We start from the raw sequence: 71,851 nt of genomic DNA on the forward strand, positions 1-71,851 counted from the left end.
GGGAAGGGAAGGGAAGGGAAGGGAAGGGAAGGGAAGGGAAGGGAAGGGAAGGGAAGGGAAGGGAAGGGAAGGGAAGGGAAAAGGCAGAGAAGGGAGAGGGAAAGGCACTGGCTGCTCCCAGGGGAGAGAGCCTCCATTGATTTTTTAGAGGGAGTAGAAGGTGGGGGAGAGAGAGAGAGAAACATTGATGTGAGAGAGAAACATTGTTGGTTGCCTCCCGCATGCACACTGACCAGGGCCAGGAATCGAACCTGTAACCCAGGTATGTACCCTTGACTGGGAATCAAATCTGAGACCCTTTGGCATGCAGGTTGACACTCTAACCAGTGAGCCACACCAGCCAGGACAATTTTGCAGAGATTTTTAAACAAATATTTAATATCCAGTGTTGGTGAAGATGTAGAGAAACAGGCATTTCTTAGGCTCTCTGGGGTAAAGGCAAATGAAGATGGGGAAGAAATTTGACAATTCACATTCAAAACCTTGAAATGTGTCACCCAATTCCATCAATTCTACTTTTAGAACTTTATATAAAGAAAATAAATATGTACACAAAGATTTGGCCATAAACAAACAAAAGACCAACCCAATTTATTACAGAGTTATTTGTAGGAACCCAAAGTGGAAAATAACCTAAGTGCCCAAAATAGGAAATTAGCTTTAAAATTAGCACAACCCCACAATCCATTGCCCAACAACCATTTAAAAGGATGTAAATACATGAAAAGGTGATCACAATTTATTAAGTTTTAAAAAATGATTAAAAACAGTGTATAGCCCTAGCCAGTTTGGCTCAGTGGTTAGAGTGTCGGCCCGAAGGCTGAAGGGCACGTACCTTGGTTGCAGGCTCGATCCCTGGTCCCAGTTGGGGCACATGCCAGAGGCAACCAATCTATGTGTCTCTCTCACATCAATGTTTTTCTCTCTCTCTCTCTTCCACTCTCTCTGAAAAGCAATGGAAAAAATATCCTTGGGTGAGGATTATAATATAATAATAAAAAAATAAAGCCAAAATTAAAACAACAACAAAAAACTGTGTATACAAAAATTCTAATTTTGTAGAACAATGAGATATATATATACTTGAATAGAAAAAATAATGGAAGGATGTCTATGAAAATGTTCCATTTGTTTTTCAGGTGGTAGACTAAGAGTTTGATTGCTTCTTTCCATTTATTTGTATTTCCCTACAATCAGTATGTTTTGATTTTGTGATAAGAAAGTTAGCCTTAATTTTTAAAGTTATTTTTGATTTACTATATTAAATGATGTGATTTCTGTGTGTTTAGCCATTATCATGAACTTCAGAAAGAAATCTGACAGCCCGGCCGGGGGTGGCTCAGCGGTTAAGCGTCGACCTAGGATCCAGGCGATCAGGGTTCAATTCCCAGTCAGGGCACATGCCCGGGTTGCGGGCTGCAGCTGATCAATCACTCTCTCATCATTGATGTTTCCATCTCTCTCTCCCTCTCTCCTTTCCTCTCTCTGAAATCAATAAAGATATATTTTTTTAAAAAAAGAAAAATAAAAAAGAAAGAAATCTGACAAATAATTATCTCATTACACCAGGCCAAGCTCAGCTCCACTCTTCATCATTTGTATCGCCATGGTCTCTACACCAAAGAAATGGCCTCTCAAGCTGGGTGATCTGCAGAGAGTGCAGTGCAGGGGATCATGTTGTGCCTCAAGGCCAATGGCCTCTGAGTTACCACTCCTGTGTTGGACGGGGTGAGGAGAGAGAGTGGTCACCAGAGCTCAGCAAGGGTAGTCCTATGGAGAGAGGGCCTAGATCCTGGCACAGGCCAACCTGCTGCAACCCCACAGGTAAGGAGCTGGGGCAATAAATACCCCAACTCATGTCCCCTCCTGCCTTTGCTCTCCTTCTTGGCCTACCCATTGGCTGAGGCTACCAGCAGCAACAAGGCATAGCAGTCTGTTGATGTGGACCACACAGGCCAGCTTCCTGGGGCGGAAAGCAGAGAGGAGAAAATGCAGAGTGGGTCTGGAGGGGTGGTCATAGGACAGCCAGCACAATGGCCACATGACCTTGGGTGAGTTGTTTAACCTTTGTAGTACAGTAGTCCCTACTTATCCATGGGGGACGCTTTCCAAGACCCCCAGGGGATGCCTGAAACCTCAGATAGTACCGAACCCTATTAAAACTTACGAATTGCTTATTTCTGGAATTTTCCTTTTAATATTTTTGGAACGCTGTTGACGGTGAGTAACTGAAACTGCAGAAAGTGAAACCACAGATAAGGGGGACTACTGTATAATAAGAAATATATTTGGTCTTTATCCCTGGTTTCTGTTACAGACCTTTATCCTTGGTTCAAAAAACCCTTGGAATTTCCTGAGTGACAGGAGGGTTTTCTGTTTTTCATCACAAGCCCCTTTCAATTACACCTGAGTTTATAATAAAGAGATGACTTGGGGTAGGGCACCTAGATAGCCTCAGGGTGGGGCTGTTCACCAGAAAGATCTAGTGGTTGGAAATCATAGCCCCAAGCATAGATCTGGGGAGGGGAAGAGGGGAGCTGGAGATTAGGTTCTATAGCATCTCTTGGAGAACATTTAATGAGCTCTGGTTGGTAAACACATGGAGGTACTGGCAGGGCGGGCTGTGCTTGGAGAGGCATGAAAGCTCGGAGCCCACCTTCCTCCATACCTTGCCCTGTGCACCTCTTCCATCTGGCTGTTCTTGAGTTGTATCCTTTATAATAAAGTGGTACTAGTAAGTAAATTGTTTCCTGAGTTCTGTGAGCCCTAAAGCAACATGAGGAGGGGGTCATGGGAACCCCTGACTTACAGCTGATCAGTCAGAAGTACAGGAGGCCTGGACTTGGAATTCGATCTGAATCGGGAGTAGTCTTGTGGGACTGAACTTTCAGCCTGTGGGCTCTGACCGTAATTCCAGGTCATGTCAGAACTGAATCGCCGCTGGTGTCCAGAATTGCGGAATTGGTCGGTATGAGAAAACCCCCACACATTTGGTGTCAGAAGTGTTCCGTGGGTAGAAACACATCTTAAGAACCTCTTTGTGTCTCAACTTCTCATCTTTAAAATTTAATAAAAATACTAACCTTATTGAAGAACTGTCAGGATCAAGTGAGTTAATACACACGAAGGATTTATCTTAATTAAAACATGCGGAATCGTATGTGTGGCAGGGGGACCTTTTATTTATTTTTATTATTATCTTTTTATAATTATTTTTTATTTTTTCATTGCTTTTCAGAGAGAGTGGAAGAGAGAGAGAGAGAGAGAGAGAGAGAGGCATGGATGTGAGAGAGACACATCTACTGGTTGCCTCCCACAAGTGCTCCAATCAGGGCTGGGGATCAAGCCCGAAACCAAGGTTCATGCCCTTGACTGGGAATCAAACCCGGGACTGTTCAGTCCAAGGGCTGACGCTCTAACCACTGACCAAACTGGCTAGGGCTGGCAAGGGGACCTTTTATTAAAATGTTATGAATTTTGAGGAGCTCGGTTCTGCAACGTCAATGTGTAGATAAAGATGCTTAACTCTTAATATTGGGGTTAGCATGAAATCCCAATTTCCTCCTTGCCATGTGTAGCTGAAATTCACACTTTCTTCCAAGTCTCATTCTCTTTTGCTTCTTGGCTGTGCGGAAACACCCATCCCCCACCCTCTCCAGTTAGGCAGGGTCATGTGACTGGCTTTGGCCGATGGGAGATGATCAGAAAGGACAGTCACTTCCTTTCCGAGGCAGCAAAAAGCCTCTGCAAGGTTCTCCAGGCTCGTCTTCCCCTTTGTGGAGGAGGCTGGTGTTGAGAGGGGACAGTCACAAGACAGAAGCTGCCCGGATCCCTGAGTCACCGAGCATCATCCTGTGGTGACCTGGGAGAGTCACCTGGCCCCAGCACTGGCTTTAAGAAATACACTTTTGTGCTGTCTAGCCAATTAGATGTGTTTGTCTTTGTTATTGCTGTTTGCTCACCCACAGCAGCACATCCTGACTAGTACAACATATTGACTAGTACAACATATTGATGGATGTTTCCAGAAAATAAAAGCAGGCGGGTTTTTTTGGGTTTTTTTTTTTTTTGGAGGATCTAAGGGCACCACCTCTCATGTCTTTTACCCCTTATCTTTTCTAACAAGCTGCTGCTGCAGCTGCTGGGAGAAACCACAGAAACACCCTCTGCCGACTATATCAACACCATCAGTTCTTATGACCTCTGGGGAGGGAGCCATGGTGCTAATTATTTAACAAGGGAAGAAAATGGCCTTGCGAAATGGTTCTGATCTGCCAGACCGGGATTAACATGCCCTGGTTTGGACGGAGCCTGAGAACCTGCACGTTTGCATCCCCATCATGTTTGCATCTGTTTATTTGGGGTGGGCACCTCTAAGGGGGGGTCCCTAAAATCTGCATCTCTTCTTATTCATGTCCTTGTGTAATTCCCTTCCCTTTCGCGTGCATTGGATTTACTGAATTGCCTCAAATGAATAGAATGGGCAAGTGATGGACCCCACATCCAAGAGGAGGTTATAAAAAACTGGCTTCTGCCTCAGGCATACTACTCTTTCTCTTTCTCCCTCCGCTGAAAGAAGCCAGCTGCCAGGTTCAGAGCTACCCCAAGGAGACTTAATTAACATAACTATTACCCAAACTGTTTTCTTTCTTAAACAGAGGATTAAAAGGAGCCCCCCTTCCATTCCAACCCTCCCGCACATCCCAGGCAACCTTTGATCTGTTTTCTGTGACTGTAGATTAGTTTGCATTTTCCTTAATTTTATGTAAGGAGAATGAATTAGAAAGTACATAATCTTTTTTTTTTTTTTTTTGTCTAGCTTCTTTTACTCAGCATAATTATTTTGAGATTCAGCCATGTTGTGTTGTGTACCAATAGTTCATTCCATCTGACGGCTGTGCAGTAGTAGTCCCCTGTATGGATGTACCACAGGCTGTCTGCTCACCCTTTGGCGGGCATTCAGGTTGCTTCCAGTTTTGGGCTATTACAAGTAGAGCGGGTATGAATATTCATGCATAAGCATGACTTTCTTTTCTCTTCGTTAATTACCTAGGAATGAAATACTTCTGGGTATTTATCCAAAAATATATAAAGAAACACTAATTCAATAAGATAGATCACCCCTATGTTAATCGCAGCATTATTTTCAATAGCCAAGATATGGAAACAACCTAAATGTTCATCAGCGGATGAATAAAGATGTGATATATGTATACAATGGAATACTACTCAGCTATAAAAGAAATGAAATCTTGCTGTTAGCAACAACATGAATGGACCTTGAGAGTATTATGCTAAGTAAAATAAGTGAGGCAGAGACAGATAATACCATATAATTTCACTCATATGTGAAATCTAAACAAAACAGAACAAACGAAAAAACGAAACAAAAAACAACTCATAGATACAGAGAACAAATTAGTGGTTACCAGACGGAATCGAAATGGTTGCGGGGCGGGCAAAAGGGCTGAAGGGAGTCAGCTGTGTGGTGACTGATGGTAACTAGACTTTTGGGGCTGATTCCTTCAAAATGTATACAGATGTCAAATGATAACATTGTACACCTGAACCTTACATACCATTACATACCAATTTTACCTTAATAAAAATACAAACTCATGAGTTCTTTTTCAAAGCGATTGTACCATTTTACATCCCCACAAGCATTCTATGGGTCCCAGTCACTGTGACAACGTAACCCGCAACTCCCTTTACAGATGCCCCCTGGGATGGGGCGGATGGGGCAATGCTGCCACAACTGAGAAGAGAGATCCGAAGCTCTTTGTTCCAGCGGCAGGCAAAGATAAGGCCCTACTCTGGAGCCAAGGAAGAAAACCGTGTGAACCTGTATTTGTGAACTGAATTCACGGTAGCCCGAGGTACAGGGTGGTTACAAGAATGAGGGGCAGCTGCCAGTGGTACATCTTGGCTTGGCCATGCATTTTGTGGTTTTTCAGTTTCTAAAAAGAACAAAATCCTCTTATTTCAATAACTAAGTTTTATATGCAATGGCGGTTACAGCCTAGAGTCAGATGATCCATTTGCTTTCTATTTTTAACTGTCTCTCAGGCCCTGGAGCCTCCCAGAACCTCCCTGGGGTGAAAATAAATGGTGTTTGGTAATCCCCAGCTGAAAGGTGGTACTTAAGTCAAAAGTACACCTGAACTCAGCTAATTTGCACTAATCACCTACCCTAGCCCGGGATCAGCCAAAGGGGAAAACATCACTATGATGCAACCACAAGCGGGCATTTCAGAATGCCACCCACGCTCGAGCACTTTTGATTTCGAAAACTTTCATCCCAGCCCCCTAGTAAGCGGGAGAGCGCCTCAGAATCTCCAGAAGGGCTGGTTAAAACACAAGATCGACTAGTACCACCCCTAGAGGCGTGATTTCATGTAGCTGGAGAGGTGCCTGAGAATTTCCATTTCTTTTTTTTTTTTTTTTAATATATCTTTATTGACTTCAGGGAGAGGAAAGGAGAGGGAGAGAGAGATAGAAACATCAATGATGAGAGAGTCATTGATCAGCTGCAGCCCGCCACCCGGGCATGTGCCCTGACCGGGAATCGAACCCTGATCGCCTGGATCCTAGGTTGACGCTCAACCGCTGAGCCACGCCTGGCCGGGCAGAATTTCCATTTCTAACAAGTTTCCAGGTGGTGTTGATGCTGCTGGTCCAGGGGCCACATTCTGAGTTCCAGGGGCCAATATTCTGTTGGAAGCGTCAATTTAAAGTCTAACTAGGGGTGGCAGGGAGCTGCTCCGAGCCCTGCGGTCGCCCTGTGCGGTGGGCGCGCCGCCCGGGCTGCGGGCCTGGCTGTGGCCCCGCAGCTCTCCCTGGAGGAGGGAATCACCCTGCGAGGGGGCGCTGAGAGCGTGGCCGAGTTCTTCTCATTGGCAACAACAGAATTTTATATCAGCGCGGCATTTACCCATCTGAAACCTTTACTCGAGTGTAGAAATATGGACTCACCTTGCTTGTAACTACTGCTCCTGAGCTCATGAAATGCCTGCAGAAATAATGCGGTGGAACAACCAAAAGATTGCTTATACAGATGTTGAGCGCAGAAACTGGTGGTAGTTGTCTCCAGTACTGAAAGTGGGGAGGCCCTTGAAAGATGGCAGTTTGATATTGAGTGTGACAAGACTGCCATAGATAACAGGACACCCAGAGAAAAGTCTCATTAAGAGATCCAAGGTGAAAGCCACTCAGTGATCAGACAGATACAGCTCCACTGACATGTCTGCCACTGTTAGAAGTGTCTTGTTCACTTGATGTGTTGATCTATACAGACAAAGATTTGGTTGTACCTGAAAAGTGGGGAGAGTTGGGACCACAGTTCATTACCAATTCTGAGCAAGTCCATTGGGTTCCTTCACTACTACAATCCACAAAGCAAATCCAGGCTGGCCTACAAAATCCTGTCCATGGCGAGGTGAGGCAAGAACAGCGATGGGATTCTCAAATGTGTGTTTCCTGAAACCGAGTCAACTATAGTTTATGTTTAATTTCACCGATTAATTTTTAGATTAGGAAAACTTAACATTATACTTTGCTCAACTGTGCATCTTGTTCCATTTTTTGGTACCTGTTTGACTTTCCATAGGGTTGATGTCCTTTTTTGCACACTGTTCAAAGGGAGCCAGCAGGTTACATCAGCACTGTAATGTCAACTGAAGGCGGTAAACTTTTGCCATAAAGCTAAATGTCTTCCTAAATGAGACCTTTTGGTCAAGTAGCTTGACTCAGAATATAGGTAAATATGAAAGAGCAAAAGAAGTCTGAATATTCAGAATCTTCGTTTAGGTCCTAAAGTAACTGATAATTCACAATTGTAAAATATTCCTATAAGGTCTTTTTGCCATCTCTTTCATCTGTATAGTTTCCATATTGAAAAAAGTCTCCATTTGTATAGTTTCCATATTGAAAAAATCTTCAATTACTTGACTTTAATGTATATAATTTACACTTGCAAAGCTGTTGCTATTTCTACTGTTTAAATTCTGGTGATACAGAACACTTAATGTCTATTTTTGTTTTATAAAATCAAGCTTTAAATGACAATGATAAATAAAGTTAAATGTGTATGTTAAAAAAAAATGGACACAGACATCGGTATGGAGAAGCCCTGAGAGTGGGGTGGATGCAGGGTGGAGGGGATCAATGAGGGAAAAGGGGAGATCTGTAATACTTTCAACAATAAGGATAAATTAAAGAAACAACAGTCTAACTATGGCAGTGATCTTCAACCAATGAGATTTTCCACCCCTCCCCACCAAGGGGACAAAATCTTGAGACATTTTGGTTGTCATACTGATAGGGGTTGGGGAGACTGCAACTGGCATCTAATGGGTAAAGCTGGGGATGCTGCTCAACACCCCACAATACAGAGGACAGCCTCCCACAAGAGTTGTTTGACGCCAAATGCCAATAGTGCCAAGGTTGAGAAACCCTGAACTATAGGGGAATGCTTAAAGAAATTAGAAGAATATTCTCACAAGAAATAAATATCATGCAGCCATTAAGAAGAATGCTCCTTAAAGGTTTTTAAACTTGGGGAATTGTTCCTAATATGATGTGGAAAAGGAAAAAAGAGGTGTATTCAACCTATCAGCCGTCTCATTTCATTTTCTTCATACTTTATCACACACTTTATCTTGTTTGTTTCTACGTTTACTTATATATCGTCTGTCTTCATTTCCTGGGATGTAAGCTCCTGGTGTACTTTAGGAAATCGTTAAACAGTTGGTGCACACACGAATGGATAAACCTGATGTCTTGGAGATGAAATCAGTGCCGTGCTGATAGATGTTTAACAACCGACTCTTTGAAAAGAAAAATCCCTCATTTGTAGCAGTTGCCAATTTCCATGGTGTACAGACTCTCATTGCGACTGATTTCAAGCTCCCTCACGGTGTCACTGAAGGAGGAGTTGGGTAAGTATACACAGCTGGCTAGCCAAGCCCATAGGAGCCAGCCCCAGCACACGACTGGAAAGAATTATATTAATAAAAAAAAGGCTGGAACGGAAAATGCTAAAATGTTAATGGTGGAGCAGTGGGATGATGTATATATGGCTCCTTGTCTAGTTTAATTCCTCCAAGAAAGAATGGAATAACATGGCTATTAATATGACATGGCTACCAATTTCTGGTCTCTACCCAAATTCTGAATTCCTGACTTAAAGAATCAGCCGACACAATCTTATGTCAACTGTGGTGGGAGTGGGGGAATGATGCATATAAATATTCGGGGCAGGGTGAGAGTATATAGTGTAGGTGTTCAGGCTCTGAACTGCATGAAGGCAGCACATCTGGGGGGCCCCTTACCTCATAGGCACATATGAACTTGTATAAAAGAATGCAGGTGGGCCCTGGCTGAGTAGCTCAGTTGGTTAGAGCATCGTCCCAATACGCCAAGGTTGCAGGTTCAATCCCCAGTCAGGGAACATACCAGAATCAGCCAATGAATGCATAAATAGATGGAGCAACAGATGGGTGTTTCTCTCTACCCCTTCCTCTCTCTCTCCCTCAAATAAATAAAAAAATAATTTTTTTAAAAAGTGGAATTGTTAGTTGTTTAAAAAAATAAAGAATGCAGGTGGGCTCTGAGGTTTTGGGCTTCTGAGTCCTGAGGCAGTGGGGTAACGCCCTTTGTTATAAACCCCGTGGACTGATGGTCATGTACACACTCTGGAGAGCACACAGACACATGTTCCTGCTATATATACATATGTGAGCTCCTCATTTCTCAGATGCCCAATTCTGCCCCCTCACCTCAGAGCTGAAGCTGGTTGTTTCACCTGGTGGAGAGGGCACTGGGGTATTGAGACATGTAAGTCTTAGGAGCCTTCGAGTAGGTAAAAGTGAGGGTATTTTTGATGCTCAGTCAAGGCTGCTGCCCACGTGGTCACAGGAAGGTACTTAGAACAGCTTTTAAAACTCATTTGAGATACTCAAGAGAATTAAAAAAACATGTCCACAGAAAAACTTGTACACAAATATTCATAGCAACCTTAGCTCATCATGGCCCCCAAAGTGGAAACAACCCAAATGTCCATCAGTGGATGAATGGAAAGTGCAGTCTATCCATACGATGGAGTGTTATTCAGCCATAAAAAAAAGAGGAAGCACTGATACATGCTACAACATATAGAAACTTCAAAAACATGATCTCCCCGGCCGGTGGGGCTCAGTTGGTTGGGTGTCATCCCGGGCACTGAAAGGTCCGATTCCCGGTGAGGGCACATGCCTGCCCGGGTTGTGGGCTCGATCCCCTGCAGGGAGTGTGCAGGAGGGAGCCTATTGATGTTCTGCTCTCACATCGATGTTTCTCTCTTTCTCTCCCTTTTCCTTCCTCTCTCTCTCAAAAACAGTTTAAAAATATTTAAAACAAAAACGAAAACCATTATGATCAATGAAAGAAGTCAGACACCAAAGGCTGCATGTTTTATGAGTCCATGTCTATGAAGTATCCAGGACAGCAGGTCCACAGGCAGAAGGCAGATGAGTGGTTCCCAGAGGGTGGGGGTAGAGGGAATGGGGAGTGGCTGCTAGCGGGCATGGGGTTTCTAATAAGGGTCATGAAAATGTTCTGCAATTAGACAGTGATATAGTTGCACAACATAGTGAATATATTAAAACCACAGACCTGTTCACTTTAAAATAGTGGATTCAATGGTGTGCGCACTATATTTCAATGGTACAAATAATTTGAGGAAGGTGCACTTTGTTCTAGTTTGCACATAGGCTAGAAATGTATGGGCTCAGGGTGGTCCCCAAAACAAGGTTTCTGGGAGTTCATCTTGGTGACCTGGGCATGGGCGGTGTCAGGGGGTCCCAGAAAGCAAGCAAGCTTCTCTTCTGGATAGACCCATTGGCACCTGCTGGTATCTCCTTGGCATTCCCCATGCCTGGGAATGTCATCCCTCTGTCAGCTCCTGTGATGCTTTGGCTGAGGCCTTGCTCTGGCTGCAGAAGTGTGCTCAACCTGCTCATGGGGTGGCTGGAAGTGCTGGGACATAACCACCACCCACCCAGTCTCAACCAGCGATGGACAGGACCCCAACTTCCTCACTCCTGGAGGTCCCCAGAGGGATAGAACCCCAGCTGCCCACAGCAGTGACTTTCCCGTTAATGCACCCCAAATTGGCTCCTCTCCTTTCCTGCCTCCCTTCCCTGTCCTGGGGTCACCTCCCAAATCAACTACCTGCTCTCTGATCCTTGTTTCAGGCTCTGCTTCTGGGAGACCCCAACCTAGGTATATTTTGAAAATTTTTCATAGTAGACACAATACTTTCCTCATCAGAAAATGAACATTTTTTTTCAAGTCTTGAGATATCTAAGCGCAATCATCTCATCTCTGGAAGAACATTCTGGCTGAAGGAGAGGTTGAAGGTATTTATCGAAGTGCCAACTACCTGCCAGGGACTGTTCTAGGAGTGGTGATATAGAGATGAACAGGGCAGCAGGCAGACACGGCCTCTGCCCTTATAGAGCATTCTAGTGAGGGTGGGGAGATATGGACAAGCAAGTGAGAAGATAAATATGCCACGTTCATCTCAAAATTAATAAGTACCGTGAAGAGAAATCTGGGCGAAGTGGTAAAAAGTGATGGGGGTCTGATTGGCCTGGCTGGTCAGGGAGGGCTGCTCGAAGGAAGTGACATTTGAACAGAGACCTGAACGACAGGAAGGAGCCTGACAGACACTAGGACCTGTGCTGTGAGAACAGCCAGAAAGTACCTTCCTACTCAAGATGCACTCTGTGGACCAGCTGCCTTGGCATCGCTGGGAGCTTGTTAGAAACGCAGGCTCGCAGGTCCTGGCCCAGACCTACAAAACCAGGTTCTGCATTTGAACATGATTCCCAGGTGCATGTGAGAGTCACGGCAGTGGATTCAACACGAGGGCCTGTGTTAGTGCAGGGGTGGTCAGCAGTGTGAATACTGTGTAGACATCTCGCCTCAATGAGAAGCTGGTTCTCTTGTGACACTTGTGTTGGCAAACGGACCTGAGCAATTTTGTTTTTAGAGCTGTGCCACTTTACAAAATATTATTTTTTAATCCTCATGCAAGGACATGCTTATTGATTCTTTTAGAGAGAGCGGAAGGAGGAAAGGAGAGAGAGAGGAAGAAAGAGAAAGACATCAATTGGTTGTCTTCTATATGCGACCTGACTGGGGATCAAACCTGAAACCTAGGTATGTGCCCTGATGGGGAATTGAACTGGCAACTTTTTGGTGCACAGAATGAAGCTCCAACCAATTGAACCACACCGGCCAGGGTAGAGCTGTGCCACTTTTTTTTTTTTTAGGTATATCTTTATTGATTTCAGAGAGAGGAAGGGAGAGGGCGAGAGAAACATAAATGATGAGAGAGTCATTGATTGGCTGCGCTCTCCATGCCCCCAACTGGGGAATTGAGCCCACAACCTGGGCAGGTGCCTAGATTGGGAATCAAACCGCGATCTCCTGGATCCTACGTCGATGTTCAACCGCTGAGCACGCTCCGCTGGGCAGCTGTGCCACTTTTAAAACAGTTTTCAGAAAAATCAAGGAATCATTTAGGCATCATAAGCAGGAGTCCTGAGAAACAGTCTACTACGAGGTGCCTTTCATGGTGATATTGTGATAGGCAGTTAGACAGACATGAGCAGGGCAAGGACGATGGGTCAGGTACAGAAGGTTACCAAGATGGAAAGCCCTGGGTACCTAGCAAAGAACAATTGTAGGGTGGGGGAACTCGCCCCCAGGGTGGCCTTTCCTCCCCTAGCATATCACTGGTCATGTGGTTTGGATCCCCTGACCTTTCCTCCCTAGAGATAATATCTAGGCCTCAGCTGCATTTCAGCTGCAGGCCCAAGAAAGCAACAAAACCAGTCACAGCTGACCTCAGGACCAGCTGCATTGACTGATGACCGCCCTGGTGCCAACCAATCAATCAATGGAGGCCACAACCCTGAAAGGACACACCTGGAAAACTGCTGAATATTCTATAAAGATCTTCCCCTGGGGCACCCCTAAAATCTCCTCCCTTAAAACCCTTAGGCCAGAGGACCCAGAGCGCTCTCCCTCGCTAGTGCCTTTCCCTATCCTTCCCCTTCCCCTGCCACTCCTGTCAGCATTAACATTAGCTTCCTCACTCCCACGTTCCAAGGGCCCTTCTTTGCCTTTATAACTTGTTTCCTAAGCCCATTTCTTCTAGCAATTGCTTCTGTTGCCTCTGTGGTTTACCAAATGTTCTCTTAATGTTCGAATCTTGGCCCTGAATTCTTTCCTAGCCAGAACCCAAGTACCGAGGTTGCTGAAGAACCCGGGTTAGGTCTGACCTCTGCTGTTCCCACCGCCTACAACAATATCACCTTTGTGCTGAAGTGCGTCTCCAACCCAGGCTCTGAGCACCACCCTCGGAGTTGCATCAAGTTGGGGAGGCCACAGGCAGTCTTCTGAAAATGCATTTAATTGCCTGTGATTCACCCCTCAGATGACAGTGAGAATGAGAGATCACATTTTTAACCTGACTACTATCTGATAACCCGCAGCAACTTGCAGCTGCAGTTCCAGCTTGAGGACTAGCCGTGGAAGGAACATGCTGTCCTAACGGGGGAAAGTTGCATAAGCAGTGGGTAAGCGCAAAATGAAAGCACAGGAAAAAAACAACAACACGGAAAAAAAACCCCTCAGATCTACCCCAAACTGCAGAGTATTACATTTATTCAGCACTGGGCAAATTACCACGAGCATTACATTATCTAACGAGTAATGAGTTGTGTTCAGCTGTTGGTACAGAGAACTGGCCACAGCTGCTCATATAAATTAGGTTTTCACGTCTACTTAAAAAAAAAAAAGTCTAGAGGTAGCCCAAGGACGACCACAAACTCATCAGACTTCCTCCTTTCTGCTCCATCGTCCTTAACGTATGGTTCCCCTCCTCAAGGTTACCCCATGGTCAGAGATGGCGGCCACAGCCCTCCTATTTTGTTTGTGTTCCAGGCAACAGGAAGGAGGAAGTAGCAAGAGGCAAGCTAAGTCAGTTCCCTTTAAATAGCTTGCCTGGAAGCCCCACCCAATGACTTCCTCTTATTTCATCATCCTCCCTCGGTTGCAAAGGGGGCTGGGAAATGTAGTCCTCAAGCTGGGCTCGTTGCTCACTTGACTACAATTTCGGCTGTGAGTAAAGAATACTTGTGGACTGGATATGGGGAAGGGACCTAGCCAACTTTATTATGTACGTAATATCCCATTATATGCTCAGGGTTGTTTTTCTTGTTTTCCTTTTTATTGAATTTATTGGGGGTGACACTGGTAAATAAAATTATATAGGTTTCAGGTGTACAATTCTACAATACATCATCTGTATACTGTATCGTGTTCGCCACCCCAAGCCAAGTCTCCTTCTCTCACCGTTTATCCCCCCTTTATCCTCTTCTACCTCCCCCCACCCCTCTATGCTCAGTTTTGAGAAATCCTTAGGAAAATTTCCCCCACTAGGTCTGAAATTCTTTGACCCTCTGGGTAAAGGTTTTTCTGTCTTATTGATAAGACACCTGCAGTATTTTCTATTATTTTTTTTAAGGTGGGTAGAATTTACTTGCCCAAGGTAAGCTGCATTTTATAACAAGGGGAGACAAATATATAAGCCTTCCAATTCCTGCTAAAAATCTCATTCCTTAAAATTTAACCTTGTTTGCTGTGTTTTTATTTAAAACAGAGTTTAGAGAGAAACATGTCCTTTAGGTTACCAAATGAGGTAAGAGAGTTTTGACTGGGTTTGATCATGAGCTTGCCATTTCTTCCCCAGGAAAGGAAGTAAAAAGAGGTCAGAACACATCTCTTTCCCCACTCACTCCCACACTTTCCTGAACAGTCATCTACTTGCTGCTGTTGCTGTGAAATGCGAGTGGTGGGCCCTCTGAGCCCACCCTCATCTCCAGGTGAGCCATGCCACCTTTGGAGTCTAGGAGTGTACAAACAATCAAAGAATTTCACCTTCAGTAGAGAGCTGAATGCAGCATGAGTAATATCTACATATGGTGGTTTTAAAATATGTCCCCAAATTCTATGACATTCCTCCCTTCAAAAGGTGGGGCCTAATTCTCCTCCCCCTGAATGTGGCCCAGATTTAGTGTCTTGCTTTTAAGGAATAGAATGTGGCAGAACGATGCTATATGACTTCTGAGGCTAGGTCATAAAAAGGATACCTTCTGCTTGGTGGTGTTAGCTCACTCACTATGAAGGAAGCCAGCCACCATGTCTTGCGGACGCTCAAGTAGCCTGTGGAGAACCTGAGGTCTCTCACTAACAGCCAGCATCAACTTGCCAGTCTTGTGACGGTACCATCTTGGAAGTGGATGCTCCAGCCTCAGTCAAGGCTTCAGATAACTGCAGGTCTGGTCAACACCTTGATTGACAACTTCATGAGAGACCCCCATGTCAGAACACCCAACTGGGCTGCTCCTGTATTTTTTTTGTTTATTGTTGCTTTATACCACTAAGTTTGGTTTGTTACACAGCAGTAGATAACTAACACACTGGACATTAAATATTATAAGAGGAAATAAATGGAGAGAGATATTCCTTGGCTGGGTTTCTGCCTCTAGGTTTCCCGAAGCTTCTCACTTGTGATTCAAATAATCAAGTGGAGCCCTGACTGGTGTGGCTCCGTTGGTTGAGTGTCATCCTGTACACCGAAAGTTCACCAGTTCAATTCCCAGTAAGGGCATGTGCCCAGGTTACAGGTTTGGTCCCGGTCAGGGTGCATACTAGAGGCAACTGATCAATGTTTCTCTCTCACATCGATGTCTCTCTCTCTCTCCCTCTCTCTTCTCTCTCTAAAATCAATAATGGTTGAGGCTAGAATAAAAGAATCCAGATTGATTCCAGAACATCTGAAAATAGTCTTAGCTACCCCATGATGTGGTAATTACATGAGTACTGCACTTGATAATCCAGAGGACTTTTGAAAATACAGATTCCAGAACCCCACCCCTGGGGACTATATTCCATAGTTTTGATTGGGCCCAAGGACCTATATTTCTAAAAAGCCCCACTTAATACTGAGGAGCAACAATTCACATATTCTAGAACCATATATATCTAGGCTATTATGAAGCCCACTTTCCTGCCTTTGGGAGAATTTTCTAGAGGAAACCATCCTGCTCAGCTTCAGGTTAGCTATGTCTCATTGTTCATTCCACCATCCCAGTTCATTGAAAGATCAGACTGTGGACTAGGAATATTCAACTTCTCAGTGATAGCCTTTGGATTTTTTCCTCTCCAAGAGAACTCACAAAGTCATCTCCTTCCTGCTGCCCTTGCCCCAACAAGGGGCGGGGATTCTGGAAACATACTGCCTGAGCTCCAATCCTGGTTGTCTCGCCTACAAGCCATGTGGTTTTACATGAGTTATTTAAGCCTCAGTCTCCTCGTCTTAAAAGGGGACGATTAATGGATATGAATCAGGATTTCTCAACCTCAGTACTATTGACATTTGGGCCAGGTAATCCTTTGTTGTGTCCTGTGCATTGTAAGATGTTTAGCAGCACCCTAGCGGGTTTGGCTCAGTGGTTAGAGCATCGGTCCGCAGACTGAAGGGTCCCAGGTTGGATTCTGGCCAAGGGCATGTGCCCCAGTTGCAGGCCCAACCTCCTGCCCCGGTTGGGGAATGTACGGGAGGCAACTAGTTGATGTGCCTCTCTCACATCGATGTTTCTCTCACTCTCTCTCTCTTCCTTTCACTCTCTCTGAAAAGCAATGGAAAACATAGCCTCGAATGAAGATTAAGAAAAAAAGATGTTTAGCTGCATCCCTGAACTCTACCCATTAGATGCCAGTAGCACTGCCATCCCCCTCAGTTATGACAACCAATGATGAGAGCCAATGATGAGCGGCTCTTAACTGGGGGCAATTTTGCCCCCTGAGGGACATTTTGTAATCTGAGCTAGGTCACTTAGCTCTGTGCATGGTGCTTAGTAAATGATAATCATGATTATTTTCTCTTTTCAGATTGCAACACTATTAGGTTTAAGCAATATTTTTTCCTGTGTGCTTTTTTGAAAGACACTACTCGCACTTTTGTGACAAAGTTATTTTTAAAAATTTAGGCAAAATGGTGAATCTCATGCTATATGAATTTTAGTTCACTTAAAAAAGGTATGTGAGCATCAGCAGCAAGAGAAACAATAGATAAATTGTACTATATCAAAGTTTCCACCCTTTGTGCTTCCAAGGATACAAATAATAAAGTGAAAATACAACTCACAGAGTGGGAGAACAATTTGCAAATCCTATATCTGATAAGGGACTTGTATCTAGAATATATAATGAAATCTGAATAATACAAAGACAACCCAATTAAAAAAATACTCAATAATACAAAGACAACCCAATTAAAAAAATGGGCGGAGAAATTGAATGGCTAGAAGAAAAACAAATGACCAATAAGCACATATAAAGATGTGGGCTATCAAAGATGAAGTGGTGTGTAACTTCTGATGCTGTGCCTGAAGGCAGCGAAAAGGACAAGTTGTGTTCTTTCCTCTGCTAAAACCTAATGTGCAGAACTAGCCTTCTCATGTTCCACTGCAACAGAAATTAAATGCAGGAATCGATTCAAGGGTGTACTTAATATGTCAACATTGGTCCTAAACTTGGACAGGTAATATATTAAAATACACAAAAACATTGCTTTTATTTAAACATGCTTGCTGACTTGTATACTGTTGAATATTAAATAAAGGTGTTTCATTTTGTCTTGTTGTTTGTATTGGCTGTTTGTGCTTAACAATATTACTTTTCTCATGTTTTTAAAATACATTTTAATTAAGAGAGAGGAAGGAAGAGAAACATTGATCAGCTGCCTCCTCTATGAACCCCACCCAGGAATTGAACATGCAACCGCAACCTGGGCATGTGCCCTGACTGGGAATCAAACCAGCAACCAGGAATTGAACCAGCTACCTTCGGGTGCTCAACCACCTGAGCCATACCGACTAGGGCTTTTCTCATGTTTTTTGACTCATGCCCTTAATCCTAACTTTGACCTTTTCTGGCAGTAATTAATCTTTGAGACCATTTTGCTGCCTATTGTGATGAATGCATGCATTATCACAGAGAAGCTATTGGTAGCATATATTCTCTTGACTTTATGCCCTCATGACATTTAGCACATACTGCTTTTCACAGTGCCCTCCTGTGATCCTCACCCCCACAGCCCTTGCTGACCATGAGCACCTGCCAAGTGTTGATGTGTAATAATGTTGCTTAGGTTTTAAAAAGGACAGTTTAGAATGAAAAAAAATCATCCAGTAGCCTGGTCTCTACAGTTATCTGCTCTGTGTGTGTGTGCGAGAGAGAGGGTCACTGAAAACCTTGGCAGGTTTCAGAAAAATCTGTATCACAGAAAATATATTAATATGAACGCAGATTAACCCTTTTGTGCTATAAAAATAACCGAAGATTTTCAGATTTTTTCTACTGTAATCATTATTGAAAAAAATTCTTTTCATAGCATAGAATAAGTTGTGTTTTTGTAGTGCCTATAAAAAATAGGTAGACCCTAGGCTGTGTGCCTCTAATGCGGGATGGACAAAGCGCTTGCCTGCTGTGCCCTCCCAATTTGGTAGGCCTGATGAACGCAGGGGTCCCCTATAACCCCTGCTTTTGCCTGGCACGTCCTTTCCGCCTTCCTAAATCCTATTTGTTTTCAGACTCAACCAGGACCAAGACTGCCTAGATTCCTGCACTAAGAACTTACTGTTTGGTGAGAGGAGCATAAGTAAACAAAATATCAACAGCAGATCTGTCGGAGTAGAGCGATATAGGGTCTGAAAAACAAACAAGCAAGCAAACAGGCATTGGGGGTGCGGGGGAGGGCGCTACTTGAAAAGAGGCTGGTCTGACGCGGGCTCGGTGCTTCGGGCCATCAGGAGGCCTGAGGACCGAGGAGGAGGGGGAGGAGATCCTGGGAGAGGGAACTCCTAGAGCAAACGTCCTGAGGCAGAAAAGGGTGTCCCCGGAGGCCTCCAGGGGGGTGAACTGCTCCAGCGCGGCAGCTGCGGGCCCGAGGTGGAAGAGGCGGCGGGGCAAAGCCTGCGGAGACCGTCGGTCCCGGCGAGGTCAGGCTTGACTCCAGCGCGGCGGCGTTAAAGCCGAGGTTGCGGGAGCGCAGTCTGGCAGCTGGTGGGAGCCGGCGCACCCGCGCCCCGCCCCGCGCCCCGGCTGCCGGCCCCGCCGCCGGTGGGTGGTCTAGAGGCCAGTTTCGCCTCCCTGCGGCCAGCGCCCGTTTACGTGGCTGCTCCCTCCCCAGACCCTCGGCCCGGGGGAAGCCCTGGACCGGTGACCCCCGCGCGCCCACCCACAGCCCCATTTGCCGCCGGGGTGGCAGGACGAGCGCGGCCGGCGGCTCAGCGCGAGGCGGGCGCGGCCTCCCCCTCGGCGCGGCCACGCGGCTCGGGCAGGGGAGGGGAGCGGAGGCTGCCCCGTGACGCAGGCGGCCGCACGTGGCCCGGGAGTGTGCTTTTTAGGGACAGGTGCGGGGGCTGCCGCACTTGCGAAAGCACGGATGCGCCAGGGCCGCAGCACCCTCTCCTGTTCCGGCTGATTCTCAGTTTCGCGGGCCGGCTGGGCTGCAGCTGCAGTCCAGTCCAGACACCATCCTCGGAGGACGCCGGGGGGCTTGCGGGAGGAGGGGTCGGGGGATGGGGGGCGGAGACTCGCGCACCCCGCGGTGAGCCCTGTGGGTGCGGGCCGCCCTGCAGGCCACAGAAGGGCCCCCTGGCCTGCAACCTCAAAGTTTTTCTTTGGGCCCTGAGGCTCAGTTTGCCCAGCTAAGAAATGGGACACTGAAATAAACAGACGGGAAGCACTTTGCATACTTGGATACAAGTTGGGCGTTATATCCAATTTCTCCACTTCCCTTCTCTTGGAAGCCCAAGGGGCCGGACTAAGCGGGCTGTCACCCACCACAATCCTCCAGCCCTGCGGCGCGGTGGCCAGATTCGATTTTGGGGCCTAAAAGCGTCGGAGAAACCCCTGCCCGGGGTGCGGCCGCTGGACGCCCCGGGGCTGGGGCAGCTGGCGAGTGCGCATGCGCACCCTGTTTTCCTTCTTTTTTTTGTTAGTTGGCTTGGACACAAACACTGTCAGCTCCTCCCCCTCTTTCTACTTCATCCTGCCTGACAGTCAATCCCTTCCCCCCCGTCCATTGGTTATGTCAGGCAGGCCGGGGAACCAATCGTGGCGCTGTGTTCAGACACCGGCACGCGGAACCGGTTGGATCCGACCAATGGAGACCCCGGAGCGGACGCGCCCCAATGGGGCAGGGGAGCTGGGGCCGAGTGGGCGGTGCTTCTTCAGTCAGCATGTGGGCGGGGGAGGGCGGAGACCAGCAGCCGCAGAGGCGTCGACGGCGGCGGCGACGACGTTCCTTAGTCTTCGGTGTGGGCTCGATTGCAGTGGCACGGCTGCGGGAAGGGGTCGGTTGTCATCGGCGGCGGCCCTAGGGCGGAGGACCAGGGCACCATGAGGGGGCGATAGACCGGCTCGGACCGTAGAAGCCAGGGGCGGCGGCGGTCTTCCGGCCCGCGGAGACCCTCGGCAGGGCCCGGGGGTGGGGAGGCCCGGGGCGGGGGTCGTCCGGGGCTGCGCGGGGCCGCGGGGCGGGGCTCGCAGGTCGTCGGGGAGCAGGAGGCCTGGGCCGCCGCGAGGAGCCGCCGCCGGCCGCTGGGCCCCGCCACCAGGCCGCTCGACGACGACGCTCCCGCGGGAGCCTAGCCTGAGGAGGACGCGGCGGCGGCGGCGGCGAGGCCGCGGGAGGCCGCGGAGGATGGAGGAGCGGAAGGAAGAGGGCGAGGCAGAAATCCAGGAGCACGGGCCCGAGCACTGGTTCTCCAAGTGGGAGCGGCAGTGCCTGGCAGAGGCCGAGCAGGACGAGCAGCTGCCCCCGGAGCTGCAGGAGGAGGCGGCGGCCGAGGCACAGCCCGAGCACAAGCAACAGAAACTGTGGCACCTCTTCCAGAACTCGGCCACCGCCGTGGCCCAGCTCTACAAAGGTGAGCCGTCGCCGCCATCTTGCCGCCGCCGCCTCGGGGCCGACCCTCGGCGGAGAGCCCCGGGGTGGCTTGCCCGGCTCTGGCCGCCGCCCCGCTGCCCCCTCCTCACAAGATGGCGGCGCGGGAGGCCGGTCCTCGGGGGCCGCCCGGGGGAGGCCCGGGGCCGGCGCGGGGGAGATCTCCTTTGGGGGCCTGCTTGGAGGAGCTCGCCCGCTCCTCCGGATCGGTTGCCGGGCGCCCCGGGGCCGTGGAGGGCAGGGGAGGAGCCCCCAGTCATAAAATGGCGAAGGGAGGCGACAAGGCCGGCTCTATTGTGCCCGAAGCCGGCCTCGGGGCGGGGACTGAGGGGGCACCTCCCTGCGCCGCGGCTGGGTCTCGGGCTGCGCCTCCGAGCCCCGCGGCTCTCCCTTCCACCCCGCCGCGACCCCTTTCCTGTTTTCCTCCCAGTCACTGTGGGATCCCGAAACCCTTGAACAAAATGGCGAAACCTAATATGGCCGTTCGGGAGTGATTGAAGCCCAAATAACATTTCTTTCTGTTTCTTTTTCTCTTTATCACTCTTTCAGACCGAGTGTGTCAGCAGCCAGGACTTTCTCTCTGGGTCCCCTTCCAAAACGCAGCCACCGCTGTCACCAACCTCTACAAAGGTAAAGATAACCTTGCTGCATTGCCGATAAAGGGGAAGGGCACCCTGCGGCAGGGTGTAAGTCCTGCGTTCCGAGTGTATTGGCCGCCTTTACCTGGACCCAGACTGCGGGAGTGTTTTCTGCTCTTGAATCCAACGCCTAACCCTCAATGTCTTGCAACTCAGACACTCTGGTGGTATTCTAGTTAGATCAGTGATTTTCAGCTGGGGGCAGTTTTGACGCTCCCCTCACTCCCCGACATTCGGCAACGTCTAGGGGCATTTTTGAATGTCATCACTGGGGCGGGGGAGGGGGGCTGCTGAGTACGGCACAAGACAGTCCAGTTACCGTCACCGCCCCCTTCCCCCGCCCCCGATGTCATACAGTGCGGAGGTCGAGAAGCCCCGAGTTGAGACTCGGGGAGAGGAGCTTCTCTTTGGAAAAGGCAACCAAGGGAAGAAAGAGTTTATGGTTTTGTGCCACAAAGGGGGTGGGGGGAGAATTGTAAGCACCGGTGGAAAAGATTTCTTGAGACGGGTGACTTAGAGCATGATAATTCGTAGCATTTAAGTGCGTTGAAAGCTAATTGAAGTAACCTGTGTCTATATTAATGCGTTGCTCTTCTCGACCAGCTTCAAATATTTGTCTTAAAAAGTATCTGATATTTGCTTGCACAGTGTTGACAGGAAATCTGTGACCTGAATGTCAGTTAATAGAGTTGTGTTTTATGGTAGTGCCTTTCTGGAGTTAATTTCCCTCCTCTGTGATGACATGAAGATACGTTAAAATAAACGTTCTTGTCCACTGTGCTTTCTTAGTAACAGTGGGTTAAGATTTTGTGCCTTACTGATTTTGAAGATTTGGAAATTCGGGTTTGACTTTCTTTTCTTTGGCAAGGTTTCTACGGAAAAGGGATTTGAATTTGTTAATCTTAGTAAATACATAATTAAATGCTTTCAAACTTCCAGAAGCTGCTGCTAACAGTAATGGAACTTACTGCATTTCAAAATTACCAAAATAGTCTGTGGAGTGACTTGATGCCCAGATTCTTATTTTGTGTAGGTATATGCAAATGATGGTAGCATTCTTCGAGAAAAAAGTCCGAATTGTGAGATTGGGTAGAATTTGCATTTTTTTGGGATGGTAACTTGAGAATGTAAACTGAAACTGGGGAGTAGAATGTTAATTTTAGGGAATGAGGAACTAATACTCTAGGCTTAACCAAGAAAAGGGAAACATAATTAAAATGTGCCCCAGTGAGCAGCTTTGATTTTATGTGGTTGAGTTCCTTAAATTTTGACTCCTGAGTAGTTTGCTTTAACGCCCGTCAGTGCTTGACAGTCTGGAACATTCTCTGGAATGGCTCTTGGTTTCATCTAGACAGGGGATTTTGAAGTAAGACGTATAACTCATTTTTTAAAATACTCAGATTTTTTAGGGTGTAACTTACATGCAGTAAAATTACCCTTTTAAGAGGTAAGCTTGAGTTTGACAAACATGTACTGTTAAGAAATAAACTGCTGTATATCTCCACCCCAGCCCCTAGCAACCACTGATCTGATTGTTGTATATATGGTTTTTCCCATTTCCATAATTTCGTAAATAGAACCTTATAGTATGTAGCTTTTTGTGTCTGGCTTATTTCATTTCCCATGTTTCCTAGACTGATCCATTTAGTTCATATTGCATGCATTAATAAATAGCTTGGTGCCTTTTTTTTTTTGTTTGCTAAGTAGCTTTCTGTTGTATGACTGTACCATGGGTTATCCATTTGCTTGTTGCAGTTGTCTTTTTTACTTAAAGGGGAAGGCAACACATTTTTAGTGCCTTCTATGTGCCAGGTTTGCCTAGGTCATACAAAAATATGAATGTGCTCTAGCTTTTTTTGGTACTGTTGCCTACAAGATTGTATCCCTAAAGCTGGCAGTTTTCTTTAGTCCTAATTCTTCATATAAGAAGATGGGCTTAGAAGCTCAACTTTGAAATCTCTAACTTGTGTACTTGATTTTCATATGTTTATAATTTAGTAGTATTTTTCAGAAAATTGGAGACATTCATTTTTAAAAAAAACACAGGTTTCTTGCATTATTGCAAATGCTGAGTTGTTAGACTGAATTCTTACTTTGTATTTTATTTTTGTTAAATGCATTCCTTTTTACCTGATAGAAAAGGTAAGTGGTGGTTTGTGGAATTTGGTAGTGTAGCAACATTTTTTACCTGATTTAAGGAGTGTGGATAGTGCTCTGCAGTTACCTCCTTCTTTTCAGGGTGTGGTGTGTAGAGAACACAATTCAACTATAGGAATAATTGGATACCTTACATAGATCTAATAAAATTGGCGAGGTAGTGTCACAAGTGTATGCAGCATTAAATAGTGGTGAATTTCAATCAGAATGTTCGTGGTTCTGATTAAATATTTAAATTTAATTTACAAGGGGGAAGGTTTGGGGGGATCTCTTTAATTGGGCAGTGTTCTTATATTTTGTATGATTAAGCACTTAACCTAGCAAGCTAAAAAATGTCTCATTTTGCAGCCTGGGGATAGCTTGGCACATTCACCAGATTCTTCATAAACTCTAAAATAAGCACATTGGAAGTCAGAATTGAGGTATAGGCCTAGAAGAGGGCCCCTTTTGAATGCCTGTGGTCTTTTGAAAAATGGAACCTTCAGCTGGTTGGGTAGTAATGTAGCTGGAAGAATTTGGAGGAGAGTGAGTTGGGGCGCCCCCTCAGTGTGGACACAACTCAACAAAATGGAGTGCATGGTTCCTTCTACTCCACAAAGTAGGACCAGACTTTGACATCCTTTTTTGGAAAGGGGAAGAAAAATCCTGATTGCTGGATCTTGTTTTTATGTTGATTTGATAATTCTGAGGTGGGTGATGTTCGGTATTCAGTCATGTTGGTTGTGTCTCTTGCTTAGTCTAGTACAGTTTTTGATGTCTGCAACTAAAGGGAGTTAAAAGTTACTGAGGTCGTTTTAATATAGCCCAGGTTGATGCTTACCTGGGAAGCACTTGACCTGTGTGTTTGCTTCTTAAATCCACCAGCCACCCACTACATTTCCTTGGGTGACTGGTTTCCAATCTCCATCTTTTGACTTTTTGTTAGGAAAGTACATATTCTCCTTACCTGTACATACTCTCTTTATGTAATTCCAAATTCTTCCTGTGTGGGGCTACAACCAGGTGGGGCTACTGGTTGTCCTCTAGGACAAGGCCATCCTAGGGAGCCTCACATGGTCAGACTGAGGTGGGTGCTGGTGCCCTAGCTCTTTAGCAGCTCCTATGAGCCAGTGCTTGACCCTACCCTGTAGAGCCACTTTTTTCTCCACTTGTGAATGTTTTCTATAATTCTTTTTTTATGCTATGCATCATCTCTTTGTCTCTTCACATTTTAAAACTGCTTCTGAAACTTTAGTTGCATGCTGAGTTCTACCACATGTTGAGATCTTTCTCTTGGTATTGTTTATATTAAAGATGTTTCTGGTCTCCCCTTGAACAGCATTTGCCCAGGCCAGCATCCTTATGGAGTCTACTGCTGGATTATCTGAGTTTAGAATTAAGACTTACTATAATTTAGCTGTAAAGTCTTGGAGACAGACAGCGGAGCAAGATAATTTCACCATTGTGCTGCTTCATTTTCTTATATGTAAGTGATAGGGATAAGTATTCACAACTTATTGTATAAGCTATTAGTTTAGTGCTGGCATGTAGTGAGAATTCAAGTGTTAGGGTTGACTGTTGGTGGTCAAGTTTTATTTTTCAGATGTTTCTGGCTGTGGGCGGTACTGAAGAGGAAGGGAAGAATACTCTATTTTTTGTCTATACTTTTTTTTTCTTGTATTGGAATAAGCTTCGTGGTGTGTGCTTTCCTTCATTTTTCCCTAAAATGGCTAAATGTAAATAAAATTTTCAGGTGGAATAATAGTATGATGCCTTTAAATCCTTATTTTTGATATCTTGGTGCCAAATTCTGTTTCCAATATGTTGTCTCACTTTAGTGGGCCATTTTGGATTTATGTATAAATTGAAAGTGAACTGAACAACTGAAAATTTGTGGATTGATGTATAAACAAACGGTCAGCATATGCTACTTGGAGACAGATACTGGAATTTCAGTTCCTTACAATTTTCTGGAGCTTGTTTGTGACTCTTCCTTGCTGCAAAAAACTATTATTGAACTTTGAGACTGTACAAAATGCTTTAGTATGGGTCATAATTAGAAACTGTTTTAAATTGTATTAAACTTATAACGAGCAGTAGTAGCCTCAGTTATTCCTAATACTGTTTTTAGATTCTGTCTGTAAGTTTTTATAGAAGACAATCATTTTCTTACATTTAACTTCTCTGTAAAAGGATGTTTTGGCTGCAGATACCAGAAAAATACAAGTTAGGCTGGCTTCAGTGGTATGGACATGGATTGGCTCTTCTCTAATTTGCAGGGTGAGGGTGAGGTTGAATGAATTCAGTAGCTCAGGCTCCCTGGATCTGTAGCTCTGCACTCTTGTGTACTCACACTTGCATGTGTGAGCTTTGTCTTCAGTCTAATTTCAGAATGTTGGCAGCTCACATTTTAGGGCCACTCACTCAGTGAAGCTTAGAGGAGCTGGGAAAGCTTTCCCCCAGGAGCTGTTAACAAATGACTTCCTTCCACAGTTTCTTGGCCAGAATTGGGCCACATGCTTACTCAGAACAAGTATGATAGCCATAGTTTGGGGTTGTACAGATTAATTTAGGACTAAACCACATGTGCCAGCCTTGAGCAAATGGTAGCAGAAGCTTTCTCCAGAGCTATTGAAACAAAAACTTGGAGGACCTTTGGGAAAGGAAGGGAGGATTGGATGCCAGGCAATTGGTTGCAGTGATTCTTCCTTGGTTCCTGTCCTTTTTTTGTGTGTTAGGTGAAAATTAAGTAAACATGTAAGTAACTAGGAGTTCGTGCTTATTTTTGGATACGACCTCCTTAGATGAATACATATTCTCACAATTGGAAAACAATTTTATTTTCGCTATGACTCAGATCTTCATTTCTAATGAAATGTTTAAAAAATAATATATATTTTTCATGTGACAGACTGGTTAGTACTATACAGTGGTGTGCTATTCTGGTTTGTAGATCCTCTTAAGGAGAAGGGAAAGTGGCTTCTCTATTATTGAGGAAGAAATACCTTGTAAAGAAATACCTTGTAAAGTAGCTGAGCCACTTACCTAACCTTGGGTAAGGCCATTTGAACCTCAGTTTTGGTTCCTTGTTTATGAAATTGGAATATCTGCTCTGGCGGACTCACAAGGCTTTTATCAGAAAAACTATAAATAGTGAAATCTGATTGATTTTGTCAGTGTACCATGTAAGGAAGTTTTGCGTTTTGGTCTTGACCTCAGAAATCATTGTTTGCCAACTGCCCCATTGCCAGTAGTGGGAGGCTTAGACTTCTAAAAGTCTCATGAATTAAATTTCAGCTGCTTATATAAAAACATTTTTAAAAAAATAAGAAATGTGGGACGTCTACTCTGGGACGAGTCACTATTTTATTTTTGTTTTTTTAATCCTCATTTGATATTTTTTCCATGGCTTTTTGAGAGAGTGGAAGGGGGGAGAGAGAGAGAAACATTGATTGGCTGACTACCACATGTGCCCTGACTAGGACTGGGGTCATGCCTGCAACCCAGGTACTTGCCCTTCGCCGGAATCGAACCTGGGACCCTTCAGTTCTCAGGCTGACGCTTTTTAACCACTGAGCCAAACTGGCTAGGGCGAATCAGTATTTCTTGATTGAGGAAATGAATGTGTTGTGTGATTAAAGGTTATATTGACATTTTATGATGCCCTTGGGGTTTACCTAACCTTTAAGCTTATGGCCCTTTTCCACAGTGACTTTGGCATCAGTAAGATGGTATTGGACCCAAGATTGTCCCCCACTGTAACTACATGTTGCACTTCTAGAATTTGGGTGTCTGTTGTCAGGGTTCAGATGTTTTCAAAGCCCGTCTTTGGCTGAAAGTTTTCAGGAGGCCATCCTGTGTGTTTAGCTGGACACTAAATTAACCTGTGATTTACATTAAAAGGTAGTCTAGTCATGCCTAAGATTCTCTAATAAGCATTTAAGTTTTTCCTACTTAGTTCAAGGTATTGCAGGAGGGTTTTTATTTTCAACCAAGTAACTAAAGTCCTAAACATAGGACCGTATTTTGTGTGTGTGTGTGTGTGTGTGTGTGTGTAAATATCTTCACCTGAGGATATATTTTTTCATTGCTTTTCAGAGAGTGAAAGGGGAGGGTGGGGGGAGAGAGAGAAACATCTATGTGAGAGAGAGAACACTGACTGGTTGCCTCCTGTACCTGCTCCGACCAGGGCCAGGGATCAAGCCTACCCTAGGTCAGAATCAAACCTGGGACCCTTCAGTCTGTGGGCTGCCGCTCTAACCACTGAGACAAACCAGCCAGGGCAGGACTGTATTTTAAAAACTTCAGTGTCAATGCCAAATTTTCTATTTAGGGAAATAACTGAGATTGGATTAATCTGGGTGGTAAAGTAATTGGATTTGCCTTTAAGGAGATGATGTTAATGGCATAAAACTTAAGTTATGCCCAGGCAGTGCAAAAGCGTGTACCCTAAGACCTTAAATGTTATATATGCTTTTCTCCTACTGTACCTTGTAGTATATAAAAGTCAGTGTTCTCAAAATGCCTAATCTTTAGTATGTTCTTAGTTGGTTCTGATATTCAGACTTAGACAGAATGTTTGAGTTGAAATGATTGGTCAGTTGCATACAATATAAAAGAAGTTCACAACTAATTATATAACTGTCTTTAATCCAACTTTGTTTAAATCTGATTAAATCATCAGCCCCTTGCAGATCTAACTTTTGAGACTTCCTTGTGTCCTCAATCAGAACAAACCAAAACTTTGCCAAGCTCTTTCTTTCCTGGATTGTCAGTTTCTTTAAACCACCTTTGGGTCTGGAGGTTTGTATCAGGTGTTTCTCTTTTTTGCTGTCTGGTTTGCCAGGTGTACATTTATATGTCTGCTTCATCTTTGTACCATCCAAGCCTGCTTCAGGCTTGTTTCTTGTATCCCTTTCATGCTTCCAACTTTTTCCCCTCTGAATATCCAGTTCTGGGCCTACCTCCATTTGGTTTACCTCCATTTGGTTCTTGAAAAATGAAATTTCCTTAGTCATTCTGTTTAGAAGCAGAATCTTCTCCAGTTACGAATTTGATTACAACAATTCTTTTAAGTGTACGACAGGTTTGTAGAAACCTGGTTGCTTCTAGGGTCATGCATTTTATATTTCTTCCCCCTTTACATGGTCAAGTCCCATGGGATGGGGGATGGGCTTAGTTTTCTTGATCACTTGATTTCTCTTAAAATGCTTCCAGTTGTTTAGAACACTTAAGGTTTAGACACGGCTTGACAAGGTCATGTTAGAATTTATCTACCCCTCTAAGGTTGGCTTCATCTAAGTCTTTAAGACTGAGAGGTGGCAAAGTGCTGTGTTGTCCTCTTAAGTGCAATTTGCCCTTAAAATGGAGTTTTCATGGTTCCTTTGTTGATGTGAAATGAGAAATCAGAAGACGTTGATTCATGTAACTTGGCCATTCTGGTAGTGAGACACTAGATAAATTACTTCATTCCCAAGCTACTTCATATATCTGTAATATTAGAATAACCTAGTTTTTCAAAGTTGCGATGGAATTTAATATTTTTAAGAGTGCTCCTATTGACAACTTCCATTTTTCTTTTTTAGCAGTAAGGACTGATCATGTGATGAGGAATAGGTCTTGTAATGTTCTGCTTGTGTTGCTCTCTTTTTAAATAATACAAATTCATACAGTTTAAGAGCCTCAGTGATACCTGGATTCTGGTTTTTCTTTTTGGGACACAGCTGTTCATTGGTTATTGCTCCTCCTCCCAGAGTCTGTCTGTGTGGCAAAGAATTTTTAAAATCAAGGCCAGGAAAAGTAATAGATGATTGACGATTCTTTGTGTTAAACAAGAATTATTGCTTTTACTAAAGGTCCAGGGGTGTAAGGGAGAACTACCTTTAATTTTATAAAGATACACTGGTGATTTTCTGCTAGTTTAGCAGCTCAACTAAAAATAAATTGCAGTAACTTCAATTTCAATTATATAAAACCACTAAAGGAACACGGATCGTTTTATTGAAAACTCTGTTTCAGTACATATGGGGGTGGTATCTAAAGGGAGACTTGGGAGGCCAGAGATTTTAAGGCAAGGTCTTTTGGTATTGGATTGGTTTGAGTTACGGAAAACTGTTGAGAACTGGAACAGAATGAAAATATACCTAGGGAAATGAGTGAAGCTTTTTTGTTTCCACTGTGCTTTTCAGTTTTGTCGAGTAGTCAATCAGAATTAATTTCCGCTTATTTCTAAAATGTTTGCTGCTGCTTTCAGTGTGTTCCTCAATCAGTGCTGAACCTGTCAGTAGGAGTGCATCTCCAAAATAACATGGTGAATGCTGCTGTGATGAGCGTGGCCTGAGTGATATGCAAAATTTAGTCATCCATTGAATGATGTGATCTTCTCATTTAGAATTCATGAGAATTCACTTTTTTCTGAAGGAGAGCAGTATAGCTTAGTGGATAAGAACTACAGACTCTGGAGCAGAATTCTAACTCTTGTATATATTCTGTCACCTTGGTGAAGTTACTCAGTGCTCATTACCTGTTTCCTCATTTGCAATATGGGGACAGTAGTACCACTCTTAAGATACATGTTTATATTACCTTTTCTCAGGTGAGGCTGAGTATAGCTAGTACTAATAAACACTTAATAATTTCCCCATTGTTAGCATTATTAAACAAGCTAGTTTAGGTTATTGTAGCCAGCTTTTTAAGGGAATAGCATTTTAAAAAATGGAATTTTGGCTAATAATAAATAGTCCCTCTTTTTATTTATTTAAAGTTTTTAAAGAACAAGGCAGAAGCTCCATGACTATGTGATATGTTATATATAACAAAATAGAATTCAGTTTAATAGATTACTGATAGACTTAGAAAACCCTGTACTTCACGATACTCATTTTGGTTAACTTGTAAAATAGTTTTTGTTTTTGAAGAAAATGCAGCATGACTATTGATCATCATGTATCATTTTCTTATTCTTTTTTTCCAACAGAAAGCGTGGATACCCATCAGCGAAGTTTTGATATTGGAATTCAGATTGGCTATCAGCGACGCAATAAGGATGTGTTGGCTTGGGTTAAAAAGCGCAGAAGAACTATTCGTAGAGAAGATTTGATCAGCTTCCTGTGTGGGAAAGTTCCTCCACCACGAAACTCTAGAGCTCCCCCAAGACTGACTGTAGTGTCCCCTAACCGAGCTACTTCAACGGAAACTAGCTCATCTGTAGAGACTGATTTGCAACCCTTCCGGGAAGCCATAGCTCTGCATGGTAAAGCCGTTTAAACATATTTCTTTGGAAAATGGTTAAGAGTGTGCCTGTGGATCCATTTTCACATTTAGGTTTAGGTCCAGATACAGTGTCTGTTTTTTTGTCCATTATAGTAACTACTTGCTCTAGAAATTTTGAAATAGAATGGAAGCTAAAAACTTATATGGGCAACTTTTTAATGTTAGCTAGCCCATTTTAAAAAGTTTCCAGAAAGTTAGTTTGAGCTTACTGATAACACAGCCTTTTGCAGCATTGATTAGAATTTATTGCTTTACACTTACGTTGTACATATTTTCTTCCTCTTCTGAGGCAAAGAGGAAGTTCTTGTGTTTTTAAGAATTCTACCACATTAATAATTGCCTGGAGGAGCCTGGTCAGTGACAGGCTAGTAAGACAGGTAATTGTTGGGCTAGCTCTCATGGGAACTCCTTTTGAAACTCTTAGGTTACTGCATGTGCCTGTAGATGGTGAGAGTTGATGACCCAAGTGGGAGTGGACAGGTGGAAGAATAATCGACTTCCCTTATGTCTATGTCCCTTAGGTCCATTCTTTGTTAGACTGTCAGAGGACAGCTTCACCATCTTCCCTGGGCCAGACCTGCCATAAAAAGGCATTCTTGACCAGGGGTTTAAGTATTACTGGAGAAGCCTGGTATGTAGTCAATGAGTCTGTTGTAGCTGCTTGTTCTCTAATACAGACTTTAAAATAGAACTGGGCTGCTATAAAAATATAACGTAATAATAGGACTTGGTTGAAACCAAGATGAAAACATGGATTGTGGCAGTGACTAAGCATATAGAAGTGATTAGTGAGTTCATGAGTCCTGTTAACATTTGGGCCATAGTGTAGGTCATCTAGAACAAAGTAAGCTGGTAATAAAAATAGTGGAATATACACAAAGGGCTTCTATATCCTTGCTACTTTAATGCTTATAGAGATTCTTATTCTCCGGCAAACCTTGATTCTTTATTTTAAAACCAGAATGGGGTTTGAAAAGTGTTGATTTTTTTTTTTCCCTCCCTCCTGATTGTGAGTTTATAATTTAAAGTTAACAGTACAAAAACATTTATTGCAGGAAACTTTGATGTGTGGATGCGATACGACTGCTTGCTCTTTCTAATATAGTGGAATAGTTATGCCATCAGAACTTTTGAAACTCAGGCAAAACACAGATTGATCTGTTCCTGTTGAAATACAGAGTTTCACATCTTCTACCACCATGGAAAATTTACTAAAAGCATACATAGTTTGTCAGATTTTATTTTTAATTTTAAAAAATTGATTTTTTGAGAGAGTAAAGGAGAGAGAAAATCAATGATGAGAGAGTCATTGATCAGCTGCCTCCTGCACTTCCCCCAATGGGGATCGAGCCCGCTACCCAGGCATGTCCCCTGACCGGGAATTGAACTGCGATCATCTAGATCCTAGGTCGATGCTCAACCACTGAGCCACCCGGCTGGGCCATTGGTTGATTCTTGTGTGTGCCTCATTGGGGATTGAACCCACAACCTTGGCGTATGGGAATGATGCTCTAACGAACTGAGCTACCCAGCCAGGGCTGTCAGATTAATATTAATGCATGGTAGTATTTGATGTAGTTGTTTTAAGCATTCTGCTTTTCATCTTTTATCTCGAGTGAATTTATGACTTCATTCCATACTTCTCTTGTTAAAGTGTCTTTTTCTGTTATGCTATACTATACTTTAGAAGATAGTTTTAAGAAACCTAAGTGCCACTCTTGCTTTAAATTTTAATGCAGTTGTATAGAGGGATGGGCAAAAGTAGGCTTATAGTTGTTTGCTTGGAAAATAACAGAATAATCAATCAGTAATAATAGAAGAATGAACTGTATTTTGCATACTCAGAACTGTAAACCTACGTTTTGCACACATTGTAAAAAGGGCAAGCCAGGTCCTCCCAAACAACTATTATCCTCCAACTCCCCTTACATTTTCTTAAATTGAATCTTAAATTTGTGATTTATTCTTTTCCTGAACTTTGGGAATTTTGATGATGTTTTAAGAGGGGATACTTTATAGTTTTAACTTATGTTTAAATTGTGAGGGTTTATAAAAGCTTACTTAGAAAGGTGTGTAGAAAAATAATCTTTCCCTTCAGAATATATTGGAGTGCAAATTCAGAGTATATTGGAGACTCGGTATACTCTTATTCCTAGGATTCATGCACCGAATTCATGTAGTTAAAATTATGTGTGTTGTGGTGAAGTAATAAATAGGGCTCCTTGAAAGAGTATACAGAAACATAAATTATACTGAGTTTTGTGCTCTAGTGGTTTTAGAGAACATCAGTGTATTGGGAATGCTAGTCTGATTTGAGTGTTCAAAGTAATTTGAATGATTTTCAATGGTAGGGCATTGTTAACTAAATTGTAATGCAGCTAAATGACTAACTTTGTAATGAGGTGTCCTAATGATCTTGTTTATTGAATAGTCTGTAAATTGAAGTGAAAATTACTCACTTTCATAGGTAAAGAATTGGTATATTGAAGCAGACTTCTTGAGTTTATAATCAAGTAGGTCACATTGATTTTTTTTTAATTTTTCACACATCTCATATCCTTTCTGTTTTTATCAGAGGATAATTACCTTTATAGCTTTTTCTTTATCAGGTCCTAAATTCTCACCTGCACCAAATGTGTGCAAATATACCTAAAATATGCCCTTTATTTGAAGAAAAATGGCAAAGATGTAAGGTATTTGTAGAGTATTTCATGTAGAAAGTGAGGATGTGATAATGAGTAAGATCCTCTGATCTGTACCCTCATCAGCTTTAGACTTAAGTTCATAGTTTCAATCAAAAGTGCACCAGTTAATGGTTGTCAGTGTCAATAAAGTGTCAACTAAGGGTTATTGAGGCTTAAGGAATATAATCGAGTGCATTATTTTGGTACTTATTTTCTGTGTACCATGGGATCTAGTCATCTGGATATTAATCTCAAAGAAGTCAAAGAAACATAAACATACGCCAAATTGATTTCTGTCCTTGCCCTTTAGTCCTTGTCTCAACATTAAGAAAATTTACTGAGCACTGAGTTAATACCTGTCACCTGTTTTTATGTAAACAGATTTCAGACCAAAATAATTTGGACCTTTTGTGGTTCTCTACCTTTCTCATTATCCCTCTTTTAGTCATCTTTTGTCTTTGAGAAATTTTCTTTTCTATTCTTAGGCTCTCTGACCTTTCCTCAGGTTCTTCCACTGACTTGCAAACACTTTGAGGGCAATCTCAGTCTTAATTTCCAAAATTTGTACTTCCAGTTTAGACCCTCTCTCCTTACTGCCAAATATGTATGCCCCATTGTCTTCTGGTGAACATCTCCACTTGGTGTCCCACAGGTGTTTATCCCACACAGATTTCAAACTGGACTCATCCTTCCAGCCCCAGCCACAGAAAACACACATAGCAGATGTGTACATGCAGATTCTATGCAGTCTCTGGGAATGTATAAGTGAATGGAGTGCTTTCTTTTCCGTGGAGGCCAACACATACTTGGATAATACTTTAATGTCTTGAATGTTATGTGTAAGACATCCTGGGGCCAGAAAGGGATATTTCACAGTGCAAGCTTGCTGTTTTTTCAGAGAAGGCTCTCTGGAGGAGGTGAGCCCTGGGCTCTAGGAGTAATCTTCCTGCTCTTGTTTCCCAGTCCTGAGTTGACCCATATGCCAGTCCATCTTTCCTGGGGCCACTGGAGTGATCTGCAAATATCAGTGATCTTCACGTCACTGAAAAATAACCTTTGTTTTCCTGTGGCCTATAGGGTTGAAGTCAGAACTCAGCATGGCATTGCAAGGCCCTTATGACTTGTTCTCAACCTTGGGGTCAGGTATATTAGTCATATTGTTTGATCTGTTGAATACTTACCTCCATTCTCTTTTCTAACTTTTCCCTCTCCCTGTTCATCCTTTTGATTAAAAGTCTCTTCTGACAGCTTTCCTTCAGTTCTAATTTTCTCAATCCTTCCCTGAACTGTACCTCTGCCCTTCCAGTTTGAATTGTTTTCCATGGCTATTCCTTCCAGTAGACTAGGGCTGCTTTAGGGAAGGGGCCTTGTCTTACAGCTTCTGGCTTTAACAGAACCTTGTGCAGATGTGTTCTGAGCTTAGCACTGGTTCAGAGGTCGGTTAAGTTAATGGATGCAACACGGTGTGGGCGGAGAACCCTTAGAAGGACTTGATACAGATCCTTAGATGACTACAGTAAAGGTACACTGTAACCTGTGTACTTTAGGAGAGCTACAAAGTAAACATAATTTAGAACAACTGAGACTTGGAGTGGGGCCTGAGGATGACTGTAGTAAGAACTATACTTTTGGTTTTACTTGGTGTAAGGCACCCTGCTTAGGAGATTCTTTAATCCTCACACTTATCTTAGGTCATTGCCATTTTATCAATGAAGAAAGGCTTATTTGACTAACATGGAAGTGATCAGTAAGGAGTAAAAAGATATTCCAGATCCTTCTAGCTCCTAAGTGAATGCTCTTAACCACTGTGCCTCTTACGTTTGTACATTTGGGGTTTCTCTACCTCCCCACCACCGGTAGGACTAGGGGTGGGATGGAATAGGTCTCCAGGCTTATTTTTTTTTCTCTGAAGACATCAGAAAATACGTGAGATTTGTACCTTTTGGTGGTTTCCCCATAAGGGAATGTGGATAAGTAGGATTGAATATCAGTGGCTGTGACTTGCTGTATTTGTTTCACTTTAGTAGGAAGAGTATGTAAGCTTTGTATATATTGTACTTTCCCAGTATGACCCTGGGTAAGATGGTTAGCCTCTCCAAGGCAGTCTCCTCCTCTGTTGTGAAATGTGATATACTTTGTTTATAAGGTGATACAGTAAATGAGAAATTAAGCAAAATACCTACCCTTCTGCACTGTGTGTTTTTTGACTTGAGAGGAGCAGGACTTCTGGTTTGTTCTAAGTCCTATGAGTGCTCTCTTTGCCTGGATGCACAATTAGACTTGGTGGTTTTTTAAGATTTCAGAAATTACTTCAGAGGGAGGGGTAACTTATATATCTACTTGATAACTACTTATATTACTTGCTAAGATCTTGAGCTTGTTTCATGTTGATATAAACCAGTGAGGTTGGTGATGTTCTTTTTCTGCTATATGGAGAGAGATTCTGAGTTGGCTTACCCAAACTAGTGCTGTGCCTGGAAAAGCCTTAGGTTGAAATCTGGTGTCTTCATTCCGAGGTCTGTTTATCATGGGGATTTAGTTGAAAGAGTCCAGAGTAAGAATGGGGCATACGTTCATGGGGGGGGGGGGGGGTGGAGACCTGGATGGAAGAGGGAGGAAGTAGAGTGACAAGTCAGACTTCACTCATTTGATAACTTTATTCAAAGCCTTGCTCTCACTGAAATCATCTCATAGGTGGTCTTTGTAGGTTTCTGGCCCTGGTTCAGACTGTTCCAGAAAAATCAGAGAGACACTGTTTTGGTTCCAAAAGTCATTTTGATATTGACTGCTGTGCTAGGAACTAACCCTGCTGGGCCTGGGTTAACCCTTTGTAAAATTCATCAGTTCAGATTCAAAGGCCTCTAGTACACATAGGGTCTGGTGTCTGGTGGGAACCATTGCTGTTATTGGCATTTGGTTTTAAGATGTCACTTTGCCCAATTTTAAGTTTGTTTTGTTTAAAACAAGTTTTAAAAAGACAGTGTAAGTGCTGGAAGGGACTTAGGCAAACACAGGTAGTGTAGCCTTTAATATGACACTGGAGAAACAAAAGGAAAGTTTTTTTTTTAAAGAAAGAATTTTGTGAGTTAAAACAGCTGCTTAATGAGTAAGTGTTGAAGTCTAAAGTCATTTTGTTTTGGGCTTTTTTGGTGGATGTAGTGTTATAAATTCTGACTTTTGCAATTAAAATCCTGTGGAAGGTGTCGTCATTTAAAAAATGAAGTCTGCATTATCATTCTGTAGCCTTTCCTGTTGCCCAACATCTGCTGAACACAGTAAATACCAAGTAACTAGAGGCTGGTGGTCAGAACAGGTGATACAAAGGTGAATCAAATAATCTCAAGGAGTTTCTAGCCTAATAGAATTACGTTAGGCAGTTTGAAGTTTATAGATCCAGGCAGATTGAGCAACCGACCATGCCATCGCCTTAGGAGTTAATAGGCTCCATTTCTGTTTTCTCCTTTTTTGCCTAACAAAGTCTCGCTGGGCTATGTGGAGATCCTTACTCTCTTAAATTATTACGGTGCTTGACAAATCCTTGGATCTGGAGAAACTGGGTGTAGGGCCTTATAAGAAAAATGCGATTGTTAGAATTTGTTTGCAGGGGTATAAGGTCAGATAGGAATTTTTATCTAGAAAAAATGTAAGGCAAATTCTCAATTTGTCATTCTCAACACATAAAACTTATACCCTTCTTTCCCTAGAGTTTATGGAAAGCTGTGATTTTCGGCATCCTGAACCATAATAGAATTTTTCTTTCTTTGAGCACAGGTTTTTGCAGCTTTTGTTATTTTGTCATTCTTTGGCCTGTGTGCAGTAGAGTGATAATAGAAGTCACTAAATTTTGGTGAAAACAAATCTTCTTTGTAAAATTTCTTAGACAATGAGGTCTAGTACATTTAAGAAGAAATTTAAGTAGTTGTGCTTGGTTCTCTGTCTCTCCCCTTTCCCTATCTCCATCTCTTTCATTTGTAAAGGTAAATGTTTAGACACAAATTTTGATAGTTTAACACAAAAAGTTAGGTTAAGTATTAAACTGATGGTATGTTATAAAAGAAACTCCTGGGAACTTTTTGTTGCAGAGGACTAATTGGAACTGAACTGTGGGGAATTTCTATCCATCCACCTTTCAAAATCCCTTTTTCTCCTCTTGCCCACACTCCTAGCATAGTGTGTGGAGCAAGAAGATTCTTAAGAAATGCTTGAATGTTGTGGTCTGCATCTTCCTGAATAACAGAACTGTCGAGTTATTTAACAGTAAAATGTTTTAAAAATTTACTTGGAAATTAAGATGTAAGAGATTAATGCACCAAAGCAGTCTCATTTCTTAATTGCTTAAAATTGATTATTTCAAAGAATATTCTTAAATTAAGATTCCTCTCAAGGCTGGAATTTCTAAATTATGCCCTTTGTTCATACCAACCAGCCTCTGAAAAAGCAATTAAGATAGCATTAAAATTTTTGATGAAAAGTTGGCATTTTCTATATGTTAAGGTTAGATGTTAGCTGCTGAACTTTCTGGGGGTGTAGGACTTAACTAAAGCTTTCCAACATCAATGATATAAAAATGTTTGAACTTGAAATAAAATTTTGTTGGCCTTTTTTTTATTGAGGTGGTAAAGGAGTCCATGTAGCCATGCCTCAAAGCCAGTTTACTCACCTAGTACTTTTTAAAAAATCCATCGGTAGTTAATGAAGGAGTTTAACATTTCAAGTTAATTGTTTTTGCTAGTTTTCTGATTTATAAATATTAATTTCTTGGAAAATTTGAAAATTTCCGAAAAGTAAAAAATCAGTATCTTGTTATCCAACTATACAAAGATAACTGCAGTTAAATGTTTGGTGCATTTTCTTCCAGTCTTTTTTTCAATGTATAAATATTAAAATTATTTCATAGTTGAGATCATACTGCATATATGATACTGTATCTTGCTTTTTTCATTTTAACATGAGCATTTTTTCCCATGGCATTAAAACTGTCTTTGAAAAAATTGAAAGCATTTTGGGCTGTCAGCATAAATGAAAATGTTTTCTTGGTGTGACACGTGTATCTTTGTAATTGGTTTGATTTAGTGTGCTTTGCTTCAATAAAAGTTCAGTATTACAAATTACAGATTGGGGTGGGGAGTGGTATCTACTTCAAATGACCAAAATCTTCATAGTAGAATTTCTTTTTCAATGATTGAACTCCCCCTGGTTGGTGCGTTTAAAACACCACATTTACACACAAGTGCTTTTTGCTTAAAACCTCAGAACACAACTTTGTGAAAAGGGAGGGCTATTCATTTGAATGGTGCAATTCATTTCAATTGCAAGAATACCAGTTTCTTAGGGTTCAGTAAGGATGTTAATCACGTTGTTCAAGTTGTGGGGATTTCAAATCCCTCCTTTCTGCTGGAGGTGAGAAAACTGGTGGAGCAGATCTGCAGAGGGTCCTGAACCTGTGCTGAGTGGATCTACAGTAATGACAGTCTACCGTCTCTCCTTCGGGGCTAGCCCTCTGCTCTCACAGGGATGGGGGTGGGGTTGGGTCCAGTCCGGAGGGGTGGGAAGCAAGTAGAGAGTGTAGACCTTGCTTCCGTTCCAGGCCAGGGGCTGCTGGGTGGAGGAAAGAGGTGGATTGGTTCTGCATTTGCTCTTCTCTGCCTATGTGTGACCTAACTGTGTTGGTAAGCTGGAATCACATGTAATTAATGCTCAAAACAGGATTTTCTTATTACACTAAGCATGAACTTGGTATGAAAATAATAGTTATGTGCTACTTTTAACAATTCACCATGTAACCTAGATTCCTATAACATGGATTGTAACTTTGTTTTAGCTCCAGTGGGAGCTTTCTTTTCAAAGTATGATTAAATTCTCCTAATCTTTTTTTTCCCTCACTCCTTCACTAATCATTTAAAATGGATGCAGACACTTTAAAACTGATAAAGTTTATCTTGTATTAAGCAATTGAGACTTTTCTGTCTAATCATACTACTTGTTTATTGCTTTTGTCAATTGATATTCCCATAGTCCTTTTGAAAAAGTGTGTTTTTGGTAGAAATTAAGTTGTATGCCCTTGGGCTGTACAACTTCATTTTTAGTTCTGAAGCATGTTTAGATTCTCTGTACTTGTATAGGCCTGATTGTTCATGTGGCTTAGCTAAGGTTTCTTCCTAAAGCATCTTCTAGTAGCTGTCATTGGTTTATTAAATAAAATTTGGGCTGTTTAAAATACACATATTTTTTGGTTGTTAATTTTTTTTTTTTTTTGACACTTGAAAAGTCTTTGGGGAAGATTAGATGAACTTTGAAAAGAAATCTCACTGCTGAGAGTAGGTGATAAATAGGTAATGTTGCACATTGTGATTTTACTTCAGCTGTCAAACCCCAAGTCATACACCCAATAGAAAAATGGATTTTGTGGAAATTACTGGGGAATTTTCAAATCGATCACATAGATGTTTACGCTTATCTTTTTCATGGAGAGGGGCAGGGTGTGCTTGTTCACTTCTGATGGGGAGCGACTTTTACGAGGCTTGGGTGTTTGTCCTTAGGTGTTAAAACAAACTGTCATGGATCCCCTACTTTAAGAGGGGCATGGGAGCGGGGTTCCTCAACTTTGTTTTTTGGGGGGCAGGGTTCAAATGATATAGGGCATCCTGAGTTGAATTACTGAAGTAGCCCAGTTTATTGCTGAAGGTCCAAACTTTGCAGTGTGTAATTACCTTAGAACCTCCTGCGTTATGAAACAAGTATGAAAAGGTTATTTTTTAAAATATGTTGCAAGCTTTGAGATTAGAAAGGAAGGCATAGCTCTCTCCTCAAGGAGTTTACAGACTTGGTGAAGAACTTTAAAAAAATGCCAGCAATTTGGGAATAATTGCATTTTTAACTTAATGGCAAAGCTTTAAGTGAAGAGAGCCACCTGAGTATTTTCTGGTGTTGGAGAGGTAAATAAACATTAACAACTTTGGATTTCATTGGATTTCAAAATATCAGATAGGACTTTAACCCCCCTCCCCCAATTCAGTGAATGTTATGTGCCAGGTACCATGTTAAATTCATTAGGTAGAGATGAAAAGACACTGTTTAGGAAGAGTCAGATGACTGTACTGTGCTATTACAGAATATAAGCCTGAGATGCTGCTTTCCCTTTTATTTTTTTAATAAACTTGTGTGGGCTGGGAAAGGAGCGCAGTTCCCTGTGCAAATGTTAAGTTTGAGATGTCCAATAGGCAGAAGCTGCTTTCCCTTTTTAAAATTTAAATTAATCTGTGTGGGCTAGGGAAGGAGCCCAGTTCTATTTGAAAATGTAAAGTTTGAGATGTCCAACAGGCATTTAGAAAACTGGATAGGTCCTTGAGCTCAGGAGAAATGTTTGGTCCTGTGGCACTGATTTGGAAAATGATGGGTAAGTGAAAGGGTCAAGGCTGTCAGCCTGGGTGATACCAATCTTGTCCATCAGAAGAGATGCCCTCAAAGGCCATTGAGGGAGGAATGGAGGAGCCAGCAGGAGACTAAACAGGAGAGGTGGGAGAGCCAGGAAAGGCCTCCTCAGAGGGAGGAGGTGTTCCTGGATAAGAGAGGGGCTCATCTCCCCGGGTCCAAAGGACATGCTTGTAATGTCCGGCCTTCCCTTTGCTCCTTTTCTATTCTTAATAACTGGCTAATTACAATGGTATCAGAGGTGCTGGAGGAACCAGTGAGGAGCAGATGTTGGAAGGGAGGTGCAGCCCCAGCCATTTTAAGGAACTGTAAATTATGCAGGCAGACATGATTCAGTCTTGGGGGCAGGGGGAATGAAAAGGGCAGGAAAGGAGAGTGAGTGTTCAAAGAGATCGGCCCTAAGGCAGGTCAGGCCCTAGACCCTAGAGCCACTTCCACGCTAAAATAATTTACACTTTTAGAGGGGGCAGTAAGTATAACAGTGAGTAGGAATATAGAATCTACTTAAGTCCCAGCTCTTGCTTACTAGCCGTGTGACCTTGGGTGGCTTGCTTAATCTTGGTTTTTCATCTGCAAAATGGAGATAATACAGACGTCATAGGGTTATTTTGAGGGTGAGATTGAAAAGTACTTAATGTAGTGCTGGACACAGAGGAAGTACTCCAATATTAGTAGTTGTATTTTATTTAAATAAGTGTTATCCTTGGAAAGGTTTAGAGTTTGAAAGGGACACGGTCAGATTTCCTCTGGCCATCAGTGGGAGGGGTTGGATGCATTGTCTTCAGGGAGAGCAGTGAGGGGACAAGTTGGGTAGAGCAGTTTGGAAGAGAGGTGTGGGCTGCAGAACATGCTCAGCATATGGGACGTGGTTGAGGCTGTGGGTTTGAGAATGTTTACAGAGTATTTGTAGAGTAAGAATGTCAAAGGGAACTTAATAGGTTTGATGTAGGGAGCAGAGAATTCTTTTTCAATGTAATGTTCACATTTAAATCATACCATAAAATTAGAACGGGCCCCTATGAAACCAACCTCAAAGCTGATTTTAAGTTCCATTTGGAAACATTGATTATACTAGATCATGTTATATAAATTTAATCAAGCAATAACAAAATCCCCATGTGAGGCTAGAATAGCATAAAGGGAAGTTCATAAGAAGGAAAATCTGCTGTCAGTGATGTTAGGTTTTTTATTTCAGTGCTACAGTTGGTTTCCTTGCCTCATATCCTTTACAGGTTTATCCTGAACATTCAGGAGTGGAACATATTTGCCTCCTCCCTGTTCAAGAGTGTAAGGAACTGAGTGTTCAGCAATGAGTGCTGGGTCTATTCTGGATTTAATAATTTACCTCCAAGCGAAGCAGCAGGATTTTTTATGCCACCCTTTACTTCCCCCCTCTTCTAAAGGATTATAGATGATCATGAGTTAGGCTGTCCTAAGGGGGTATCTAACAAATAGAATCCAGACCTTGGGTGATCAGGCAGCCCAGTTTGTCCGGGGCAAAACTCATTTTGTACTTGATGTCCCAGCAAAATTTATAGTAGTTACCCTTTTTGGGTTTGATAGTGTGCTGTTTTGGATGATAAATTATAAAGTCACCTTATCTACAAGGGGATGTTGAAACAAGCCCACTCAGGCTTGGAATGATTGTTCCCCTTTGTGCATGTGTACACATACTCACACTCTTCTACATCCACAGACACATCAGAGGGATTTGTCGGAATGGTGACTTCTGGTAACCAAAATTGTTTAAAACAAGCACCTCTGTCTTCAGCTGTAAACTGCATATACAGTACCTAGCTAAGAGGGTGGGAGGATTTCATGATCTGTATACCTAGCATTGGTGCTTATCACATAAGCTTCCAATAGTTGGTAGTTACCAATATTGTAAATGTTGGTAGTTATTACCAATAAAGCATCTTTAGTCAAAGCCAGATAATATTCTCTTTCTAGACTAAGGCTTAATTGCTCCCTGGGGACCCCTTACAAAGAAAATAGGCAGACAGACATCCTTTGACCCTGTGACGACATGGAAAGTAAAGTGGGTTGCTTTCAAGAGGGTTGAATAATTGAGCAACTCTAAAACCTTTTTTCTTCTTCCTAGGTCTTAGTGGTGCAATGGCTAGTATAAGCGTGCGTTCGAGTACCCCAGGCTCTCCTACACATGTAAGCAGTGGATCGAATGCTAGTCGAAGGAGAAATGGACTCCATGATGTCGATTTGAACACTTTCATATCAGAAGAAATGGCACTCCACTTGGACAATGGTGGAACTAGAAAGCGTACCTCAGCCCAGTGTGGCGATGTCATTACAGACTCACCAACCCATAAACGCAACAGAATGATCTAAACTGAAAACATTTTCACACCCACCATGCTGCTTGAAAGCCACTTGATCCTCAACATATACTATTGCAAAGGAAACATGAGGCCATCTTCCCTTGTTCACTGTTTAAGACAAGTGAATTCTATAGTGGTTGCCATAAAAGGAAGTTCTAGGTATTTACAGTAGATGCCTCTTGTAACCATGGCTTTCTTAAAACTATAATCCTAGCAGAGGACATCAGATATTGTGTAGTTGTTAGCAAGATCATCATAGGCAAACATATATCCGTTCCAAGGCTAAAAGTGACCTTAACTGTATTTATTCTCAAAGGGAAAGGAAATATCAGATGTTTATTTGGTTATAGAATGCTTTTTTTTTTTCTTTCCATTTTCTGCTGTGTTGAGTATTTTGCTTCAACAGTATTGCCAGGTTCCTAAAATTGTCTAAAACACGATTTGGCTTCCTCGTCAAATCTGCAGGCTTCCATTTTTGCACAGCAGCACTGTACCATGCACCTGGTTTCTACATAATAACAGCGTGCAACTTCTAATTCTCGGACTGTGCCCTGTCTTCAGTTTTCAAAGCAATTGCTAATTCTGGTGATTGTGTGATGTAAAGAGGTGCTATGATGGTCATGCAATTAATACTTAATATTGAATCAATACACAGAACTTTATTGGATTCACTTTGTGTGTGTTAGTGCTCTAAAAGTAGCAATATTATTAAATTGCCCCCAGATAAACCCTGTAGGCTTAAACTCCAGTTTTAAGACAAGTACTGCTTCCCATACAGGGTACTATCCTTACGGTAAATGTAAACATGTAGACTGCACTCAAGGTTACCTAAAGTAGAGAGATCATGAACTTTGAGAGGGGGCTTCCTTTTTGGTTTAGCATTCATGAGAGGGAGATGGATGGTGGGAGGGTAGGTATTCCAGCCTTTCTGTCCTGTTTTACATTTTTTCATGAGTGCCCTACATTGTGCAGCTTCCATTAGAATGGGTGGCAGGTTAAAAAGGTCTTTTTCTCCGCTGATAATGTGATTACAACTTAAATAGCAAATCCCAACTCTAATCCCTCTCCTAAAAAGTGCAGTTTGGAATCTCCTGGAAAAGGTGGAATCGCATGGAGGTTCTCTAGATGGTAGGTAGACCTAAATAAAAGTTCTCACTAGATTCCTCTTTTGAGTAATTATAAGACCTCTTGTAGCTACAATGTTTTAGAGCATGCTTCATCTTCATTTTTAATATCTCGGACTGAACGATAGTCATTTTTAGATGAAGAACTGATGTCAGCCTGCCAGGTACTGTAATTTATTCTATCATATTATTATATAATATATATCAAGTAGGACAGTGAAAAATGTTTCCTTGCAAATTTGTTATAGTCCAGTATCAGTTACATCTTGTTTTTATCCTTAAAAGACCATTGCAAATCCAATGTAAGGGTTTCTCCAGGAATTTACTCACAGCACTTTGTTAAAGTTTGCGACTTCTTCAGCCATTTAATATCTTTATGTGAAGAAACTTTGCTAAGTTAACCATAATATTCATTGACTGGGTGGGATGTGAATGGAATGTTAGAAATGTGTGAACTGAAGTTTTGTAATCATTATATATAAAACCTTTATTTAAAAATGTCAGTTCCATACTAAAACTAGGAATGAAAGTGAGGTATTTTTAAATTTTGGCAAAAGTGGATCATTTTTGTTTGAATATTATAGCAGGAAGAATTATAGCAATCTGTCATTTTACCTGAAACGGACAAGCCTCTGTATTATGAATACTTTCAAGCTACCCTTTGGACTATACCAAGAAATGCAGTTGGGGATATCTGTGTTTTTCTGTCGTTGTAAATTTAGATTCTGAATTGGGGTTTGCTGGTGTGCTGAGATGCTAACCAGTGGCCAGAACTCCTCCTGAAGGGTTTTTTGAGACTGAGGAACGCATATTTAATCTCCCCTTTATGCCTGGGTTCTAGTTCCTCTTTCCAAGTTGAGTGACAATTTTTGGGGGTTGTTTTTGTTTAAGTTGGTGCTCTGATGCTTAATCTCAGTACCCTTTACTCTCAATTGTCAAATTTTGATAAAATATGTGCCATTTTCTTTGGTAAGAGAAAGCAGGTCTTGTTGTCTGCCAGAACACAATTTATATGCCTTATTGGCTCCATTAAAGTTTTTGAAAACTTTAGCATTTGTTACTTTTTTCCATTGCATTTAATCACCTATAATTCCTTTCTTCCTTTTCCATCCCATTGTTCTCTCCTGTGCCACCTAAGCACAGACTACCCCTGAGACCTAAGATTAGAAAGGAAAATTATTTCTCTTAGGAAAAGTTAGTTCTGACTGCTAGATTTTTGAAGCCTTTCTTTGTACCATTTTAGATACAAAATGAATCATGGAAGATTGCATATTTGTGTGGTACTTTTTAAATAATGACACCCCTCCCCCCCCAGTCTCTTGAGGACATTGTAGGCTGAATTTTAAAACTTAGCACTTTGCTTTTGGGGAATAGAACCTTTTTTCATCATAAGGTAGATTATCTGATTCTTTTAGACATCATAGCTCATTAGTTCTGTTCCTGTCATCTTAACTTGGCATGAGAGGGTTGAAGTCATCCTTATACTGCAGTGTTCTGAGCATGGCTGAAGCATTAAAAAATTATAATGTCTGGTATTTTATTGAGCAAAATTAATGGAAAACATTTGGCTGAATCCGAAGACCTGCAGTCAAATTCTTCAATGTGGTTTATCCAACTGGAGTAGTGGTACACACTTTAAATCATTCAATGAATAAATGATTTAAAAAACCAAAAAACCATGGGGCTTGTCTGCAGTTTTGTTTTGGTCATCATATCTGAATAACTCTTTGATGTAATCAAATGAAGTCCAGGCTTTTAAAAAAGAGCTAGCCACCTACATTTTTTATCTAAGGGCTACTTGGAACTCATTACTTGAGTAATTGTGACTTTGGGCTTTAAGGTTTCCCTACAGCAGTGAAAGCTGGGCTAGCTTCCTGTATAGTAAGGGGATGGCCAGGGTCTGACTGAGAGGGCGAAGCCAACCTCAGAGTGCAGTGAAGGTCAAGATGCCAAGAGGTTATTTGGAAATGGGGCCTTTACTTAGGGACATGGACAGCACAATTACTTTCAGAAAATTATGAAAAGTCATTTAAGTTTTGGCATGATTACTGCCTATATTTTTTGAGAAGTGTAGTGACTGTGTTAGTAAATTAATTTCATTGCATTGTATTTCATACATCTGTCACTTTGTCTATTAGGTTGATTACTTAGGTGTCCAGTGATGAGGTCGGTTATCTTCAGAAATACATTATGACCTCTTGGAATGGAGTGACTTGGAAGGTTCCTTCAAATAAGGTCAGAAAAAAAACCCTTGTTTATTAAAGTTAAAAGAAACAAGATTTATTACTTAAAGAAGGTTGTTCTGATCAGATGTTTGTGGTTCCCACCACCCCCACTCCCTTTGAAAGCTGTTAGAACTTTGATCAGTTCAGATGACCTTCCAGACTCCATGTTGGAATGTTTCTGAGGTGTGTGATGTTTTTGTGGGGATAGTATTTTGGCTGTTGTTCTATGTGTGGGACTGATGCATTTGATGTGAGATCCAGGGTTTTACTTCCTGTGATGGGACTTGCATGTTCTCTGTCAAGTTCACTAGATAGCAGCCTGTGACATAAGAGGGTTTTAAGGGTTAACACAAATTTGTAGCCCTCAGCAAAACTGGGAAAGTTTCATTGATGCTATTCCAAGTTTCTGATGGTCCCTCATTTTATTTGTATTAATACTTCAAAGAACATGTAAAACTGCAAAAATTAAGCCACACAACAGCTTATAGAATGTCTGCAGGTAAAATTGCTGACTCAAAGGAATTCATATTGAAAACATAGATGGGTCCTACCAAAGTACCTTCTGCAAGGAATGGTAATACCTCCTTGAACTTGATGACAAAAGTGCCTTTGCCCCTGTGTCTTAGCCGAGGTTGGCTATCTCTGCTACTTGCAGGCAGAAGGGAGCTTACCATTTGCACTTGCTTTTTGCCCCCTCATACGGAGAGAGAATTTTTGCTTGAAATTAATGTGGCTGTGAGTGCTGACGCCACCACTTACTATGTATGGGAACCTGGGCCTCTCTGGGCTCAGTTTCATCATCTGCAGTAGGTATAATAGAAAGAAAATGATGTGAAGTGTAGTGACTTGGATTCCATAATTTACACCTACATTTGTACTCTGCCTCACATCAGTGAAGCCCTTGAGGACTCTCGAATGGCTGAGAGTTTTTTAAAAAATGTGCCATTGAAAAACTTAACACAGGCATTTCTGTGAAAAAACCCAAAACACACACACACAGAAAAACAGGCATTAGTATAAGGGCCCTTTTCACTTGCCCTCCTCCTTCACCTTTACTATTGAGGTAAAAACAATAGTTTTAGAGAGCAACCTTCCAAATCGTTTTCTGTGTTTATAAGTGTTTTGTGTATGTAGCCATGAAAATAATGCCGGTTGGTTGGTTGGTGCTAGTTGAGGAGTGAGTGGTGGGTAATACACTGTCATTCTAGGAGATGGGAACTTGGAAGCTCCAGTCTTGAAAATAGATTTCACTGTGTTCTGGTACAGTTTGAAACCAGAGGGAGTTGGGGGGCAGGTACCAAACACATGGTGACACTTGTGTACTGTGAAGGCTTGTCCCCATGTGAGAGAGAGCCTATTTTTCAGACAGGTTGGATGCCTGCCAAGGCGAAGCCACAGACTAGTAAGCATAGGCAGCTTAACTTCCTTGGTATTTAATCCTCGTCGAGCGCCATGCCTTTTGAGTCGAAGTTGAGGCATTTTTGCTGTGTGTTGCAAGAGCTTTGGTGCAGCCCCGTCACAGCACAACTGTACTCTTTATTGAGGGCTGTGGCATTCCTCCCTTTTAGGTCTGGTAGGTGCGTTCTCTGAGCTGCTGGGAGCGTGGAGCTGCCTTTGAGAGCTTCAGGGGTCTTAAGTTTTATCCAGCTTCCGCAGCAAGGACAGCTCAGCACACCAAGAACAGTGATTTGTAGCCTGACTGAGAAAGAAGGATTGGGGTCTTTGGGTCAGCCTGCCACCACTGATTTCCCTGGGCTGCTTTTAGCACCTGGGGGCCAAGTGGATTCATAATCCAGATGTTTTTCTCCACAAATCCACCAAGGTATGTGCCACTGCAACTTTGAGATTGGAGGATTTTCAGACCTGCTACTCCTCAGGAGTGTGCTGCCAGAGCTGAAATCCCTTGGGGGAAGGGAACACCTCCCAAGTCGTCCTCGAGTGCAGTGGGAGATGGCTTTTCCCCATCTCTTCTCCCAAGGTGATGTCATAACCACTGTGGCAATGTTGATTTCATGGTCATCTAGAAATTGGTGACTGCCAAGTAGGTTAACATAAACATAATAGAACTGTTTGCTAACACAGTTATGTCCTGTATATTAAGGCTTGTCTCTTGCCCATCTCAGTGTTTCTCAAATGTTTTGGACTGTGATCTACAGAAATGCCTCCCATCAAGACTTCATTTGGAGACACACATATCCACCATAAGTAAGACGAGTTTTAGAGAGCAGTTCTTACCAGAGTCTGGTTCACCATCCTTGAGGGTTTCTTGCTGTTTCATTGAATAGTGTGCTGTGTATGAGCTACTGCACTGATTTCATTACCAGTTTGAAAACCTGGCTTGCTCTGGAATGCAGCACAGTGGAACCCAGTTTTCTTTTTCTTTTTGAATATATCTTTATTGATTTCAGAGAGAGGAAAAGAGAGGGGGGAGAGAGAGAGAAACATCAATGATGAGAGAGTCATTGATCGGCTGCCTCCTGCACGCCCCCGACTGGGGATCGAGCCCGCAACCTGGGCATGTGCCCCACTGGGAATCAAACCCCGATCGCCTGGATCCTAGGTTGATGCTCAACCACTGAGCCACGCCCGGCCAGGCGATACCTCAGTTTTCGAATGTGTCTGTTGACGAACATTTTGGTTTATGAACACCATAAACCCAGAAGGAAATGCTTCGGTTTTCAAACACGCCTTGGAAGTTGAACATGCCACACAGCTGCTGCTGAGGGCAAGATCCTGAGGCCTAGCTGTTGGCTGTTGATCCCTGGTTTTCGAACGTTTCAGAACTCGGTCTTCTGGAATGGATTACATTAAAAAACTGAGGTACCACTGTACTTGGACATTTCTTGAATGAGTAGATACAAGGTGGATTAAAGAAATTTTCTAGGTTTTCATGAAAAGTCCCTGTTTTTCCTTGTGGGCCCTCACGGTCTGTCAGGAAGCAGGGTATGGTGGTTAAGAGCAGGACTTGAGGGTTGGTGAGGTGTAGGTGAGCCCTGCCTCTGGTGTGTGCTGAAAAGATACCCAGGACAGCTGGCACATGGTTAATGCTCACGTTAGTGATTATGTTCCCTTCATTCTCCACCTGGCTGGATAAAATTCCCTTAGAGTGTTGGGGAGCTTTCTGGGTTCCACACTAGCCAGTTTCCCCATTTCCTTTCCCCTCCAGTTCTGTGGTTCTCAACCTGCCTGCACAGAATCAACCATGGTGAGAGTGTGCCCAGACCAACTAACTGGGACTCCGTGGGTGCCACCCAACACTGGCATTTTTCCAGCCCCTCCAGTAGAGAACCGCCGTCCAAGGACCTTCTGTGCATTCTGCAGAGAATTCTGAGGGGAATGTTGCTTTGGCTCTGGGCAGATGGCCAGTGGCTCTGGGCTTCCTCGGCTGGCCCTGAGGCTGAGGGCAGCTGGAGCTGTCAGAGATCTGCACCCCTGCCTTCCGGCTGCCACCCATCCATCCACCTTTAGTTCCTCAGGCTTTGAGGAAGTCTGGACCTGACTAGGGCATGGGGGTGGTGGGCAGGAGGAAGTTCACACCCACAGAGCCCGAGGGCGAGGTGAATGGTGACTCACCAGGAGTGGAGCCTTCTGCTCCTGGTGGGGCTGTCACTGTGGTAAAGGTTTACAATACAGATTCCTGGACTTCTAGTTTACACACATTAAATCCAAAGGTTTTTGGATCTTTTAAAAAAGGCCAATTAAAGAATAAAAAATGGGTCTTAAGTCCGACCACCCGGTTACCTCTGTTTAAGACATGTTGATGATAAATACACTTGGGGAAAAATGCAGAAAGGCTCAAAGTGAAAAGCCTTCCTTAGCAGTCTCTTCATGGATGTCGTCATGGGTGCCCGCAAGCCTGGAGTTGTGTGGCCTGCAGCTGCAAGGGAAAGGGGCCAAGGCTGAGGTTGATGGACAGCAGAAAACGGGAAGAACCTTGGTCCTTGAGCATGTCGGCTCTACTTGGAATCCTGTTACAAGAGCAATTCCAAAAGATCAGACCCCACATCTCCCTATCTTGTCAAAGAATTACTGGGTACACTTTTAAAAAATCTACTTACGTCAACCTATATGTGTTTTCCTGAAAAATCTACAAAAGGGGCTGTGTACACTCTAAGGGGCACTTTTGTTTTCAGTTAAAGTAGGGTGGAGCTCTTCCCCTGACCAGCCTACACGGATCTGCATCTTTTATTATGTAATGAGTATTGTCATAAGGTCTAAAGATCCACACCCTGGCGGGTTTTGCTTAGTGGTTAGCTCATTGGCCCTCAGACTGAAGGGTCCCGGGTTCGATTGTGACCAAGACCATGTACTTCGGTTGCAGGCTCAATCCCCCACCCCATTGGGAGCAAGTTCAGGAGGCAACCAATCGATGTGTCTCTCTCATCGATGTTTCTCCCCCCCCCCCCCGAAAAAGCAATGGAAAAAAATAATCTTTGGGTGGGGGTTAAAAATAATAATGAAAAAAGAGGCCCTGAGTGCTCATCCTGCTGTTGGGTAGGTACTGTTGTCTCTGTTTACCAGATGACCAGATGGATGTTTCAGTGCCTGGTTTTGTGGCCACTGCCCTGTGCAGGGGCTGGGCACGCAACAGGCTCTTGTGGATCCCGCACTGCTGCTGTCCCTGCAAGTCCTGGAGCCTCGTGATTACGGTGTCACTAATCCACCCTGGCAAGTTCTTTAGCCACTGCCTCAGTTTCTTCGTCTGTAAAGAGGTTTGTTTGTGAGAGTAAAATGAGGTAGTGCCTAAGGGCACCTGACTGGAGGTCGGCACTAAATTCTTAATCCTGGCTACAAGATAGCATTTCCTTCATATTTCCATGGGGATGAGGAGGGGGGGAGGGGGAGTTGAAGTGGTTGGCAAATTGTCCAAAGGCTGGTAATTTGGAGGCTGTTCCCAGGTGGGAAGAGGTGGGGAAGTGCTGGGAATGTCACCAAGATTATCCTTGGCGACACCTACCCCAAAGGGAAGGAACGGCCTGTTCCCGACAGCTTGTGGCCGCAACATGAAGACAACAGGTGGGCTCCTGTGAAGCTGCCTGGGACCTGACCTCCGGAGATAAAAGCATCCCAATGAAATCCTGTTTTAAATAGACTCCTGACTGCTGAGTCCGCCATGCAGTGGACTTCCGGCTGTGGAAGCCAGAGCAGTGACATCCCTAGGCATGGGTAGCAAGCCGGTAGAGTCACTGGCTGACAGTTACATCCTTGCACAGGCTCACAGCCCAGCACTGCGGGAGGCCCCTTGAACGCAGAGGGCGGGTAGTTGGTATTTCCAGCACCCAAGTGTGGAGCTGGTGCTGTCTCAGGCTGGGGAGGACCAGGCCTGGGCCATGCCTGCTGTCACCCTGGCTGGCAATCTCAGTGGGTGCTAGCAGTGAGGATTCCCCCCCCCCCACCAGGCATAATCCGGCAGGTCTGGGGACCACCCCACTGAAACCCCAGAGGCTTCTGGTTAACAGTTACTCAGCTGCAAGCTTTAGGAATACTGTGTGGAGTTCTTTTGATTTATATCTTGCTCCTGGGATGCCCTTCTGCCCACTTTTTGAGAAGGCTGTCCACTTCTTTACTCATTTCTGTTTGTCTAACATGTCGTCTCCTCAGACTCCTCACCTGCATTTTTCTCTCTGCCCTTTGTTTTTCATTATGTCTTGTGATTTTATTTTGGTGTACTTTTGTTTTGGTGAACATTTCCTGGAGTCTGTGTTTGCTCTTTAACCTGTCTTTGTGCCTGTCACCGAGTAGACGTTCAGTAAATAGTTTTTGAAGGGATGAGGGGATCCCATTTTACAGATGAGAAGACAGGCGCTGAAAGGTTAAGGGGGCAGCCAAACCAGGGTCTGAACCCAGATCTGTGGCTTCAAATTCAAGAGGACTGGGGAGTGTTGGGGTGGCAGGACCTAGGGCAAGTTACCTTAACCTGAGCCTCAGTTTGCTCATCTGAGAAGTAGGGATGACAAAAGTAACTGCCTCATAGGGTTTTGGACACATAAATCATTTAGCTGGCTTGAGTGTGCTCAATAAGCTCTCGTTTGGGGGCCTGGCTTGTCCAGTGACCAAAAGATGCTCCTATGACCTTCTTGACTGGTCAACTCAGATGAACTTGGATTTAAGACTTTCTTTAGTTGCACACCATTTAGTAATGCAAGTAGATGCTGAAATCTTGTTCCCCCACCTACAAATCAGTTATACACCCCGCAAAGGCCTGACACCCACTGGAGGCCCTGTGGTTGGCCCCGAGAGCCCGCCTAAGGCTGGGAGTCTTGCATTCTTCTGTGGTGAGTCACTTCCTGCTTGGGCCTGGAATTTGGAAGACAAATGTGTCCGAGTCAGCTCCAAGGAAATGGCTGGGCCATTTCCAAAGCCTTAAAGGGACCGTCCTTCCAGGACAGGGCTTGTCGGGGAAGGGGGGTCCCTGGTAATGAATGGCTCCAGAAATCCGGAGTTAGGGTTTGAACCCAAGAAGTCTGCTGCCAGATCCCACAGTCCTCTTCCCCTAAGGAGCACCTTTCCCCCATGTCCGATGCAGTTGCTAGGTCATTTTGGAAGGACCCACACTGCCAGGCCTTACTCTAATCTTGAACTTGCTGCCTGGTCTGGGCCTTCGTTGCTTCTCCTATCAAATGGGTAATACCCCTGTGAAAACTCCCCGCAAGGGATGGGGCAAGGGGGGTGGTGCACTGATGCTGATGGGGTCAGATACATGACTGAAGCTGGCAGCCTGGAGATGACAGTGAATTGCAGAGTGCACTCCATTTAAGGACTTTAATTCATGTGTCTAAAGAGACCCTGTTGGCCCAGCCAGCACATTCTGTGGATGGAGCTAGCTTTGGCGTCTCTTTTGGGTCTGAACAGCTGGAGGAATGGGCAGATGCCTTTCCAGGCTCCTTCAGAACCAGCCATGCGACTTTCTGGGCCTTGATTTGCCCACCTCTAAAATGGGCCCTCATCAACTCTGGATTTGGGTCTCCTGGGTTGGGATACTCAGGAATCAGTGAAGTATAACTTCAGATACTTACTCTCAGGGTTTAGACCCTGCTCACCCACCCCCTACTCCCTCCATTCCCAGATTGTATCAGATGGGGTTCTGGTGGTGCCTTGGGCCTGCCCATTAGGGCTTTGCCTCTGAAGTTGCCCTTGTGGCTATAATCCTTCTCTTAGCCTTTGGCAGGAGATGAAACCATCATTGTGGGCAAAGCAGGCTCTGGCTTCTCTGAGACAAACAGGAAGTCCTCCAATTGTGCAGGAATTTATGTAATCTCCATTTCTCAACTGTGTCTTGAGTGCTCTGCATGCAAATCCCATTGCCTGGCTATGACAACCCCTAAGGCATGTGTATGTATGTGCCTATTTTGCCACTGGACAAGCTGTTGCTCAGAGAGGTTGTGTCACTTGTCTGGAGATGCCCAGCTGGGACTCAAGCTTAGGGCCTTTAAAATCTGGACTCTCTGCTTCTGTGTAACTCTCCATATCTGATCAAGGCCCTGGGCTTGCTTCTGTGGGACTTGTGACCCAGTGGGAAGCATGGCCCTGGGCATCATTTATGTGATTAACTTGGTTCTTTATGATTCCAGTTAAATGGTGGTGCTTCATGGTTTCAGCATAAAGAGAAAATGGCTTCTTTTCCCACTTATGCTTTTTCTTTAGTATAAAAATGGAATTTTTGATTAAAGTGGCTGGTTTAGAATATTAAAGCACTATTTAAAAAAAGAAAAAACAGCAGGACTAAAAAAGTAATGCTGATGTGCAATCTTTGGCTCAGGCTCCTGGATTTGAATCCTGGCTCCACCACTGATGAGTGTGTGGCCTCTAGCAAACCTACTTTTAACCTTCCTGTGCCTCAGGAAGATGTGGATAATGATAGTTTCTATTTCAAGTTGTTGTTAGGAGACTGAAATGAATTACTTAATATTTATAGTTAGAATAGCATTTGCCATATAGTAAGCACTATATGTATTTATTTATTGATAAAAGAGATAGAGTTAATAGCCCCTTTTATCCCCCAAGCCCCAATTCTGGTTCTTTCTCAGAGGCAATCTCTGATATAATTTTGGTAATTTTCTTTTTCTTTCTTTTTAAAAAAAAAAAAAGCCTTCATTCTTTTTTAAAAAAAATTTTTATTGATTGATTTTTGGAGAGAGATGAAGCGGGGGGAGAGAGAGCAAAGAGAGAGGAGAGAGAGGATCCGTTGTTCCACTTATTTATGCATTCATTGGTTGATTCTTATATGTGCCCTACCGAGGATTGAACCCACAACTGGCATATCAGGACCACGGTCCAACCGAACCACAAATTTTGGTAATTTTCTTTCTGGACCAGGAGTCAGCAACCTAGAGCCTGAGGACCAAATTCAGCCCACTGCCTGTTTTGTAAATAAAATTTATTTACACTCATTTGTTCACATATTGACAGTGACAGAGACCTTATGGTTCACAAAGCCCAAAATATTTACTATCTGGTCCTTAACAGAAAGCATTTGCCCACATCTACTCTACCTTGATTTATTTGGAGCAGAGACATTGTCTTTAAGAAAAAACATGTCATGTAGGTTGTGTAAAAATAAAATGCATTTAAACTAAAAACAACAAACAGTGATGGAGTCATCCTGTAGGCATTTGTTTAGCAGTGTGCTTTCCTTCATTTAACATGAAGTCGAGAGCCAGCCTGCTGCCAGGGTTTCAGATTTGGCTATACCATAATTTATTAGCCCATCTATGTGATGTGCTTATTTCTGTGTTGTCTGTTGCAAAAAGTAGTGCAGTGAACATCTTTTTTGTGTATCTGTGAGATTTCTAGGTACCAAAAAGTGGAAATTCTGGGTCAAAGCATACATCCAGTTGCCTTCCTAAAAGGTCGATTTCTTCAACCTCCAACACTGTCTTCAAGTGCCCATTTTTTTCTCTCCGTGTTGGTTCTTCCCAGATTAACTTATAGTTGAATTTATAGTTCTGATAAAAGTCCAAAGGGATTTTTGGAAATAAGTCAGAAGTATTTAGGTTCAGCTAAAAGAATTCGCAACTGAGAACAGCTAAGGAGATTTTGAAATAAAATACAGAAATTAAAACATTATAAAGCAGCAATAATTAAAGGTTAGGCATTAGCACCAATACTAAAACAGGGTCGACACTAGAAAATACCCTGGTCTCTGTAAGAACTTGGTGTTCCATCAGGAAACAGCAAAATGACAGGGAAGGGATGGATTATTCAACAAGTGTTGTCAGGAAAATGGACTATTTGGGGGAAAAATTGTTAGAGCATCGTCTCATGTTCCCAGGTTAAAGAGTTAAATGTGAAACAAATGATTAAAAACGGGAGGAAAATATATGTGAATATTTAACTTTATAAGCATAAAGGTAATGGGCAGTATTTTTAAAAATAAAAACGATTATGAGTATAAATCTAAACCACCAATATAAACAAAATTGAAAGGAGAAAGGGAGTATGACAAATTTAATGTCCCTACTATGCACACGCACATGCGCGCAGTGGGAGATATACATGTGAATAAGAAAGTAATATGCCAAAAAGGAGAAATAAAAGAGATTCAGAAACAGAAATACAAATGACCAATCAATTTTTGACGAAAAGATTCAACCTTGCCTTGTGAAATTCAAAGTTTCAGGAGATACTGTGTTTTGAATACAACTTTGAACTGATAAGTGGGCTTTGTGCAGGGAGGTCTGAGATGGTGTCCCTTCGCTCGTGCTGCTCCCGAGAGGGCAAAATGTTACCACAATTTGAAAAATAAGTTGACCATATATATTAAGATCTTTAAAAATGGCCCTGCCTTGCCCGGCTGGTGCGGCTCAGTGGTTGAGCCGCCCCACGAACCAGGAAGTTGCAGTTCGAGTCCCAGTCAGGGCACATGCAGGGGGTTTGGGCCCGATCCCCAATAGGGGACACATGGGAGGCAACCCCTCAATGATCCCCTCTCATCATTTATGTTTCTCTCTCTCCCTCTCTCTGAAATCAATGCAAAACAACAAAAACAATCAAACAAAAAGCCGTCCCCCCTTTTGATTGTATAAAGTCCATTTCTAAACATTGATACCAATGAGAGGTGTGGAAACTGATTCTTATGTAACAATATGAAATGCAGTAGCATTTGGAGCAGAAGACAGAAAGAAAAACAATTTAAAAACCTATGCTAAGGGACTGATTAAACACATCAGCCTCATTAGGTGGAAAATTATAATGTCTTTATAATGCATACTTTTGAAGAGAATTTCAGGAAATGGGGAAAAACGAAGAACAGAATGAGAAATATAGGCAGCGTGATCCTAATTTGGGTAGAAGAGTGCCAGGCAGCAAGTTTTCAATACATGTTAGTTACCATCGTTATTGAGAATCTCAGACCCTCCAGTGATTGTTCGTGCGTTTGTTCATTCACGCATCACTCGGTGGACACGTATCTGCGCGTCCCGCCGCCGTGTGAGCCACTGGGGCAGGAGGTGGGTTGGTGGCCCTGAGCTGCTCTCTGCCTCCCTGGGCCTCGCTGGCTCGTTTCTGGCTGGGCACTGCCACCTAGAGGCTCCCGGCCCACAGGGCAGCTGTCCTTTGCGGCCTCCCAGACAGGGCGCCAGCACCCGGGCAGGCACCTTGTTTTCTGGAAGCCTCTGAGAATGTCAGCGCAAGAAATACCCTTCAAGAAGCCTTACGTCAAGATGCCTGGGGGGAGGTGTTCCTTCAGTGTGGTCTTGGGACCTGCACCACTGTCATCTGGTAGGAGGCTTAATAACGAAGATCCTGGACCCCCCCCCCCCCATCAGGCCTTGCTGGGGGGAGCAGGGTTGCTGAGTATCCAGAATTCTACTGTGCTCCCCAGGTCATTCTGTATCATGCTGACATTTGACAGCCATCAACCCAGACTGCTGATATTAAGGGGGCGGGGGCTTGGTACAGGGCCTTTGACCCTCCTAGAAACATACACATAGGTAAATTTTAGGAGGCTCCTTGACTGTATGTTAAGACTTTTTTTAGAGCAGTTTTAGGGTCACAGCAGAATTGCAAAGAGGTACAGAGATTGTTCATAGATCCCCTGCCCCCACACATGCCCAGCCTGCTCCATTTTCAGCATCCTCCACTGGAGTGGTGCATTTGTCACAGTAGGATGAACCTGTAAGGACGCGTCATTTTTGCCCTGAGCCCATAGCTTGCATTAGGGTTCGCTCTTGGTGTACATTCTGGGGTCTGGACAAACGTTAATGACATGTATTCATCGTTATGGTGTCAGACAGAGTATTTTTGCTGCCCTAAAAATCGTCTGTGCTCCGCCCACTCATTCCTCTCTCTGCCTCAATTCCTGGCAACCACTGATATTTTAACTATCTCCAAATTTTACCTTTTTCATAATGCCACAGAGTTGGAATCATCCAGTATATAGCCTTTTCAGACTGGCTTTTTTCACTTAGTAATATCCAGTAAGGGTCCTTTATGTCTTCTCATGGCTTGATAGCTCATTTCTTTTTTGTGCTAAATAATATTCCCTTGTCTGGAACATTTAGTTTATGACTAAAGCTGTTACAATCATCCATGTGCAGGTTACTGTGGGGACATAGTGTTCAGCTTCTTTGGGTAAATACCACAGAGCCAGATTGCTGGATTATATGGTAGGAGTTTGTTTAGTTTTATAAGAAACTGCCAGACTATTTTCCAAAGTGGCTGCACCATTTTGCAATCCTACCAGCAATGAATGAGAGTTCCTGTTGCTCCACATCCTTGCCAACATTTAATGTTGTCAGTGTTCCAGATTTTGGCCATTCTAATAGGTGTGTAGTGGTATCTCACTGTTGTTTTAATTTGCATTTCCTGATGACATATGGTGTGGAGCATCTACTCATGCTTATTTGCCATCTGTGTATATTTGATGAGGTGATTATTAATCCTTTCACTCATTTTTTAATCAGGTTGTTACTTATTGTTGAGTTTTGAGAGTTCCTTATATATTTTGAATAACATTCCTTTATTGCATGTATCTTTTGCAAATATTTTCTCCCAGTCTGTGGCTTACCTGGCTTATCCTTTAATTCTCTTGACATTGTTTTCCATAGGAGTAGAAGTTTTAAATTTTAATGAAGCCCAGCTTATCAATAATTTCGTTTCATGGATTGTGCCTTTGGTGTTGTGCCTAAAAGGTCATTGCTGTACTCAGGTTCATCTGTCTAGGTTTCTTCTATGTTATCTTCTAGGAGTTTTATAATTTCACATTTTAAGTTTAGGTCTGCAGCCCATTTTAGGTTAGTTTCTGTGAAGGGTATAAGGTGCTCCATCCAAAGCCACAGTGAGCCCTGGATGGAGTGGGAAGACTGACCTGTGCTCATAGCCCCTCTGGGGTGTGACCAGGGCTGGCCCATTTGTTCACATTTCCTGGAGAAAACGGAAACCCTATTTGTTGTTAGTGTCCACACTGTTCTCTGTCACACAGATAGCTGTCCTTCTAAAATTTCTATTTGATAAAATAAGTAGTGATCTGAGCTTAAAAAGATAAAATTCTAAATGCACTGTGTTTGTATAATTTCTCTCTTCTGAGCAACATACAGGAATTAAAGCCTAATACCTTACTGATGCAAGGTGCATGAGAAAAAAACATCAAAAAATAGGCTTTGTAAATCTTAGCTCATTACTTATTAATTCTGTGACCTTGATTGAGTTACTATCTTCTAAGTTTTCTCATCTGTAAAGCAGGATTAACGATAGAATCTTACCTGCGGCAAAGACTGCTCATTATATCCGGAGATCCTTTCTCCTCCGAGTTTAGCTGGGCACGTGGCTACACCAAATAATGACTCTATTTCTCAACCTCCCTTGCAGCTTTGTGTAGCCATGTGACCAAGTTCTGGCCAGTGGGACGTAGGTAAAAGTGGTGTGGGAAGCTTCTGGAGGCTGCTTGTCTTCTCCCCTCTCCTCCTTCCCCTGGGCTGGGTTGCAGGGGTAATGGCTGGAGGTGGAGCAGCCGTATGGACCATGAGGACTGGAGAATGGAGGGCACTCATAGCAGACCAATAAGGCAGAATATGACACCAGGGAGTTGCCACCCCAGCCCTGGACCACTTTATGTCAGATTTCTATGTGACAGAAAAGTGAACTTCTACCTTATATAGGCCACTGTCATTTTGGGTCTTGGTGAACTTGTAATTGAACTTAGTTCTAATAAATGCATGACCTCAGATATTTCTTGGGAAGTTTAAATGAGATACTGGGCACAGCCTGCGTATCCCAATAGCTAGCACATTATAAACACTCAGTAATGTCTTCTTAGTAGCTTCTCTAGCATCTAATGATAGTAACTGTCCCTCATCCCCAGGGAGAATTCTAGAGGGGAGTTCTTCTGAAAAGAAGAGTTATCAAGATTGTGTGTGCGTTTTTTGTTGTTGGTTTTTTGGTTCTAAACAGTTGCAAAAAAGAAAACAGTATTATCATAAACAACTAATTCAACTAGAAATGATTTCGTTTGAGCACTTCTGTTCTCCTGTTTACTGGCGTTAGCTGACAGATCTCAGCCTTACACATTGGCGTGGTATTTTAACTGGAAGATAAGTCACGCATCCTTTTAAATAGCTGGGTTTATAAACACAAGCTCAATTGTCCTGCAGTTGAAACTCAGCCTTTCAAAACAAGGTAGATGCACTCTTTTCTGGGCTTTTTCTGTTTGGGCAAACATGCTGGAACGTTTGCCAGGAGCCCATGGCCCCAGTCCAACCTTGTGCTTTGTAGCGTATGGCTGGTCCATTTAGCAAATATTCAATATCCAATTAACGCTTGTTGACTCAATAGTTTCTAAGATCTCAAGTTCTCTGATTCTGTAAAACATTGTCCGTCTAAAGAGGGAAAACCTCCATTCCTAAGGAACCCTAAGGGAAAGAGAGCAAGGATAGTAAAACTGAAGGAAAAAATTGTTATAAGGGCCCAGCCGGGCGTGGCTCAGCAGTTGAGCATCAACCTAGGATCCAGGAGATCAGGGTTCGATTCCCGCTCAGGGCACATGCCCGGTTGCAGCCAATCAATGACTCTCTCGTCATTGATGTTTCTATCTCTCTCCCTCTCCCTTCCTCTCTCTGAAATGAATAAAGATATATTAAAAAAAAAGAAAAAGAAAATTGTCACAAGGTTTATTATCAATGAATGAAAGGAAAGAGACATTAAACATTATTCGTTGCCCTGGCTGGTGTGGCGGGGTTGGTTGAAGCACTCTCCAATGCTCCAGGATGTGGGGTTTGCTTCCTGGTCAGGGCACAGGCCCAGCCTGTCCCAGCGCATGCTCTGGGGGTGGGGGCTGGAGGGTAGGTTTGGGTGGTGGGGGAGAGGGCAGCCGATTGAGGTCTCTCTCTCACATGGATTTTTTTCTCTCTTTCTCTCCCTCTCTCTCTAAAAGGTCAATAAGCATACCCTCACCAGAGGATAAAAATATATATATTAAAAAAAGACCAATGTTTATATATATATTTGAATATATATCTTTATTGATTTCAGGGAGAAGGGGAGAGAGATAGAAACAACAATGATGAGTGTCATTGATTGGCTGCCTCCTGTATGCCCCCTACTGGGGATCAAGGCCCGCAACCCAGGCATGTGCCCTGACTGGGAATCGAACCAGTGACCTCCTGGATCATAGGCTGATGCTCAACCGCTGAGCCATGATGGCCAAGCTAAACATTACTCTTTAATGTTTAAACAAACACACACAAAATTTTAAAATATGAGATATAACATTTGGGAGGAAGATAATTTATGATACTATACATTTATACAATTTTAAAAAACCATCATATTTAAAAAAAAATATTGATTTCAGAGAGAGGAAAGGAGAGGGAGAGACAGACAGAAACATCAATGGTAAGAGAGTCATTGATTGATTGCCTCCTGCATGCCCCCAACTAAGGATCGAACCCAAAACCTGGGCATGTGCCCTGACCGGGAATTGAACCTCAATTTCCTGGATCCTACGTCAATGCTCAACTGCTGAGCCATGCTGGCTGGGCAAAAAAACCCATCATATTTTTTTTTTATGACATAAAACAGTATTAAAAAAAATATTTTTGTAGAACTGTAGAGAAACAGCTGTACAGATAGCTCCAACTTTAAAACAGGTCTTACCTTAAAAGCCCATTGAGTTGTTTGATATGTAAATTGGAAAATATTTTCTCTGAAGGAAATAGTAAAATGATAACATGTCCCCAGTTAGCCTCATAGGCCCATTTAATCCAAATAGTAGCTGAATTACATGTTTATAAATACCGTTTGAATTCTGGGGCCCAGGAGGATCGTTGGCTTCATTTTCTGAGATAACCATGTTTCCCTTAAAGTTAAGAAAAAATTAAGTCTCCCTTATTCTTGATTTACATCTGATTATTTTTTCAGGCTAATTCATATCAAGGTCAGCTGCCCTTCCCCAAAAGATAGATCCTGAATCCATTTAATCTGCTTGATGAGGCACCCATCCCTACTCATGACAAGTTCTTTGGTTGTTATGAAGCATGCCTAGTAATTGGGCAAAAGTAAAATCTAAGAAGTTATGGTCCACAGGGCACATGGGTTAGACACCTTGGCCTGTGCCTTGTTGGGAGACCATTGAGGATTCGGCAGGAGATGGGTGGATCAAGGAGTAAAAACCAAGAGAGTTTCCGAGGACAGTTTACCCAGTCAGGAGTCAAGAACAGAATTGAAGTTCAAACAGAAAGAGTGCCGTGCCTCCAGGGTCGAGAATTGAGTTGGCTGTTGGCGTTGATGTGACTTCAGCGCGTGGGCAATGAGTGCGTGTGGGGGCCACTTCTCACCTTCTCTTTCCTGGAAATGTTTGGTCATTCACGGTACTGGCTTCCTAGGGCTGCTGCGACAAAGCGCCACACGCTGGGTGGCTGAGGCCACAGAAACTTTTTCCCACCGTTCTGGAGGCCAGAAGGTCAAAACCAAGAGCTGGCTCCTTCTGAGGGAAGTGAGGGAGGGTCCATTCCATGCCTCGTGTACAAAGAGCTCAGCCCTGCGCCTGGAGACTGGTGGGGGTTTGCAAATGGGCTTTCTGGGGAGTCTGCTGAGTATGTGACCAGAAACGTGCTCCGAAAGCCTTTGGAAGCAGAACAAACACACCCTTTCAACACCTAGAGGCTTATTCATTAAAAATGATTAAAATTTTGCCTGGCCCACATGGCTCAGTGGTTGAGCATCAACCTAGCATCCAGGTGATCGGGCTTCGATTCCCGGCCAGGGCACATGCCCCGGTTGCGGGCTCCATCCCCAGTCCGGGACCTGCAGGAGGCAGCCGATCAATGACTCTCTCATCATTGATGTTCCTCTCTCTCTGAAATCAATAAAGATGTGTTTATATATATAAAAAAGAAATGATTAAATTTTTTCCTAAGGCTGATTGAAGCCCACCCCTTCCTGGGTCTCTTTTTCTCCCCTCCCCTCTGGTGGCTGAATTGGGCCCATTTGCCTTCTCTGCAGGTTCCAGGTGGAGCTCTGCCAGCCTTTGGGATGGACACAGCTAAAATATTCTTTCGAAGCACAGACATTTTATTATTATTCAAATCTTTAAAATCTTAGTCTATTAAATTTGGAACTTGCATCAGGTGGGGCCTCCAACTGTATTCTTTCCCTCCTACCCCCCATCCCCTTCCCTCAGTCCATCCTCTCTCAGCTCTTCACCCCAAGCCCCCCCACATTCCTCCTCCTCCCCCTTTCTCCTATTCCCTCCCTGCTTGCCAGCTCTCTCCCCCTCCCCGTCCCTGCCCCCATTTCTCCTCCCTATCCCTTCTCTCCCCCCCCCATTCCCCTACCCCCTAGTTCCTTCCTGGTTTTGTTTGCTTCAGATGATGCCAGTTCCTGTGTCCGTGTCTGTCATTCTGTTTCTACCTCTTCTCTGTCTCCACTTCAGCAATATTGACACTGGGGCTGGATATCCTATGCGCTGTAGGATATTTAACAGCTTCCCTGGCCACCACCCATTAGATGCTAGTAGCACCTGCTCCCCAGTTTCGATGACACAGAAGGTCTCCAGACATCCCCAAATCTCCCCTGGGGGACACAGGCTTTTTGGACCCACTGGCCTGTCCCCTTCTTCATGTCTGTGTGTCTCTCTCTCATTAACTCCACCTCTCTCTGTCTCTGGCCAACATGAGCCAGTAATCAGGAGTGAGAACTTTGAGCAGTGCTCCTAGTGTGGGCCTCGGAGCCCCGAAGGATCACGGAGGGGTGGGGTGGGCTTGTTAAAGCTGGAGGTTCCTGGACTTAACTCAGCCTCTGGTGATCCATTTGAGGCCCATTGTTTTGGGCTCTGGATAACACAGTGACAGTGGCCTGTGGGTATGGTCAGGACTCCAAAAGCCACCTCAGGATTGAGTTACTACTGTGTACCATGGGCTTTCCCGTCTCTCACTGGACCAGGTTTGTGAACAGGAATTCAAGTGCCAAGGGTCTCCTGAATTCTCGGCGGCTTGGACTCTCACTGTGCCCTGTTCGTGGCTGATGGAACTAGGGTCAGGCATGTCTAATGCCCAGGTGAGTCATGTCTAAGCACGTCGGAGGTGTCTTGCTGGAGCAGAGCAGAGCTCTCTAGCCTGGGCCCAGGATGTGCATACACTCTCATTGCCGACAGCATTTCCTAAGTGCAGTCACCTTCCTCTCCCTTAATGCCCACTCTCTCCCGCAGGTGAGCTGTGGAGTGCTGTCTGACTGGCCCCCGCCGTGAAGGTCTCTGTCAGTCGTCTTCTTTCCCTGAGCAACCAAGGGAGGGGCCACAGCAGGAGCTGAAGGCTGCAGAATGGCAGAGCAGAAGGGGACCTCATGTTAGTGTGGACCCACAGACCTGACCTGGAAGCCAGATGCTGCCTCTGAACAGCTGTGTGACCTTGAATAAGTCACTTCATCTCTCTGAGCCTCTGTTTCCTCTTTTATAAAATAGGGTAACACCACTCAGTGGCATATATAGCTTATATGACACCCACAGTGGATCTTTTTTTTTTTTTACAGCTTTATTCAGATATAATTTACATACCATATACTTAACACATTGAAAGTACAATTTAATGTTTTTGCATATTACATTATACATTTAAAAATTTGTGGTGAAATACATATCACATAAAATGCACTGTTTTGACCACTTTTAACCAGTGGTGTTACATTAACACCTTCTCTTCTCCACCACAAAATGACCTGTGACAATCATGTGAACACTGAGAAAGAAGACACCTACTAAGAAGGGCTCTTGGTGGCTAACTGGGCTCAAATTTTAAAAAACAGAGCCTAGCAGCCATTTCTACACAGGGACCTCTCATGCAAGCTGCACAGCAGAGAGAAGCCTGCACTGAATTACCTGCCTCTGTACTGAACTGCCTGCCGGCACCTATGTCACCTGAGCCAATCCTTATATAGGAGTTCCTGGAATCCTATCTCAACCAATAGGACTGAGGGTTTCCCCATCCAATCAGAGCTGAGCAGCTATATTCCCTCCCTCCCCAGAAACATCTCACTGGCCAGTCAGAGCACCTCTATTTTGACCAATCAGGAAAGTGCCTTTTGGACCAATCATACTTTGAGGATTTGGAGTCCTCATTTACAAGAGGATGGACCAATCAGGGACCAGGGGGCGGGGACTTCTGTGTATATATGCCAGGTCCTTGCTGGCTCTGGGGGTGCTCTTCCTGGCTGAAGCACATTGGAGGTGTCCTGCTGGAGCAGAGCTGCCTAGCCTGGGCCCAGGGCTGCCCCCCAGCCGTGCTGTGTTGAACTGTTCTGCGCTGAATGAAGTTTTGCTCTTCACGAAACCCCAAATTGGGGATTCCTGTTGGCGCTGAATTGACACCAACGATCAGACCACAGACTGTTGACAGTCACTAACAGTGATTATTGTATTGATTCCTTTTGTTTTAAAACAATGACTAAGGAAGCATAGGTCTTATTTTTAAAGATGTCTTTCAAATTCAGTAAAATCTTTCACGTGCAGACTAGAATTTTCACTTATGAAACAAAAATAACACACCTTGCAGGTTCTACCATGTCACTGTCCTAACCTGTAAACACAAATTTCCAAGATTTTTGTGTGCTGGCAGAATGACAGAATGGCAGTAACTCCAGCTCTGTCTTCTCGCAGTGCCCTCCTTGTCTGTGTTGAATCTGCTGTCTGCCTGCAGGGACACCAAACACTGAGGGAGCAGGGAGTGAGGGAGCCTGGGGTACTCGAACTGCACCCTGAGGGAACGCAGGAATTTACTCTCAAAACAAACACTGGTAGCTGAGCCTGGCTATGCTGTTGGTTGTTCTCAGAATGAACTTCTGTGTGGGATATAATGTTTACTGAAAGGTAAGTAATACAAATGTGCTCATTTTAAATTTCCCTATATATTATTAAAACTCAACGGTCACAGCAGCAACTGTTTAGAACTTAAACCAAGGAAAGATATTTTGGGGAAGAGGGTTGTGTGGTTCCCATGGTGATGACAAAAGGTGGTCCAGCTTGTGCTGGAATTTATTCTTGTTTTAATTGCTACCTACAGGATGGAACCCCCGACTGCCTGCCCCAGGTGGGCCACGCCCTCCAGCTGCTGGGCTGTGGGTTGAGGAAGCACCCAGCACGCTCCCCGTGTGCAGTGGGCATTTTCACAACTGATGCCTCTGTGGTGATCAGTATGGTCTGATGCAATCCTCCACCTCCCAGCTGTCCACTGCCTGTTTAGGAATTTTTCAGATCTTAGGCGAGGCCCTCATTCAAACATAAACCATTGTGTCCCCCCTGAATGTCCCCTCCGGGAGGACAGGAATATGCAATTTTCTACAATTGCACTTGATGCTGCTTTTCTATGGAATTTGCTGGGGAAGAAAGTAACTCACTCTGCTCTGAGCCTTCTGTTTTGGGAATATCAGTTGGAACTCACATAAGATGCCCTTTTTATTAAAATCCTTAAAGTAAATTCCACTGACAAAGATTGGAACAGCTAGGCATTTAAAGACGGGCTGGGGGCGACGCCGTGGGAGCAGGAGGCTCCAGTCTTAGCTCGATCCTAGAGTAACACCTGATGAAACCCTGACCCAGTCCTCCCAGCCCATGCCTGCCTTCCTCCCCCCCCCCCCCCCCCCCCCCCCCCGCCCCAGAGCGGCGCCTTAAGTCATCCTTGCAATGTGGCCATCGAGTGTACACTGGCCTGCCTTCCACCCATGTCACACCTCATTTCAGGATGAAGACACTGAAGTTAAGTGAGCTAGCATCTGGATCTCCCATGCAAGTCTCCCAGCTCCCACATTCTTCTGGGGCACCCCACAGTTGGACATCTGGGCTCCTGTGCATTGTGCGTCTGTGTGTAGGGGTGGGGGGAGGTCCTGGTATCTCTCACTTGGTACCTGTCAGGCTAGTTTCTCCAGCTGTTCCTACCCTTTGGTTGTCACAAATCTGAGGTAGGCTTTGTTTGAGGTGTTTTGGGGTGTTCCTCGTGCACCCCACTCTTGGGCTCTCTGTCAGTTTCTCAGGGCTGTGGTAACAAAATACCACAAATGGAGCGACCTAAAACAACAGGAATTCTTTCTCTCACAGTTCTGGAGGCTAGAAGCCTGAAATGAGGTGTGCACAGGGTTGATTCCCTCTGGGGGCTCTGAGGGAGAATCTGTCCCCTGCCTCTCTCCTGACTTTTGGTTGGTGCCGGCGATCCTGGGCATTCCTTGGGTTCCTGGGACCCCAGTGTTCGAGTCCGTCTGTCTGCACGCACTGGCCCAAAGAGATGCGTGAGCAGGAGTTTGCAGCATAGAAACAAAAATAGTTTAAAATCAAACTGGCAATTGGGAGGAGGGAGCTAATGCTTAAGACCGGCCTCCCCGATGGTGTGTAGGTTACAGATTATAGGGGGAGTCACAAGACAGCGTGGGTTAGGGGTTCAGGGTCGTGCTGGGGGCTGGTTGGTCAGAAGCGAGGGAAGGGTAATAAATGATCTCTTCAGGCCTTCAGGACAGCTCTGAGGTCTGCTCTGGGCCCCTCTGTCCCGTCTCATAAGAAAGCAGCCAGGGGGGTCGTTCCACCTTCAGGCTCAGGAGCTGAAACATACTTAGGTCAAGATGTTACCTTTACCTTGAACCTGCCAGAGGGTCAGACCCTGTGACCATTAGTTGTGTCCTGGCTACTGTCTTCTGCTGCCTGGGGATTGCTGATTATCCAGGGGAAAGGCTGGGCCTCTGGGGCACAGGTGAATTCTAGAGCTAGGATTTAAAACTAAATTTAATCAAAGTCATAAGGACCCTCAGTTTCACTTGGTTTGTAGCTGCCTCACTTCATCTCCCTGTGGATCTCGGTCCAAATTTCCTTCTTGTAAAGACACCGGCCATTGGATTTAGCTTCCTTCCCAACCCAGTGGGACCTTACCTTAACTGGTGCGTGTGTAAAGATGCTATTACCTAATAAGGGCAGATTCTGAGGTGCCAGGTGGACATGCATTTTGCGAGGATACCGCCCCACAACAGCTCCCATCTCTTCCTGAGCCCCACCCCACATCTTCTTGACTTAGCAGGGCAAAGGGCCCTGATGAGACATCTTCCCAGAAGGACCGTTCCGCTCCGGGGGGGTGCACAGGACCCGGGCATGGAAGCCTGAGGACACTGGGGGAGGGGATAGAAAGGGAGAGGCCAGGTAGGGGTGGGGGAGGGATCCAAGGCTGGGAAGGGAACCCAGGAGGGGAGCTGGAGACATTTTTTTCATGTGGCTCCTGTGTTTAGAACAGTTAGCTTTGCAGAATCCAATGCCAGAATGTTCTCTGCTTGAGGGTGGTTTTCTGCTCAGATCTGGAGCTGGGGTGGTAGGAAGTGTGCTTCAGTTAAATCAGAATTGCTGGAGTGGGCGCTCCAGGTGGTTGCATCCGGCAGTTGAGGTTGAGGACCCGTGAGCTCAAGGCCTGATGGGGGGGGGATGTAGGGGTACTGCCTCCCAACCTAGAGAGTGACAGGAGCAGGAGATGAGAAAGGGGGGGTGCTCGGATAGGCGATCTTGAAAAGCCCTTCATGAAGACAAATATTGCCCCCTGCATGACCCAGAGGGGCGCTGGGGGCTTGCTGGGATAACTCACAGAGTATGGAGGGGCCTGAGGTGGGCAGGCGGGGGCGAGGCCACTTTAGAAATCAAGTCCTCAGGACCTGCCTCGCCACCCTGATTCTTTCCAAAGCCCGGTGACTGCAGCGGCAAATCCTGTTCACTGAAGTCTGGGCAACCTGGCAGGCAGGATCCCACTCAGCCATGCTAGGCCCTGCTCCAGCCATTGTCAGCCAGCCCCTCTGTGGGCTCTGGGCTTTCTCACATCTTTGCTGTCCCTCCTGTCCCTTAAGGTGGACCCTGTAGGACAGAGGAGCCAGGTAACACACTTGCTCAAACACTCGGTTATGGGCTAAATTGTGTCCCATGCATGTGTTGAAGTCCTAACCCCTAGCACCTCAGAATATGACTGTGTTTGGAGATGGAGTGTTTAGAGAGGCAATTAAGTTAAAGTGAGGTCATTAGGGTGGACCACAATCCAATATGACTGGTGTCCTTATAAAAAGAGGAAATTTGGACGTTGACACTCATAGAGGGAAAATGTCACGTAAACATGAGGATGGTCGTCCACAAGCTAAGGAGAGCGGCCTCAGAAGAAGCCAACCTGCCAACACCTTGATCTCAGTCTTCCAGCCTCCAGAACTGCGAGGATGAACTTCTGCTGTTAGAGTCCCTAGCCCCTGGCAGCCTAATGCTCACTCCCACTCTGCCCAGGACTGTGTGGCCCACGCCCAGTGACCTAGCACTCATCCCTGTGGTCGTTTGCAGTTTTATTTCCTTCACCACACAGTTGTCTTTTCCAGATGAAACCTTATCTGATAGCTTGGTAAGTAAAACAGAAAAGCAGGGTTGTTGCAGTTTATTGCAGCAGTGGGAGGAGCTGCCCACTATTTCGAGGATCTTTTCTCACCTAACCTCTGTCTGTTGGTCCTTGGTGTTTTCCATTCAAGAGAGTTTACAGCCGTTGCACTGGGGGGTTGGCTATGCCCTTGTTGTAGAAGAGCTGCCAGTCTGGGGCTGGCAGGAGTAACCCCCACAGAAAGATATTAAACCTGTCACTTCCTTCCCTCTTGGCATTTCCTATTGTTCCAGGGTTTTATTATTACAGGGAATTCCTCTGATGAACTGATTCTCAATCAAATGTTCAGAGACTCAGTCCAGAACGGAGCATTGGATTTGCAGTTGGATGCCAGGGTTCAAGCTCCCCCTCCACCACTTGCTTGCTGAGAGCCCTTTGAGAACAAGTCCCCTAACCTCTAGGAGCCACGGATTTCTCACCTGTATAGTGGGAATAGATGCTTAGATCATGGGATGAGAGGCGACGTAGGGAAATGGAATAAATGTGAGTTCTAAATTCAGAGACTGGAGCTTGAACCCAGCTCTGCTGCCTCTTAACTGTGTGGCCTTGGGTATGTTGACTGACCTCTCTGAGCCTCAGTTTCCTCACCTGTAATGTATGGGTAAGAAGGGTAGCCTATAGGGCTGTCCTGGGGATTAAAGAGAGCATTTGTGTAGAGGGCCTTGCACAGAAACTGACATAGTAGCTGCTCACCTAAAACCAGTTCTTTCTTAACTCTCCTTTTTTTTTCCTTCCTGGTAGACCTGGGATCAGCACATTTTTTTCTGGACGGGAACAGAGAGTAAAGATTTTAGGCTTTAGAATTACTGAGATACTGAATGTTCTATGTATCTTGCAGAGAGACAATTGTGGAAATTAGGTAGGAACATGCATATGAATGGGTAGCATGTTGCAGGTACTCAAGGTAGTCTTGGAAAGACTGAGGCCCTTTCCAGGGGAATTTGCGTCTTACAAGAGGAGGCAGGAAAGCTGCCAGCCCTGGGGGACAGAGAGACCTTGGAACTCTGTAATTCTGGTTGCACTGGCTTCTCAGCCATTCCCAATTTCGCCAGCAGGGGGCACTAAGGGACCACTTTCCCGGGGTGTCTGCAGTTGGGAAGTCTTGTCAGCTGTGCCAGGAGATAGATGGGAGATTGGGGAGATGGCCCAGATGACCTCCAAGTGTCTTTTCTGCCCGTCGAACCTAGGCAGTTTTTCCAGAGGAAGGCACTGGATAAGCTGCCCGGAGCTAGCTGGCAGCAGCCGGGAGCTCGGGAGGAGCAGCCCCTTTCCCGGAGATGGGATAAAATGAAAATGCAGCCATGATGCAGGTGGCTGTCATCCTGGAGTTTCAGTGTGTTCACTTATCACTCCTTTTGGTGGTTATGTGTGTGTTTATAGAGGGATTAAGGGGGAAAAAACCCCCAGGGCCTTCTTTAATTAAAGGCAGGCCCTTTAAACACATGACAAGTACCAGGCAGGAAAAAATGGTCAGATGGGGCTGGGCTTGGGCACTGGGGATCCGGAGATGACACTCTTTTAGCTTTTAAAACCTCGAAGCAGCTGTGGAGCAAGACCGCCGGCCTGCCTCAGGGGCTACCTGCCCTTGTCCTGATGAAAGTGGTCTACCCCTCGGTTCTCTGTGTTCCCGCCTGGGAGCCAGGGAGGAACATCACAGCGAGGTCCGCGGTGTAGGGCAGTGTTTCCAAAGCAGGGGCCACAGAGCAGCAGCAGCACCGGGAGCTGCTTAGAAACACACTCTCTGGCTGCAGCCAGGGCCCCTGAATCAACGCTGCAGGGGGGCCGGCAACGGGCCTCTAACAACTTTTCCAGGTGCCTTTGACGACGCTCAGATGGGAGGCTCGCTGGTGTCCTGTCGCTGTTCCCAGTCTCAGCTGCACATGGGAATCACTTGGCTTTTTCAGGCCCTGATGAGGGGACCACACCCCAGCCCAGTTATGTCAGGCCCTCCGGGGTGAGGACCAGCATCTGTGGGTTTTTGAAGCTCCCCGGGTGATTCCAGTGTAGTGGAAAGTGGTTTTGGGGTTAGCCAGACCCAAGGTCAAATCCCAGCTTTGTCACTTACTAGCTCTTTGACCC

General features: G+C 44.1%; 1 protein-coding gene across 1 annotated transcript; it reads left to right on the forward strand.

The window, feature by feature from the left end:
* Nucleotides 1-20,136: 20,136 nt before the first annotated feature.
* HAPSTR1 (HUWE1 associated protein modifying stress responses) lies at nt 20,137-46,226 on the forward strand. The gene is made up of 4 exons (XM_081133202.1): nt 20,137-21,053; nt 21,620-21,700; nt 30,821-31,096; nt 43,333-46,226. Exons 1-4 carry the CDS (start codon nt 20,828-20,830, stop codon nt 43,575-43,577), a joined length of 828 nt encoding a protein of 275 aa, XP_080989328.1. The 5' UTR covers nt 20,137-20,827; the 3' UTR covers nt 43,578-46,226.
* The last annotated feature ends 25,625 nt before the right edge of the window (nt 46,227-71,851 follow it).

This window comes from Miniopterus schreibersii (genome assembly GCF_964146895.1).
Source record: "Miniopterus schreibersii genome assembly, chromosome: 3".
NCBI classification, from domain to species: domain Eukaryota; kingdom Metazoa; phylum Chordata; class Mammalia; order Chiroptera; family Miniopteridae; genus Miniopterus; species Miniopterus schreibersii.

What these genes read in the sequence shown, in the direction of transcription:
- HAPSTR1 (XM_081133202.1), top strand. Translation starts at nt 20,828, where the DNA reads ATGGAGGAGCGGAAGGAAGAGGGCGAGGCAGAAATCCAGGAGCACGGG. An exon ending in CGTGGCCCAGCTCTACAAAG is followed by an intron (nt 21,054 to 21,619) that starts GTGAGCCGTCGC and finishes TCACTCTTTCAG; the next exon opens with ACCGAGTGTGTCAGCAGCCA. An exon ending in TGTCACCAACCTCTACAAAG is followed by an intron (nt 21,701 to 30,820) that starts GTAAAGATAACC and finishes TTTTTCCAACAG; the next exon opens with AAAGCGTGGATACCCATCAG.